The sequence below is a fragment of the Notamacropus eugenii genome, chromosome 2, assembly GCF_028372415.1.
Source record: "Notamacropus eugenii isolate mMacEug1 chromosome 2, mMacEug1.pri_v2, whole genome shotgun sequence".
In the NCBI taxonomy this organism is placed as follows: Eukaryota; Metazoa; Chordata; class Mammalia; order Diprotodontia; family Macropodidae; genus Notamacropus; species Notamacropus eugenii.
In genome coordinates, this window is record NC_092873.1 from 512,086,472 (window position 1) to 512,146,790 (window position 60,319).

General features: G+C 44.7%; 1 protein-coding gene and 1 long non-coding RNA gene across 3 annotated transcripts; one reads left to right on the top strand and one right to left on the bottom strand.

The window, feature by feature from the left end:
• Positions 1-1,242: 1,242 nt before the first annotated feature.
• On the bottom strand, positions 1,243-59,635 carry RAB3B (RAB3B, member RAS oncogene family). Of its 2 annotated transcripts, XM_072649428.1 has the most exons (5): positions 59,180-59,635; positions 47,961-48,191; positions 13,040-13,158; positions 8,239-8,363; positions 1,243-6,195 (listed from the first exon to the last, which is right to left on the bottom strand). In XM_072649428.1, exons 2-5 carry the CDS (start codon positions 48,189-48,191, stop codon positions 6,008-6,010), a joined length of 663 nt encoding a protein of 220 aa, XP_072505529.1. In that variant the 5' UTR covers positions 59,180-59,635; the 3' UTR covers positions 1,243-6,007. The 2 variants fall into 2 exon arrangements, with proteins under 2 accessions (XP_072505529.1, XP_072505528.1); XM_072649427.1 differs by lacking the exon at positions 59,180-59,635 and having other exon boundaries at positions 47,961-48,206.
• Positions 42,837-49,645, top strand: LOC140530130 (uncharacterized). Its single transcript, XR_011975810.1, has 6 exons — positions 42,837-42,924; positions 44,420-45,930; positions 47,516-47,608; positions 47,751-47,811; positions 48,002-48,313; positions 49,165-49,645. It is a non-coding gene; the product is annotated as an uncharacterized lncRNA (long non-coding RNA).
• Positions 59,636-60,319: the final 684 nt, after the last annotated feature.

The window sequence follows — 60,319 nt, forward strand, 5'->3', positions numbered from 1 at the left end:
TGTGGAGGTGATGTCACGCAGAGGAGGGAGGGGGAGAGAAGCAAGAGTGCCTGCTTGTAGGTGTGGGGGAGGGGGTGAGGATCTTTGAACAGGAAGGAAGTGACACCCTATGATGGAATTTAGGGGCAAGCTGCTGTTCGGAGAAGTGGGTGCCAGGGCCTTCCCATCACCCCGGATCCCAGCCCATGTGTCCAACTGGACCTGGCCTTGCCTAAAATCTCTAGTAAATGTCAGCTTGTCAGCTAATCTAGAATGTCTAAAACAAACCCTGTGTGGCCTTTGAGCTTAAAAGCCCAAAGATTTTTCCAGCTCATCCATCCCCCATTACTGTAGGTGCCATGAAACTGCTCCAACCCACCTCCTGACCTGGTTGTCTGTCTGGTTCTGGATCATAGAACTTTCATGTAGAATGACCCTTCGAGATCATTTAGTCTAACTGCCTCACTTGACAGAGGAGGAAACTGGGGCCCAGAGAAAGGCAATGACTTGTCCAAGGTCATAGTCAGCGGAAGAACCAAAATTCGAACCTGGCTCCTATGACTCCAAATCCAGCACTCTTTTCAGGTTAAATTTATCAGGGCACTTTTTTAAGCCTAGGATTCTAATATCCTCTCTTTCCTTGCAACCAGCACAATGGCTGCTACATTTGTTGTTGTTAGTCATTTCAGTGGTGTCTGATTCTTCATGTCCCCATTTGGAATTTGCTTGTCAAAGATACGGGAATGGCTTACCATTTCCATCTCCAGCAAATGAGATTCAGTGACTTGCCAGTGTCACACAGCCAGTAAGTATCTGAGACCAGATTTGAACTCAGGAAGATGACCTGCTCCAATAGTCTGTAAACAAATGTTTTAAAAATTCTTCTCAGGATTGTCCAGGAGATGCAGAGTACAGGGGACAGCCACAGGGATTCAGGATGGTCCTCAAACTCCTCTGATGGACAAACTGGGCAACATTTGGGCATTCTAAGATTCCCTCCTAGCCCTGACACTCCCTGTTCTAAGCTCCCTCCCAGATCTGACATTCCCTGTTCTAAGGTTCTTCCCAACTTCCACGTTCTCTGTTCTAAGGTTCCTCTCAGCTCTGACAGTCTCTGCTCTAAGTTTCTTCCAGTTTTCACATTCTCTTTTAATGTTCTAGGTTGCTCTGTTTTTCAGTATTCTATGTGTCCTCCCAGCTGCACACTGTGGACTATTCAGCATTTGCTCCCCTCCCCACCAAAGACTAACAGCAGCTACAGAGTGACATTCAACAATAAAGCAGGAACTGGTTTATATTTACATACACACACATGAATCACTGACAGCGCAAGAGATACAATACTGTATTGCACATTTGGCCTATGTCTGCTCCTTTTGAGGGCAGGATATGGTTTCTGGGACATGGGGCAGGGTGCTTGAAGAATGTTAGCTGCAGGATGGATGGATGGATGGATGATGTTACAGTGTAGTTAGACAGAGTGAAGGTGGCAAGTGCAAGGCCAAGGATTAAGGGACAGAGTAATCTTCTCAAAAAGTCTGAGTGGCTAGAGTGATCACCCAGGTGTCTTCTCATGCTCTTGTGTGAAGGTTTTCCCCCAAAATGACCCATTTTGTAGGGTTCAATTGAATTTCCCCTCAAGATCTTTATATAGAAGACTCAAAGACTGCTGAGTACCAAACATGAACCCCAAGGGGACCAGAGAAAACCCTAAGATGCAGGGCTACTGCACTTGTGGCCACATAGACATAAGGAGATTCACTGCACAGGGAAAGGTATTGGTGGAGGGCAAAGATAAAGGACTTGGAATCAGGATATCTGGGATCCAGTCCTAGTCCTACCATTTTGCACAAGTCATCTCTTCTATGCTCTCCCAGCCTCAGTCTTCTCATCTGTGAAATGGGGAAGAAAATCCCTGCCTACAGAGGATTGTGGGGAAAGATCAAATGAGATTGGACAGGGAGTCATAGGATCATAGCTCCAGAGCTGGAAGGGACCTCAGAGGCCATAATGTCTCATTTTGCACATGAGGAACTTGAGACTCAGAGAGGCTATTACTTGGTCAAGATCACACAGCTAGTGAGAGAATCTGAATTTGAACTCAGCTCCCATGACTCCTGTTTCAGTATTCTTTCCACTAAACTGAACTGTGTCTGGAAGGAATCCTGGAGATCCTCTAGTTCAGGGTTGGGGGTGGTGTTATTTGGTTTTTACCTGTCATGTGGACCCTTTTGAACCCCTTTGGCAGTCTGTTTGGTGAATCATGTTTTTAAATAATTGAAAGACTCAATTTCAGTTAGAGGTTAGTGAAAATAAAGGAGACATTTTTTCGATCCATATTCACAGCTCCTCCCCACCCCAGGTTAAGAACCCCAGACCTAATCAGACCTCTTCCTCTTACTAAGGAGGTCCGCCACTTACTCACTGGGTGACTTAGGCAAGATCCCTTAACTTCTGGACTCTGTATACAGAGGTTGAAGCAGATTACATCTCTGACTCCCTCTAGCTCCAAATCTAGGAGCCTATAAAATCAAGGCCTAGAGAGGAGAAATGATTTATTCAAAGGTCACACAGCAGCAAGGATGTATGTACCAGAAATGAGGATTTGAAATCCAGCTCTTCAGCCTCCAAACCCATGAACCTTTCTATCCCATCACTCTGCCTTTCAGAGTTATCATCACCACAAACAAGGTATAGTGATAATCCAGGCAAAGCCAGAAGTACATACACTCCTAGCCATATGTCCCAAAATACATGTGGCTCCCCTTTGCAGCTGAGGACTGTTCATTTGGGTAAATGGCAACAGGTGCTAAACGGAATTTCTACCAGCTGTTGCTGATCAAAGCAGTTGGACCAGAGTCTGAGAACCTAGATTCAAATCCTGACTCCTCCATTTACAAGTTGTGTGACCCTGGACTAGCTACTTCAACACCTCTCAGAAATTTTCAATTCCTTCACCTCCATCCACAAGCCTTCCCTTATCTACTCAGTGGTGAGCTTTCTCTCCCTCCTTAATTTACCCTGTACTTACTTTTCTTGGGCCCAGGTTGTCTCCCCCAAACTCCTTGAGGGCATGGATCATTTCATATCTTTATATCCCCAGTGCCTGGCATATAGTAGGTGCTTAATAAATGCTTGTTGACTTTGAAATGTATTGAATTGGCCCCTCCAGACCTCATTAGCCTCAGCTGTAACATGAAGGGCTTGGACTATGTAATGTCTAAGGTTCTTTTCATATCTAAATGGTCCTGTCATCCTATGTTGCAGAAGGGAAATCTGAGGCTTGGATAAACCAAGTGATTAGACTATGTTGTCAATAAGATCAGTGGCCCCTTCAAATCTGAGTCCATATGGCTGCCCTTCCTCAACATCCTCCTTCTCTTTGTCTTTTTATTGAGAATACCATGTACTCAAACGTAGGCTGGGACAGAACCTCGGACAGCTCCAGAGTGTGGCTGCCCACAGCCTCCCTTACAAAAGGGTCCTCTTAGTACAATGAAGTTTTTGGCCTCTTTTTGGCCAAAGTGGAATGATCCTCTTTCCCACCTCCTCACCCAAGTACATGCTGGAATAAGGCTCTTGTAGAGTCGAGATTAATGGCTTGGCTCAGTCTCACATGATCTAAGGTTACCTTACTGTTTCTTACACTTCACTCTATCTCCCATCTCTTTGACTTTGCTGGAATACACTCCTTTCTCACTCTCACCTCTTAGAATCCCCAACTTCAAGACTCAAGTACTACCTTCTTTATGAAGCCTCCCTCCAATTATCTTGTGCATTTTATACATGTCTGATGTATACACCTATGTATGTACATCTTCTCTGACGAGATTGTAAACTCCTCACGGGCTGAGAATATTTATTTCACTTTTGTATTTGTGTCCCTGAACCTAGCACATAGTAGGCATTTAATAAATGTTTAGCTGACATTGGAGGTATAGATTGTCCAAGTTGGGATGAGCTTTGGAACAGATCAAGTCAGAGCTGGGAAGGACTGTGGTGCATTTCATGTTAGAGATGGAAGGGGATTTAGAGATCATCTAACTCAATCCCACCATTTCATAGAGGAGAGACTAAGGCTCCGAGAGGGCAAAGAAATATCCATAGGTCACACAGCAAGTCAATGGCTAAGATAGGTCACACAGCAAGTCAATGGCTAAGTTGGGACCAGAACTCTGGTCTCCCAACTCCCCATCCCATACTTTCTTCACCACTCCAATAGCCCCTCTTAAATGAGTATCAGGTGGGTCTTGGTAAGCCTCACCAAGACATCCCACTTCCTTCACAAAAAGAACCCTTTCTCCAGCCTCAAATTTGTTGTCTGTTGTCTATAGCCCTTTCTAGGTTTGATGAGAAACTTGGAATGGATTCAACTGAACCTGCCTCATGGGGATACAATATATATTACGGGTATATTCTTTCTAGTCACATCCTCCAACCTAACCTACCTTTTTGCCATCTGGAGACTGGAATGAGTCCTGAGCTCCTGGAAGGAAAAAAGGCCTTCTTCTTGGGCAAGCCAACTGCCAGCTGTTAATGTAGTGAGTTCATCATCACTGGGATTCTTTAAACAGAAACTGAGTGATCCCTTGGGTAAGTTGTAGATGGGAGTTTGTTTAGGTACTGATTAGACTAAACATCTTGAAGGACTTATCAAGCTCTGGGATTCTAGGATTTATTTTTAGCTTAGTTGCCTACTCTTCCAGGAGCATGGGCTCTAGTTTGGGGCTCTATATTCAGTTTCCTTGTGAACCCTAGAGCAGATATACTGGGATTGGCTTTCCAGGATCAGACCTGTTGAAGAAGGGATCAGCTACTTGCTAGTCAATGAATTTTGAATGGTGGAGAGGCAGATTGGCTCCAGGCAGAAGGAAAAGATATAAAATCAGCACCCTAGAAATACCTCCCCTCTCACTTTTTCATAATGGAACCCTGAACATGCTTCAGAAGAATCATCAAACCCCACCCAACCCCCACCATCAAGAAACAAATTGTATCTAACCCAACCTAGACTCCTTCCACCCTTGTTAAGACCACAGCAGAGCTGGACAGGTCCTTAGAGGTCATCGAGGCTATGTCTCATTTTACCGAGGAGAAAACTGAAGCCCACACAGAGGAAAAGGTTTGCCCAAGATCACAGATCCAGGAAATAGAAAAGTAGGGATTTGAACTCAGGTCCTCTGACTCCAAATCCAGTCTTCTTTTCACTGTCTCTCCTAAAAGAGCTGCCTCTTTCCCAGTTCTATCCTCTCTGGTCCCCAATATCTTCCTCTGTGAAAAGGAACAAGTTAGACTTGATACAATTTGAGGTCCCTTCCAGTATGAAGTCTCTAGTCCTGTATTTCCAGGCTCCCCAGAGATCAGCTCTCTCCTTATTGTGCTTGAGCCCCAGGAGGACCCCACGGACAGGATTAGAGTCCTTGGGACAACCAGAGGGGAAACCCACTAAGGAACAGGAAATAGATAATTTTGTACATCTCTCTCCAGCTAACCTTGTTTGACTATGCAGTTGGCCCTCATGTTAAGCAATCAGCCTGTGCCTGAGAAGATGTTATGTAGGGCAAATCTTGAGGTGAAACCTTTTGTAAGGTGGGAAATGCTTTTTCTAAATGAATAGTTTCACTCCAGTAGGATGTGGTACCATGCTGTGGACTCCCATCTTGACTATGCTACTTCCCAGCTTGGTGACTTTGGGTATGCCTCTTCTCTGGAAATAATTCTGTCTTTTATGCAATGGGGAGGGGGAGGTAGTCTCAATGCCCTCAAAGGTCATTTCTAACTGAAGAGAATTTATAAAGTAGGGCCCATTCACAAATAGTTAAGAGCATCACATTTTCCAGGACCCAGAATGCAAATGGCAAACTCCACAAGGACCAGTTATAGAACAGAGATACTGAGTTTCACCAGAGAGCTGTTGAGTTAACAAAGGGTAATGAGTGTAAATAATTTCAAGAGAAAGGAAAGGGTGTGGGAAAGGAAGGATTTGGGGAGAGTTCCCAGAGAACAAGGGAACCCTGACCCGCCAGGCCTAGCAGGAGCAGTTGGGCTGAAGGAGGGGTGGGGTATCTGTGAGACGCGTGTTCTTGGCCCCACTGGCCAGGGCAGGGTCTGTATCCAAGGTCTCAGACATCTTGTCGCAGATAACATCCACCAGTCGCTCAAACACTTGCCTGACACAAATGTTCTCCTTGGCGCTAGCTTCAAAGAAATCAAACCCTGCAGGGAGGAAAACAGAAACTGGTTAAATCCTAAATCTGGCAGGAGAAGCTCAAGGCCATGGGTTTGGAGTCAGGAGCCCTGGTCCTGAAGCCACCTCAGCTCTAACATTCACTGGCTTTAGGGCCCTGCCTTAGATCCTCTTCCGTCTCCATTTTCTTCTTTGCAAAATGGTGATAATACTTACATTACCTCTTTCCTAGGGTTTTTGTAAAGGAGAGTTATTAGAGTCCTGTAGAAATGGCACTTTTATGATAGCATCCTAAAGTTGGAGGAGATGGGAACTGTCATCTGGTCCAACTGTGGCCTAAAGCAGGAATCCCACAGACTGGGGACAGGAAGAGGGGGAGCGGAAAAAGAGAGAAACAAGGAGAGGCAGAGAGACAGGAGGGAGGGAGAGGGGCTTGGACTAGGAGGAGAGGATCAGAGGCAGCTGGATGGTGGTATAGTGGATAGAGCACCAGCCTGGAGTCAGGAGGACTTGAGTTCAAATCCAGTCTCAGACACATACTAACTGTGTGACTCTGGGCAAGTCACTTAATCCCAACTGCCTCAAAAAAAGGAGGAGGAGATTAACAAGACTAGGGCAATGGAAAAGGGAGAGGAAAGGGACAAGAAGATGAAGGAAAGAGGAGAAGGAGGGAGAAGGATAAAGAGGGCAGGGACCAGGACAGGGAGAAGGAAGATGGAAATGAGGGACTGAGAAACAAGAGAGGAGAGGGAGAGCCAAGAACAGGAGAGGAAGGAAAAAACAGAGCTGGAAGAAGGGCCTGCCTCTTTAACTGTCAGGACTGTCATTAGGAAGAGGCAGTGGATCTCATTAGTCAAACTGAGAGGAAATGAGCTTGCCCCACTCCCACCCCCTTGCTTATTAACAGGTATCTTTGTGGTTGTTTTAAACCCAAAACAAAACCTTTCTCACTTTTAGCCTCTTTGCCACCGTTGGCCTTAGGGGAAAGGTTCAGAAGTCATCGATTTAGCAATGGAATAACAGCTGACTTTTATGGAGGCTGTAAGGTTTGCAAAAGTTCCCCATGTCCAATGAGGTCCCTACAACCACCCAATGGGAGAGGAGGGAAGCAGCAGCAAAGCCTTAGAGGTGGGAACTGGGACAGAAGGTTCTCTTGGGATAATGTGCACCAGCTCTTGGCTGTTGGAATTAACAAACTCTAGGACTGCTTCTTGCACCAACTTTGCACCAATATCCCTCCTTCTAAATGGCCAGTTAACAAGCACTCCTGACAGTTCCTCTGTCTCCCCACCAGGCAGAACCTTTCCATGGATTAATTAAGAGAAACCTTCAGCAATTGACAATGGGACAAAGCAAGGAACCAATTAATGGCAGGTAGAAAAGGCTGAGCCTCAAGCAGGCTGCTGCCACCCCTGGAGCTTAGTCAGATGGCCTTCTCCATGAGATTCCTGTCACTGGAGGCCATTGGTGGAAAGCTGTAGAGTGGACTGACGCTTCACTGACCTCTGAGACCCTTTCAAATGATCACAGAATCTAAAACTTAGAAGAGATCTCCAGCTGCCTCCACAAGCAGTCACCCAGCCTCATCTTAAAGCCCCCCAGGGATGGGAAACTCATCATTCCAGTTTGGAATTTCAACCCTTTCACAGTCCCCAGTCAGTCTTGCCAGGCTTAGCGTATATTACTCCTCCTCATGAACTCTGATCCAGCCATTCCTCACACAGATTAGTCTATCTCCTGCCTCCCTGCCTTTGTTAAGGTTGTCCCCTATGCCAAAATGCGCTTCCTCCTTCCTTCCACCTTCTAGAATCCCTAGCTTTTCTCATAGCCCTAAAATTCTGAGATCCCCTAATTTGTCCTCCCCTACCCCATTCCCTCTGCTTGAGTGGCCCCAAGCCTCTACCCCTGGAGGCCTGGCATCCTGGCATCCTGAGGACCTGCTGGGCAACAAGGCTGCTGCCTTAGAGCCAGGCAAGGTTTCACCCCAGCCTGCCTTCCCCTTCTGCAGGCCCAAACACATACATACCTAACATGCTAGTCACATGCACTTGCATGCATGCACATGCACATACCAAGCTGCTCAGCAAGGAGCTTCCCCTTCTCGGTGGGCACAACCCTCTCATCCTCCATGTCACACTTGTTCCCCACCAGGATGACCTGGGCATTGTCCCAGGAGTACGTCTTGATCTGGGTGGCCCTGGAGCAAAGGGAGAAAGAAAGGTGGTGGGGTTAATCAATTGAGTGTACTTGGACCTGGACACTGAAGAGTCTACCTCGGACTGTCTCCCAATCAGGGGGGCTCACTTCTCCCACCTTCCACCTCCCCTTCCCCCATCCAATGCTGGAGGAAGGCTAGGTCTTCCCATCCTGAGTCAGACAGCTAGTCAATCAACCAGCACTCATCAAGTGCTTACCAGGAACTGTGCTAAGTGCTTGGATGGGAAGAAAGGCAAAACCAAACAAACAAACTCGCCGGCAGCCTGATCCCAAGGAGCTTACATTTTAATGAGGGGGAGATAACATGCACATAGCTGGGTACATACAAGATGGATTCTGCATAAAGAGAGGCAAGCTCAGAGCAGAGGCACTGGATGGTTTAGGGGAAGGACAGGCGCTGAGAAAGGCCTCCTGCATAAGGTGGAATTTTAGCTGAGTCTTGAAGGAAGCCCAGGAGGCAGAGGTAAGGAGGGAGAGAATTCCAGGCATAAAGGGCAGAAGGGTAGGAGGGAAGTTAATGAAAAGTTCAGAGTTCAGGGGTGACATCTTGTTCTAGGAACTGCAAGGAGGTCAGAGTAGCTGGATTGCAGACTACTTGGGGGGATGGCAGTAATGTGTAAAAAGACTGAAAAAGGAGGAAATGCCCAGACTAAGAAGAGCATTTTATGTATCACCCTAGAGGTAATGGGGAGCCACTTAAGTTTATTGAATAGTAGGGGTTACATGGTCAGACCTGGACTTCAGGAAATTCCTAGGTCTGCCCCTTAGTAGAGGTATAACTGAGGCCACTTTAGGCCTCAGTTTCCTTATCTGTAAAATGAGGGAGTTATACTAGATGACCAATGAGGCTCCTATATTTTTAGGCCTCAGTTTCCCCATATAGGAAATAGGATAACAATTCCTGTCTTAACCTTCTCATGGGTTATTGTGAAAAGAAACAAGAACCTCAGTGGGGGGTGTTGTGAAGGGAAACTAGAGCACTGGTGTAGGGATACCCCAAAACCTAGGAGAAATGTCTTTATTTAAATCCTGTACCCTGGGAGGAAGAGGTAGCTGCAGGGTGTGTTCTACAGTGATCACTCATAGTGTGGATCAAAAAGCACAGGGGGTTAAGGGTCTCAAGAACCAGACTCTGGTCTTAAATCTGTTACTAGTTGTGTGATCTTCAGAAAGTCACTCCCTGGTCTCTGTGCCTCAGTTTCTCATAGGATCAGAGTTCTGGAGCTACAGGGTTCCATAGAAGCCATCTAATGCAACCCCTTCATTTTACAGAAAAATAATCAAGAGGACCAATATCACCCAGGTGGTAAGTGATGGGGGCAGAACTACTCATCTAGAAAATGAGAATGGTGCCATGTAAGCCTCTTGAGGGCAGAACTATGTCATTTCTGTCTTTGTATCCCAAGCATCTAATGAACACAGTACTTGGCAAGTAGTCTGAGTTTATTAAGTACCTGTTGAATTGAACTGAATTGAATGAATTCAGGGGGCTGACTAGATGAAATATAAAGGGCCCGTCCCAGCTCAAAATAAATTTGAGTCATATTTAGAGACCTGGGTCTAAATCCCAGCTTACCACTTACTGGACATGGTACCATACATCTTTTCACCTCTCTGAGTCTCAGACGCTTTCTCTGTAAAATGAGGATGATAACTTACGCACTTCCCACTGCACAGGGCTGTTGGGGGCTGGTATTAGAGTTACTGAGCCCGTCAGACAGACATAGGCTGGCTCAGAGTTTTTGCTCTCCTTTTGCCACTGGAAGGTGAGATAGAAGCAGTCCTGCAGGAAAACCCACACCTGAAGCAAGAATGGGAACATGCCTCCAGCCAGAGCTTTGAGCCTCATCCGTGGTGAGAGGTGAGATCTGAGTCATCAATGCAAAAAGTTCACCAGAGCCAGTCAGCTTGGAAGTGAGACTGGAGGAAAGGAGGTGGGGTAGGTGGTAGGGCCACATGTGGTACAGCTGGGAAAGAGAGGACAAGCCTGAAAGGGTGGGGTGTTAGGGACTGTGTGCCCAGGACCGAAGCCTGGAGATCAGCATCATCTGGTGCTAACTGGCCTCACTGTCCCAGATTATCAGTTTCCCAGCCTCATGAGAGCCTTAAATTTAACCTTGACCCAAATAAGAGTTTATATACATATATACATATATAAAAGAATTGGCTTTCTTTATAATTTTATACATTCAAAAACACTCTCCTGACAAGAGATACATAGGCTTCCCCAAACTGCCAAAGGGGTCCATGACAAAAGGCGTTAGGAGCCCCTTGACCCAAATCTTAGTTCAATCCAATTCAACAAGAATGTATAGGGGTAGGTAGGTGGTGCAGTGCACAAAGCACCAGCTCTGGACTCAGGAGGACCTGAGTTCAAATCTGGCCTCTGACACTGTACACTTACTAGCTGTGTGACTTTGGGCAAGTCACTTAACCCCAATTGCCTCACTTTCCCCCCTCCAAAAAACAACCCCCCCCCCCAAAAGAATGTACATTACATACCCTATACAAGGCCCTAGGGCTACAAGGACCAAAATCTTCTGGAGCTCCTCCAGGAGCTTCCATTCTACTGGGGGGAGAGTGTATGGAGGGAAGCAACAGGTACAGAAGTAAACACACCGGGTCCATAGAGTAAATAGAAAGTAATGGTAAAGGTGGAAAGCACCAGTAATTTAATCTAATTTGACAAGCTTTTATGGAGCCCCTACTATGCTCAGGTACCGTGCTAGGATATTAAGACAAAAACAAAACAGTCCTTGTCCTCAGCGAGCTTATATTCCTATGGAATAAACTGCTTGCTCAAAGATAAGTAAGCATGAGATAATTGGAGAAGAGGAGCTGTAACAACCAGGGAGAATCCTTGAAGGCTTCCAGGCCACTATTCCTCTGTTAGACTATAAGGTCCTGGAGGGCAGGAAAGGTCTAGTTTTTCTCTCTGTGTCTCCCCTGCTTAGCATAGTACTTTGCACAGAGAAAGCGCTTCAAATTCATTTGTCATCAAATAAGCAGATGTCTCCTCCGATAGAAGGTAATGTCCTTGAGGGCAGGGACTGTCTTGTTTTAGTTTCTGTACCTCAGAGCTTAGCTCCATACTTGGTCAAGGGTGCACAATAAATACTCTTTCACTCTTACATTCTAGAAGTCTCCTTTGAGAGAAGGTAAATTCTTTGAGAACAGGGTCAGTTGCTTTTGGAGCTGACCTCAGAGAATTTAGCACAGTGTCTGGTGTACAGTAGGTGCTTTCCCCCCATGCTCATTTATTCAAGAAGGTGACATTTGGGTTGAGCATGGAAGGAAGGAGAGATTCTGAGAGCAGGGTGGTGAAAAGGGAGCTCGTTTTTAATTGTAACCTCAACACTGGGTCTAACTCCAACCACACCCAGAATAACAGGGAGCTGCCTGGAAGTCTAATTCTAACCCTCCCACTGCTAGACCCACTGTCTCCTCCCAGGTACGTACATCCCTTCTGTTGCCAGATGACATTGGGCTGATGTTAGGAGGGTTGGGCTGTGACAAAGTGCCCTGGAGATGAGACTCTGGGCAGGAGAGGGAAGGATTGTGATCTGGTTGGCATGGGCATTAAGGAGGTCAGGAGCTTTGTCCCCAATGCCACAGTATGCTGCTAGCACTGAGTGTCCTGATGATCAACCAGGCTGGCTTTCCCTATAATCAAGAGCTTTCACAACCTTCTTAAGGCTGGGATGCCCCTGAGAGCTTCTAGTTATATCCCAAGAAAGTACCCTCTTCCTAAGCCCAAAGAGATCTGAATAGTAGGGGTAGATGAATCTGCTAAACCTAGAACCATTAAACACATGAGCACCCCAGAGGGTCTTAGAGATCCTGATTGATGGATCCTGGGGGTCCCATCTCTATAATGCTGTGAGGTTTTCAAAGCCCTTTTCCCACAACAATTCTATGAGGCAGGCAGAGGCAGTTGTGGATTGAGCACTAGGAGTAGGATCAGGAAGACCTGAGTTCAAATCCAGCCTCAGACACTCCCTAGTTGGGTAGCCTTGGATAAGTCATTTAACCTTATCTGTCACAGTTTTCTCATTTATAAAATAGGGATAATAATAACAACTCCATCCCAGGGTTGTTTTTAGGATTAAATGAGATATTTGTAAAGTGCTTACTTAGCACAGTGCCTGGCATTGAGAAGATGCTATAGGTGGTGGTGGTGGTAGTAGTAGTAAGAGTAGGAGTAGTAGTAGTAGTAGTAGTAGGAGGAGGAGGAGGAGGAGGAGGAGGAGGAGGAGGAGGAGTAGGAGTGGTACACTCATCTTCCAGAGGAGGAAATATAGACTGGAATATAAGTTTCTTGAGGACAGTGACTTTTTTCATTTTGTCTTTATGCAGAGAACTTTGTCCTGGATTGGGTTGGATCAAGGTCCAGAAAAGGACACACAATACGTTAGGCCAAAACAAAGCAGGATTCAGACACCAGTGTTCTGACTCCTGGCCCAGGCTCTTACTTCCACTACACTAGCTGCCTGTGCCTGAGGAAAAGGAAGCCATTTCCTTCTAAGTCTGTACAGGATGGTTGTGGTAGTGATTTTTATATCTTAATCAATTGATCTTTGCTGCTCATTCCCTACAACCCACAGTGTTGAGCACTGAGGGTGTGGAGATACAGGCCAGTGTATGTGTATTCCCTACCAGTCCTGGACAGCATTGAAGGACTCTTCATTGGTGATGTCATACATGAGGATGAAACCCATGGCGCCACGGTAATAGGCAGTGGTGATGGTCCGGTATCTCTCTTGGCCAGCTGTGTCCTAGAATGAGAAAAAGTAGTCAGACTTTAGGCTCCAAGGTATCTCCTAGGGCTCTCTAAAACATTCTAAATCCATCCATCCATGTAGCCATTAATTTATGATGCACCCATCTATTCATGTATCCATCCATCTATGCATACATCCATGCATCCATCTATGCATCACTTCACTATCCAGGTATGCATCCATTTATCCATCCATGCATCCATCCATTTATGTATCCATTCATCATCCATGAATGCATCCATCCATCCATGCACCCATGCGTCCATCTATCCATCCATACACCCATGCATCATCTATGCAATCTTTCATCATTCTTGTATCCATTTATGTATCCCTTCATCATCTATGTATATATCCATTTATCCATCCATGCATCCATATATCCATCCATGCATCCATTCATGTATCCATCTATCCATGCATCCATCCATCTATTCATGTATCCATCTATTCACCCATTACATTTATTCCCACAAAAAGTGCAGTTGTGGTACCATGGATACAGGGCTAGGCTTGGAGTCAGGAAGATCTGAGTTCAAATCTAGCCTTAGATTCTTACTAGCTGTCTGACCCTGGGCAAGTCACTTAACATCTGTCTACCTTGGTCTATTTAACTGTAAAATGAAGATTATAATAACATCTGGCATCCAAAGTTGTTAGGATCAAATGAGATATCTGTAAGGCACTAAGCACAGTTCCTGGCATATAGTAAGTACTTAATAAATTCTTTCCTTCCTTCCTACCATTCATCCATCCATCCAGGCACCAATCTATGCATCCACCCATTCATGCATTCATTTACCCAGCCATACAACCCATTCAGCCATTAAATTTATTCCCACAAACACAGCATAATGGAATTTATCATAGGGTAAGTGCATCTGAGAAGTCCAATTCCTCCATGGAAGCAACTCTAATTTCCATAGCATTTTAAAGTTTGCAAAATTATTTTCCTCACTATGGTGAGGCAGGGGATTGAAGGATTACTACCCCCGTCCTCTTTCAATCCATCCTGAAGATACCCTTCGTCCATCACCTGGAAAAGTACTTTTATAATTAGACAGCCAGAACCCTGGCCTCTCTGAGACACTGGAATCTTCCCAGAAAGGTTCCCTAGCACACAGTCTGGACTTGGCTCCTAATAAACTGGCTAATTGAATGACTCCTTCTGGGGCTGAGGATCATGGGAGTAAGAGCTGGAAGGGCTGTTGTTGTTGTTCAGTCTTGTCTGACTCTTTGTGACCCCATTTGGGGTTTTCTTGGCAAAGATACTGGAGTGGTTTGCCATTTCCTTCAAAAGGACATTGAGGCAAACAGGGCTAAGTGTCTTGCCCAGGATCACATGGCTAGTGTCTGACGCTGGATTTGAACACAGGAATATAAGTCTTCCTGACTCCAGGTCTGGTATTCTATCCACTTTAGGGGTCATCTAATCTAGATTCTCTCAATTTGAAGCCTCTACACACCTATGCACACCCCGCCATGTATGTGCCTGTTGTCTCCCCTTCTGGGCAGTATCCACCTACACCAAACTGCCCCCACCCCCCACTCAGTACTAGCCAAACTGAGCATCCTTCTCTCAGTCTCTGTCTCTGCCCTTCAGAGCTGGCTGGTGTGCAATCTAGTATTAGCTCTGAAGTTTTAGGAGTGGATTCAAATCTTGCTGCTTACTACTATAACTGGGAGACTTTGAGCAAACTCTTCAACTCTGGGTCACAATTTCCTCATTTGCAGATTAAGGATGGATATGGGAATTGGTCTACTCTTTCTGAAAGTTAACTTGGAATTGTATTGAAAAAGTAATGCAAATATTCATACCCTTTGACTTAGAAATCCCACTGCTAGCTACATATCCCAACGAGGTTAGAGGGACGAAGATAATAAAATATTCACAGCAGCACTTTTTGTGGGACCAAAGGATTTGAAATAAAGTAACTGGTCATTAGGAATATGACTGAATGTAGAAAAAATATGCTGTAAGCAACAATGACTAGTAAGATTCAATCAGTCAAACAAGAACCATGTATTAAATGCTTACTATGCCTGGGGCACTGTGAGAAAAGCTGGGGATATCAAGAAAAAGCCCCCAAAACTCAAACCTGTCTTTGCCCTCAAGGAGCTTCTATTCTACTCGGGGAGAGATAATATACATAAATAGATACATACAAGATAACTACAGAGGAAATGGAAAGTGGCCTTAGTGGGGAAAGCACTAGGGATGTGGGGGAGAGGGGGGGATTCATGATCCAGTCTTAGAAATCAGAGAAGCACAGGAAAGTTTAAATGAGCGGAGGCAGAGTGAAGTCAGCAGAACAAAGTAAACAGTGTACATAATGACTCCGATCATATAAATGGAAAGAAAAAAATGAGCCCAGCACTATCTTTATAATGAGAAGCTCGGACTCAGAGGAGAGATGAGAACACGTATGTCCCTGGCTTCACTACAGAGGTAGGGGGCCTTTGTTTTTCTCTCTTCTTTCTTTTATTTTTTAGATTAAATATTTAATTAGTATCAACTAATGGGCAGGGTCCAAGGAGGTAACAACTCCCCCTTTTATTTGTTAAAACAAAGGGAAGGATATCTGGGTAAAAGAAAGGAATGTATAGAGAAATGAAGGTGAAGTTAACACAGAAGAAGTCAATACAGATACGATTTTTAACAAAGCAAGAGTATTGGGCTGGCTTTGGGGTCCATGAACTAGGTTGTTTTTTTTAAAGTGTTTTGAGTCTATGACATGCACAAAAAAGATTAAGAACCCCTGGGCTAGATGATCTCTGGAACCTTCCTACTAAAAAATCCCATGATCCCGTCTGTCTGAATTCCATATCACCCAACTGTGTGCCTGAACAGTAGGTATTCCATTTAACCATGGCTAAATCTCATTGTCATAGATTTAGAGTTGAAAACTTTCATTTCATAGATGAGGAAATTCAAGAGAGGGTGAGTTGTTCAGGGTCATATAGCTTATACACGGCAGACCTAGGATTTGAACCCAGATGCACTGAGTTCAGAGTTGGCTAGTCTGTGGGGGAGGGAGGCCACTTTGGGATAAAGGGACCATCTTTTAGACCCTCCAATCAGGTGTAAAATCTTAAAAAACCTTCCCCAAAGCTGAGTTAGAGAAGGGGAGCCCAGAAAGGTGAGTGGCCTAGCCCATCCCAGTCTTGTCATCCAGGGTCCTGGTGGGGAGTGGGATCATTAGGGGCAAGAGGAGAAGGTACCCCATGGATCACACCAGAGCTTTGTCTGCCTCCTTTTATTTTTAAAATCTCCATCGATCCCTTCCCCCTGGTGAGAGTCAGAAATAGAACCCAAGAAGAGACAGGAAAAGGGAGAGAGAAAGAGGCATGAGTCACCGGCTACTTGGGGAAAGAAAGTGTGTCATCCAGGATGATGACGTCCATGTCTCCTTCATCCCCAAGCCTCCCTCCTCAGGAAGCTTTAGGAGTCCATTTTCCAGTCAAACCATAGGAAGACCCAGGGAAACTCATGTCAGGGGTATACAGGGAGAATTTGAACCTGGCTGGAATGATCGAGGACTTCAAGATCCCAGGGATAGGATAAGGGGGAGAGGGAGAGGCCCCCATGGACCGAGACTCTACCTCCAGAGCCCTGGGGGAGGAGCATGTCATCCACTACCTTTGCTAAGCAACAATGTCCACTCCACTATCATGACTTCTCCCTAATTCTCTAAGAATTATCTGTGCTCCTCCTCAAGTTGCTTTGTATTTCTCCCCCAAATGTCTGTTTTCGACTCCTCTCAGCGGATACAAAAGCCTCATAAAAACAAAACCTACATCCTTATATCCCTTTAGCATTTGCTTCTTTACATATATCTTATCTCCACCTCCCTCCAAAGCCTAATAGAATCATACACTAACTCAGTCAATCTACAATCATTTAGTAAGGGCGGGCAATGTGCTGGGCAGCATGCTAAGCCCCAGGGATATGAGGAAAAAGCCTTGCAGGCTTTTTACTGTCATTGGAATGGGGATGTCACCATGCCCATGAATCGTTACTACAAGATACATACAGACTGAATGGAAGGCAAGGGACGTACGCTCCTAGACTTTTTTTTTAAATAAGGGTTTTGAATATATAAATAAAATAAAATGAGGGTTCTAATCATTGTTTTGATTTTTTTCTGGTTTTGTTGTGATTTTACCTTATTTGCTATTTTTAAAAAATTGAAATTTTTCCCCCAAAGGAAGTTTTCCTTCCATCCCATCTCTGCTCCTTTCCCTCCCCACTTCCCCACCATGAGAAAACATGGAAAACAAACCCTGTTTAATTTGGGTCTTTGTATCCTGAGCACTTCACAGTGCCTTGCACATAGTAGGTCCTTAATAGATGATTAAAGATTGGATGCTTCCAACCTTACCTCTCTATTGTGACTCTTCACTAATTGCCTCCACATATGTCCCAAACTGCTTGTGATCCTCTGGCGTGTCCTGAACTTTTCCACCTTAATTCAGTTTGATTTTCTTTGTATTTACAGTGCCTGGGATGCCTATGTGCCTTGCACATAGTAGGTACTTGATAAATATTTGTTGAATTTAGATCAGGATGAAAAGAATCTATGTCATCTGTGGATTGGTTGAAGGAGCTGACGCTGTTCTCCTTGGAGGAGAAAATGGCTCCCGGGGCTGTGTGCAACTAATTAAAGAGCTGTCATTGGAAGAGGGGGAAAATTTATTTTGCTTGGCCCCAAAGGGCAGACTAAAGGTGATGGGGTTGGGGGGGAAATGGCAGAGAGGCAACTTTTGGCTCAGTGTTGGGATGTCAGGGTCTTGTGTTTCTGTTAAGTGCTCTTTCCCCACTGAGAAGAGGATGTAGGATGACAGAACACATGGCCCTGTTTCTAGGGCCATCTTTACCAGGGGCTGGCCCACTTTGGGCAATGGCTGGTTCTCCTCCTGTCTCAAGCTACAGCAGTCGTGGAGTCCTGTAATGAGAGTTGCCGGTAGAGTGACCTTCCTCCCCACACAGCCCCTTTCCTCCGGAGGTTGGACTTCAGGCTCTTTGGGGGTCTCTCCCACCTACCACCCCAGCTCTAGCAGTATGCTTTTGCACCTGGGTCAGGGTGCTCCACCCTCCATAGTGAAAGGATCCAGGCTAGAGCTGCTAAGAGGGAGGGGCCTAGCCTGGCTAACAGACAAACCCTTGGACAAATCACTCACTCTGAGTCTCGGCAGTACGATCCCTAAAATGGAACCTGACTTCATAATGACTGCTGATAACTTTCTCTAGGACTTTGAGGCTTGCAAAATGCTTTTCACGTTCTCATTGGATCTCAGTGATATCCCAGGGAGGCCGCTAGATGGCAAAATTAACAGAGCTAGACTTGGAGTCAGGAAGATCTGAGTTCAAAACCTGCCTCAGACACTTCCTAGATGTGCGATCCTGAGTAAGTCACTTAACCTCTGCCTGCCTCAGTTTCTTCATCTGTAAAATGTGGATAATAATAGCAACTACCTCCTACTCAGGGTTATTGTGAGGATCAAATGAGATATTTGTGAAGTACCTGAAAGCTTGAAAGTCCCATATAAATGCCAACTATTATGTCCATTTTACAGATAAGGAGAATGATGATCAGGAAGGTTGAATCACACAGGGGATAAGAACCTGAGGTGGGATTTGAACACAGGTCTTTCTGGCTCTAAGGCTTCTGTCCCATACATTATACCACACTTACTCCCAACTATGCCCCCACTGTCACCCTGACACATCATTTGCAAGAGAAGTGCTTGGCATCTTGGAATCATGCCTTTAAAAAGGGGTCCAAGATGCCTCTGCATTATTATTAGACGGTTTTTCCCCACACACAACTACCCCGTGATTCTTTCCCCATTTGCTACCTTGTAGAACCAAGCAGGCTAAACTGAATCCTTCTTTCACAGCAGAGCTCTTTCACTACTTGATGATAGTAATCCCATTGGTGAGCAGGTACTCCATCATGTACCCAATCAATGATCAATAAGCATTTATTAAGTGCCACTGTGTACCAAGCAGTATGCTAAGAACTGGGGATGTAGAGACAGAAAATGAAATATATGCAGAATAAATACAAAAAAAAAGAGAGAGAGAAAGAAATACAAAGGCAGGTGCACGGTGCAGTGAATAGAACACTAGGTTTGGAATCAGAAAGACTCCTCTTCCTAAGTTCAAATCCAACCTCAGACATTTATTAGCTGTGTGACCCTGGGCAAGTCACTCAACCCTGTTTGCCTCAGTTTCCTTATCAGTAAAATAAGCTGGAGAAGGAAACGGCAAGTCATTCCAGAATCTTTGCTAAGAAAGCCCCAAATGGGGTCATGAAGAGTCAGACATGACTGACATGACTGAACAACAAAGACAAGAGAGTTTGGGAGGGAGTCATTATATAGAAGAGAGTGTATGAGGTGGAGGGAGGGCATTTCAAGCTTGGGGGACAGCCAGGGCAAAGGCAGGGAGATGGGAGATGAATGGAGTGCCAGATGATCCAGTTTGGCTGGATCAGAGAATGCAGAAAAGGGAGTAATGTACAATGAGACTTGAAAGACATCAAAAGATAACAATAAAAGTCCCATGTACCTGAAAAACTTCGGAGCATCCCCTTGTCTAGTAGGAAAGAACTGAAAACAAAGTGAGTGCCCATCAACAAGATGCAGTATATGAAAGAAGTAGAATATCCTGATAAGAATGCTAAGAATGATGGATATATTGACTGCAGAGAAGCAGAGAAGGACTTACATGAACAGATGCAGAACCAGGGAAACAACATACATCTACACAAATAGAAAACAATGACAATAAGACAACTGGAAACAAACACTATGAAAGTATAACCTCAGCCTAGGTAAACAGTTGAGGAAATGAACTCCTATCCCTTCATTGCAGAAGTGGGGGACTAAGGTGTGGAGTACTGCATAGACTGTGAGCCATAGCTGAACATGGCTTGGTTTGGCCAAAATGTCTTCTTTTTTGAACTTTGTTATGAAGGATGGCTTGCTGGGTAGGAGACACTCAGACATGAGGATGATATATCAACAAAAGGTATTGATAATTTTTTAGAAATATATTAGAAAAAAAGCACTCGAGATAAACTACAAAGTAGCTTCAAAATGTCAGCAATTATTAACAGCAATCAAGGCCTTCAACAGAGTAGAGTTTAATAAATGTTCACTGTTGATTTACTGTGTGATGGTTATCATCTCTGGCTCCTGGGAGCTACTGGCCCCATTTCTTGTCTTCTTTTCTCTGTGTCTCCAAATTGACATCAGCACTATTCACAGCCTCCAGAGAAGTCTCCCTCTACCAAAGTTCACTTAATCTGCTTTCTCCAGAGTGCACTGGATGACTCACCAGGCTCCTTCCATGTCCATCCATGTACAACTGGAGCTTCAGCAGGGGGTGGAGGGCAGGGTTAAAGTGGAGAGGGAGGGGGACAGAAGATGCCAAGAAAAGGCTGAACATAAGCACTCGTCAGTGACATGTAGTGAGGAGTAGAGGGAAGCCATAGATCAGATCCTGTACTCACTGAAAAATGCTGGGCATTTAAAATCTCACTTTTTCATTTAATTTGTTAGGAGAGTGGCTAAAGGGGGCAGGCTGAGAAAGGCTCCACTCTCCAGATAACCAGTTTATAAGGCTATTGCCAGGACTTCTGTAAGGCCCTGACTTGGGGCTGGAGGTGAAGGGGGAATCTTTATGGGACCTAGATTTGATTAAAACAGCAGGAGATAGGACTCCCACGTCCAGACACTGCTGAGTGTCAGGATCCCCAAGACCACACAGGGAACGGATCAGAAGGGGTGTGCATGGACACAGAAGCTTTGTGACACAGAGTTATCCTCACCCAGGTCTGAAGTTAGAACTCAACTCCTTGGGAAAGCCATCTACATTTGGTGCCGCTACTTTGCCACCTCTCATTAACTTCTAAACTCTTTGAAATCTGGCTTCCAGTTTTATCATTTGACTGAAACTGGCCTCGGCAAAGTCTTCATTGTCAAAATAAATGACTGCTTCTCTTGAGTCTTGGATCTTGACCCCTCTGCAGCCTTTGCCACTGCTGATCAATCCTCCCTTTTGGGATTCTCTCCTCTCTAGGATTGCAGGACTTTACCTGTCTAACCATTCCTTCTCAGTCCCTTTTGCAGTCACCCAGGCTGTGCCCACTGACCATAGGTGTTTCCCAAGGTTCAGTCCTAAGCTGTCTTTTCTTTTGCCCCTAAATTCTCATCATCTCCCTTGGGTTCAATGATCATCTCAGTATAGATGATTTCCAGATCCAGCTCTAATCTCTCTCCTGAACTCCAACATCAAATCTCCAGCCTCTTACTGGGCATCCCAACCTCATCATTTCCAAAACAGAACTCGTCATTATTCCCTAAACCTTCTCCTCTTTTAAACTTTCCTGTAACTGTTGAGAGAATCTCTACCCTTCCAGGCATCCAGGTTCACGACCTCAATAGGCTACTAGGTGTTGCAGTGGATAGAGCACTGGGCCTTAAGTCAGGAAGACTTGAGTTCATATCCTGCCTTAGATACTTACTAGCTGCATGACCCTGGACAAGTCATTTATCTTCTGCCTCCCTCAGTTTCCTCAACTGTAAAATGGAGATAATAAAAGGATCTCTGCTTCCCTCCCCCAGGACTGTTGTGGGAATCAAATGAGATAATAACTGCCAAGTGCTTAGCAGAGTGCCTGGCACGTGGTAGGTGATATATAAATGCGTATTCCTTCCTTCTTTAGTGTCATTCTCAACTCCTCACTCTCACTTATCCCACATATCCAATGTATTTTCCAAGGCTTCTATATTTCACCTTCTCTCTACATACACAGTTACCACCCTGATGTAAGCCTTCATTATTTCATGCTTGGATCGCTGCAGTAGCTGCTGGTGGGTCTCCCGCCTTTAGTCTCTCCCCACTCCCCTCCCTCCTCCACTCAGCTGCCAAAGTGATCTTCCCAATTTATGGCAGATCTGACCAATACCCTAAACTCTAGTGGTTCCATTTTGCTTCTAGGATCAAATATAGAATTCTTTGTTTAGTTGGTGAAGCCTTTCCCAACCTTTCCCATCTTATATTTTACTCCTCTGTACTTACTCTATGATCCAGAACTACTGAACTCCTAGATGTTCCTCTCCCATGACGTTCTATTCCCAGACTGTGCCTTGTCATTGTCTGTCCCCTGTGGCCTAGGATGTTTCCAATGTTACTATCACCTCCTGGCTTTCTTCAAGATAGAACTCAGATTTCACCTTCTGCAGGCTTTTCTATGCCCCACCTACTGCTGCTCCTGCCTTCTCTCTGAGGTTACCTTCTACTTATCTACCCGTATATATCATACATGTACACAGTTATTTATATATTGTCTCCCCCCTAATAGAACATTAGTTCCCTGAGGGCAGGCACCATGTTTTTTTGCCTTTCTTTGTATCCCTAACCCTTAGTCCAGTGCCTTATGCAAAGGTAGTAAGCACTTAATAAATGTTTGCTGACCGAATGGTGTCTGAGACCTTAAGACCTCAGGCAATTTTGAGCATGGCCCATCAGATTTCCCCAGGGGATACACAAAAGAACATAGACACAGATACACAGGGCAAAGCTAGTCAGGATCACTGGACATTTCTTCTCAGAGAAGTCTTGCCTCTGTCATGGGGAGATCGCACCTAGATGTCTTTCTTTTTCTCTTATCAACACATTCAATCTCACAGTCCCAGTCAGGGTAGAGATGCCAGCTTAGAGGCTCTGAGTCACCCTGCTCTTACCTACTACCTAACAAGCAGGTTCAGAGTAACCTGAAGTTAAGGAAGGAGGCAGTGCCCTGGTTATAACCTGATGCGGCTGTTCAGTTGTGTCTGACTCTTTGTGACCTCATTGGGGGTTTTCTTGGCAAAGATGCCGGAGTGGTTTGCCATTTCCTTCCCTAATTCTTTTTACAGATGAGGAAACTGAGGCAAACAGAGTCAAGTGACTCACTCAGGGTCACTCAGATAGTTGTTGTCTGAGATTAGATTTGAATTCAGGTCTTTCTGACTCCAGGCCCAGCTCTCTGTGCACTGTGGCACCACCTGGTTGCCCCAAAATTATAGGATTGCGAATATCTGAAGACATCTAATCTAACTCCTCATTTTACAGAGGAGGTAACTGAGGCCAGGAGAGGAGGGAATCACAAAGGCAGTGACTGAACCACCTAAACATATTTTGAATCCAGTTCTTTTGAGTCTAAATACAGTGCTCTTCCCCCTGTATATGCCTGCTCTCAAGCAGTTTCCATTCTAATTAGAAACATCTAAGTGTTCAAAGTCACTTCCCAAAGAGTTGAAAGATTCTTTTTAAGCAAGTAAGGCATATTTTGACACCAACAGGGATAGGAGAGATCCAGAGCCACAGAAGATCATGCTCTGTCCTCTCTACCTCTGCTTTTAACTTTCAAGCAGAGAGACTGTTGGAGCAAATCCCTAAGGGCCAGGATGGTGTCCCAACTCAGAGCACAGGGGCTCTGAATTCTGTGGTCAAGGTGTTCTGGGTCTCTGCCCCATCTAAGCCATGTCCATCACCACAGGCTCCCTAAGCCCAGCCAGACCCATGGGAGGAGATGGGCCACTGTCCTACTTCCCCCAGTTAATTTCATTTTTATAGACTAGAATTACATTATCTCCTGGGTGTGAATCAGCACCCACTTCTTTGCCACTGATGTGAGAAATCTGACAAGTTTGGAAAGGTGTTGGTTTGTTTTTCCAATCTATTGGCTCCCCTAGTACACACATTCCCCTCCCTTTCTCCCTCCCTGGCCACCCAGACTCACTCCAACCCTGCCTGAGTCAACCCAGAAATTCCCATCTTGAAACCTCTGAATCTCAGAGTCCTAGAGTAATCACAGAACTATAAACATTTACAGCTGAAAAGGTCAACAGACTCTACTTTAGCCTTAGTCCAACTCCTGCCTTTTATGGGGGGGGGGGGCGCAGAGAAACTGAGACCTAGGAGTTAGTGTTGGACTTGGCAGTCCAGAAGACTTCAGTTCCAACCCCACCTCGGAAACATTTATTTGTTGTGTGACTCCAAGAAAGTCATTCCAGTGCTTTTAGTCTCCATAATCCTAATCTGTAAAATGGAGATAATAACTCCATTGGGAATAACGCCACCCACAATGATGGAGGACCTCCCTCACAGGATTGTTAAGGCTCAAATGAGTCAATGGATATGAAGTGTTGAGCAAACATTGAAAAAAGTAAAAATGTCAGCTTTTATTATTGCTCAAAGTTATCCCCTGGGTTAGAATCAGAACTAGCTTTCCTAAAAAAATGTTGACTTTTTAGAGAGTGCTAGGGTCCAGCCTTCTAAAGAGAGAAGGTGGAAGATGATCTTGTACGTGGTCCCTCCGAGTCAGGCTATGAGAAAGCAAAAGACCTAGACTTTCCCTTCTGCGATTGTCATGAATTATTTGTAGATTGTGGGTCTGATGAGAAGAGGGTTTGTCTCTCTGGAAACTCCAAGACCTTTTCCTCCTGGGGAAATCTAAGCCCATAAGGCTGAAGAAATGTATGTGTGCCTAGTGAGAAAGAGGGATTTACCAGAATACTAGGGGGTTGTCTCTCAAGTTTTCCTCCAAAGAAAACCCAATCCATAGGGTGGTGCTAAGAACCTCAGAGTACATGACCTTGGGGAAAAGGTGGGATTCACTGGAGTGGGCAAAGAATTATAACAGCTGGTTTGGGGATGCTGTGAGTTGGCTTGTGTTCCCTTTGGTTAATCAGTCAACAAACATTTGTGAAGCACCTACTATGTGAAAGGCAGTGTGCTAAACACTGGGACACAAGAAAGGCAGAAGACAATCCCTGCTCATCATCTAATTAATGGAGGACATGACAAACAGCTCTATACAAACAAGCTATGGTTAGGATGAATAGGAATAAATAAAATTAATAAAAAGGATAAATAAATAGGAAATAGGGGTAAGGCACTGGCAAAAGCTTCTTGCAGAAGTTGAGGCTTTAGTGGGACTTGAAGGAAGCCAGAGAAGGCAAAAATCAGAGATGAAGAGAAAGAGTATTCCAGGCATAGGAGTGGGAGGGAGAGACAGCCTGTGAGTCTGGAGATGGATGGAGTATCATATTCAAGGAATGGCAAGGAGGCTGTCCTATCCCTAATATACCTGATTAACTTGAATGCTTGCACAGGATTGGAGATAATTTTGCCCTCACCTGTGGAGACCTAGACATGAACTAAATTTAGCTATAGGAGAGACACTGGATAGAAGTCACAGAGTCATGATTTGGGGAGCCAGCTTCCAAACTCCATAGAATTCAAGAAACTGGGATGATGAGCCATGGGATACAGCTCTCTGAAAGTTGTTCAAATTGTAAGGTGGCACACCAAAACATGACTTCACCAATGGGTGGAGATGAAGAGGGATGACATTCCAGGTATGGGAGACAACCAGAAAAAACTAGCCAAGAGAGGGAAGGTCTCATCTGTGAAACAGCCCAGAGGCCAGTGTCACTGGACCCAAGTGTATATGACAAAGAATAAACAGACACAGATTCTGCAGATTTTCTTACCCCTGTTTTATAGACAGAGGAAAGTGAGGCTTTGAGAGTGACTAGTTAGGCTCGGAAGTGAGATTTGAATTTGTGTCTCTTGACTCCCTGGGCAGCTAGGGGACGCCATAGTGCACAGTTTGCATGGCTTGGAATATCTTCCTGAATTTAAATTTGGCCTCAGACACTGACTGTGTGACCCTAGATAAGTCACTTAACCCTGTCTGCCTCAATGTCCTCATCTGTAAAATGAGCTAGGGAAGGAAATGGCAAACCTGTCCAGTGTCTTTGCCAAGAAAACTCCAGATGGCGTCATGGAGAGTCAGTCAGACATGATCAATACAACTCAACAACAAACTCGACTCCAAGTCAGGTATGTCCTATCTACTAGCCTTCACTGCTTTTATGTTGGTGAAAAAAAAATCTATAAATGGGAAATGACCATATTGATAAAACTTTAGGCTAAATAAACCATAAGTCCTTAATAAAAATGACCACATTTGCAGGGATCACTCAACAGCATGCTCCCTGCCGCCATTTTCCAGGGACAGAAGCAAAGACTCAGAGAGGGACAGACTTGGCCTGAGGTCACACAGGACACTTAAGGGTTGGGAGAAGACAGACTGGGAGTGTCCCTGCACTGGCTTTCTCCTCCCCACTTCTAGCAACCTTGGGAGCTCTCTTGGGAACCCAGCTACAGCAGACGCCTCCCCAGGTTCATTTGCATACAGGTGCCAAAGTTCTCTAAAAATAAGATAAACCATCATTGCTGCACAGCACGTGCCTCAGAAATTTTTGGGGAGGAGGGGGGACGATCCAAGGAGATATGGAGCTGAACAAGGGGAACAACTACGAAGACTCCTAGATTTAGAGTGGGAAGGGACCTTTGAGGTTATAAAGTCCAACACCCCCCCTTCCCATTTTACAAAAGGAATACCTGAATCCCAGAGAGGTTAAGTGACTTGTCCAGGGACATATAGCCAATAATTAAAAATGCTAATGCTGGCATTTAAGCCCAAGTAGTTGGAAACTCAGTCCACTGCCTACAAATTCAGCCTTTACTCTGCTGCCAACTGTATGATGGGGCACCAGTCCCGTGTCCTCTCTGAACCTTAGTCTCTTCCTCTATAAAGCAGAGGATGACCTCTAAGGTCCTTTCCCGCTAAAACATTCCATGATACTCTCTAGAATTCTTGGGTCACATGAAGAGAGGCACAGTGTCCAAGGCTATTTATTCAATTAGGTTCCATAAATATTCCTTAAGCAATTATTATATGGCCATCACCATGCTCAGGGGTCAGCACAACAGAATGGTCCCTTCTCTCAAAGAGTTCCCGTTCTTTCACAGGGATTCTACACTTACACACAGCGGTAAGTACAAAGTACATGGAATGTGTGCTCATGCAAGAAGGAACATTCATGGTTTGGGGAGTGGAGGAGTCAGAAAAGACCTCGTTCAGGGGGTGGTGTGAACTATACTTGGAAGAAATACTATAGAATAGTGCAGATACCATAGGCCACCTGGGCAAAGGCCTGGAGGTAAGAGATGGCACATCTTGTTGGGAGATTGCATGTCTTCTATGCAAAGAAAGCTAATAGGCTGGTTTGACAGGAATGAAGCCTGGAGAAAGGGGAGGAATGAGAAAAAAGACTAGACAAGTCAGTGGGAGGACAAAAGAGACAGCGACCACATCGTCCTCAGCCCTCATCGGGCCACATCTGGAAGACTTTGCTTAGTCCAGGCTTTGTGTTTTTGGAAAGATACTGGAGAGTGACTCGAGGAAGGTGATCAGGGATGGTGAGGAGACTGGCTCTAAACCATGGGAAGGCTGAGAATATTTAGCTTTATGGAGATTATGATTTGGTGTGCGAAGCCGTTCATAACCCCACTGCCTCCTACCTTTCCAGTCTTCTTACACCTCACTCCTTCCCAGGATCCAGGGACACTTGCCTCCCAACTGTGCCACAACAAAGACACTCTATCTTTCAGCTTTGGGAATTTTCTCTGGTTGACATTCCCTGTTCTAAGGTCCCTGACAGCTCTGACATTCCCTGTTCTAAGTTCCCTGACAGCTCTGACACTCCCTGTTCTAAGTTCTCCGACATCTCTGACATTCCCTGCTCTAAATTCCTCCAGCTCTGACGTTCCCAGTTCTAAGTTCCCTGACAGCTCTGAGTTCTGGGTCAGAGGAGGAACCTTGTTGAAGCAGTTTGACAAACTGTGTAATGCTGGGCAAGTTACCTTATCTATCTCTTGGTACAAGTTATCTATCTCTTGGTACAATTTAATGAATTGTCCATCTGTATCAGTAGAGAGAATTTCCACACTGGGACTTCCCTCCAGTAATCAGATCACAAGTCTGAACCAAAACTAAAACTAAGTCTCAAAGAGGTTGTGACTCACTTGAGGTAACACAGTCATTTTTAGGACCAGAACTGGGATTAGAACCCAAGTTTGAAATTTCCCAGTCTTGGCAAGGAATCCTCCAAATCACTTACTCTTTACCAACATTACTGGCTTGGGAAGCAGTCTCATACAGGGGAAAGGAAGTTAGATTCGGAGTCAGATGATTCAAATCCCCAAGGTGCCACTTGCTATGTGTATGATCTTGGCCAAGTCATTTAAAAACTCTGAGCCTTTCGTCTTCTTCAAGGTAAAAAGAAGGGGGTTAGAGTAGCTGACCTTGAAAATCCCTTAGGATTCCAGCTGCCTTCATTTAAGTATAGATTGGATGTGGGATTGCTGCCCTGGGCATTCTGGGAAAGAAAAGGTATCACAGATGGGAAGGACTTCATTGGTCATTCAATCCAATCTGCACCTGCCAGGTCAGTCCTCACGGCAGCTTCTCTCCTGAATGACTCTTCAGCCTTTTCTTGTATACCTCCAATGACAAAGAACTCACTATATCTCAAGATCATCCATGTCATTGATTGTCAGGAAATTCTTCCTTATGTTCTGTCTTAAATCCCTTTTACTTCTACCCATTGCCCCTACTTCTATCCTCCGGAGTTAACAAAACAAGTCCAATTGCTCTCCTCCTGTTGTATGAAGGCTAAACATTCACACCTTGGATGGTGTGGTCTCAAGGCCAGTGCTCCTCGGAAAATTCACCAGCTTATCAATGACCTTAAACCAGTGTTCTTAAACCAGGACCCAACATGATACTCCAACGTGGTCTGAGGGCAAAGGGTAGAATACAAACTCTTTGTAGCTTGGCTGACATTTAAAGACCCCTGCAGCCTGGCTCCCTTTGGGTTGACCAGTCTTATTTCATACCATTCCCCTACCAGTCAAACTGACCTCCTAACTCCTAACTGATCTTCCATCTCCATGCTCTGCATTTCAGGTGAGGGAATGGCACAGAAGTCTTGTGGAAAGAATGGGATCCTAGGTTCAGAGAACCTGGGTTCAAATATCTTCTCTGACACTTGGGTGACCCTGGGGAAGTCACTTCATCTCCATGACCTGCAGGTTCCTTCTCTGTAAAAAGAGAGGGACTGGAGCAGATGTTCTCAGAGGTCCCTCCTCACTCTAGCCTGGGATGCTATGACAAACACCAGTCAAAAATTGTGTCTCAAGCTGGGAGCTCTCCAGGTCCTGTGAGGCAGATCCCTGGAGACTGGATGAGCAGTTCTTTGCCTCCCAGTTCCTGACACTGCAGGGACCTCCTAGTCTGAGCTCAGAGCCTGGAACAACATTCGTCATTCACAGCAAGTTGAGAGACTTTACAGAGCAAGGTGCAAAGCACGTGAGTGGAGTTTGGCGACCCAAGTGCAGCCATTACCTAGCAACCCTGAATGCTGAGAACAAAGAGGGAGAGGGCGGCAGAAGTGACAACTGTGGACACAGGGCCTGCAAGTCCAGGGGCTAAATGGCTACACACACACACACACACACACACACACACACACACACAATCGGATCTCGGGTGCTCAGACCTCAGGGCCCGTTGCGATAGCTGCCTCAGATCTCTCCTCACTACAATCCATCCTCCACTCAGCTGCCAGTATGATTTTTTTCCTAAAGCACAGGAGTGACCATGTTACACACACATATATACACACACTTAGTAGACTCCAGTGGTTTCCTATTACCCTCCAGGATCCATTTTTTTTGTCTGATTTTTGCTTTCCCTTGGAGAAAGGGGAGGCAATCAGGGTAGAGTGGCATGCCCAGGATCACACAGCTAGTAAAGTGTCTTTGTAAGGATTTGAACTCAGGTCCTTCTGACTCCAGGGTGGGTGTCCATTTGCTATAGCACCACCTAGCTGCCCCCAGTATCAAGCTTAAACCCTGTATTTGGCTTTTAAAGTCCTCCATAGCCTGGCTCTTTCCTCCCTCTATCTTTTTAAAGCCTACTCGCCTCCACTTTCTCTATGATCCAGCATCATGAGCCTTATTGCTTTTCCTCATATAATACTCCATATCTCCCAACTCGGGGCATTTTCAGTGGCTGCATCTCTCATACCTAAAATGTTCTGCCCTCTTCTCTCTCCCAGCTTCCTTCAGGTCTCAGCTAAGATAAAACGAGTGCCTTCCCTCTGAGATTCTTTCCACTTTACGTAGTTGTTTGCATGTTGACTCTCCCATCAGACTAAGTTCCTTGAGGGGAGGGAACATTTTTTCTTTTTGTCTTTCTTTGTGGTCCCAGTGCTTAATACAGGACCCAGCACATAGTAGGTGCTTAATAAATGCTTGACTTGACTTGTCCAACGCCATACAAGCATAGGAGAAATCACTTTACCTCCTTGAGCCTCAGTTTCCCCATCTGTAAAGTAAGAATTGGCCTCTATGGCTTCTGCAGTCCCTTCTGCCTCTAAAGCTACAATCATATGGTCTTAAGTCACAAGGACCTTTGAAGCCTTCACCTTGTCATCTACCACAGATGCACAACTCCATCACCTAGAACTCTGAGATGTCCTTTCTTTGAGAATAATCTCCTAATTTTCCATCTCTCCCTCTAGTTCACCCTTCCTAAATATTTTCTTCATCCTCAGTGCAAACTGTAATCTCACCATCCCTCCTTTTTCTCCCAGGCCATCACCCTTACATCAAACTCACTGTTGCCTTTCCCAATCTTGACCCTTTAATTAATCAGTTCAGTCTCAATTCTCAAAACCTTCACCCCCTTGTCCTAATTAGATCCCAACCTTTGATTATTTCTACCAACCTGTATCTCTTCTCCTATTCCTATGCAGCTGAAACCAGCTGGAAGAAGCCACACACCCAACAATATAAAAGTAAAATGTATGAATAAAGTATTTTAGAAATTAAAGAGAACTCTGAGCAGGCTTGAGCTGTTAGTGTAGTGGAAAGGGGCCTCTTGGACTGAGGATGACTTTTCCCCTTCCCCCCTTTAGACACATACACACACACACACACACACACACACACACACACACACGCCAGACCTTATCAGGACACCTCACCCATCTACCATCTGCTGCTACTTGAGGCTCTCAGAGGATATGGGTGGGGAGGGAAGGGCAGGAAAGACAAAGGGGAGCCACCTGTACCTTTGGAGAAAGGGAGGGTGGGGCAGAAGAGGAACTGCCACAATTCACTTCCACAAATTACTGTTAAGTACTTATAATATATGAGGCCCTCAAACCTGACTGGGGATGGGGAGAGAGAAAGGTTCCAGAACAGGTAGGGAGGAGTCCCTGGGGCTGGACATTCAGACAAGTACCTGCTGCGGGATGACACCCAGACTCCAGTCCCCAGAACACGGAGCTTCCTCTCCATCAGGCTCTGAAACCTTCCAGACACAGCAGATGAAATGAGGATCACCCTAACCAGTTCAAGACTCTCTCCCCTAAACATGTTATTTCCACCCCACTCCCCTGTAAGAATATAAGCTGCTTGTAGGTGGGGGCTGTCTGTGTCACTTTTGTACTAATATCCAGAGAGTTTAGCACAGGGCCAAGCACATAGAAAGCGCTGAAATATTTTTTGATTCCTTCATTTGCTCAAGTCATCCATTCATGGAGGCAGGCATACATCCATCCCCCAGAAATCCTCCTCTGATTAACCTGCTCTGTCTGTATGCCCAAAGTCAGCCCTTCCCACACATCCTTTAGTAACAATCACATTTATCCATTTTTTCATCTGTGAAGTAGGAACTATAAACATAATAAAAATTCATATTTGTAAGTTTTACAAGGCATTTTCTCACAGTCCACTCTGGGACTGGCGTAGTACAAAAATTCTCAAGTTCCATTTTACAGATGGGAAAGATGAGGACCAGAAAAGGGAAATGATTTGCCTGAAGTCACATTAATTTTAAGTGGCAGACCCGGAATTCAAACCCAGGTCTCCCCATCACTGTTTCTGTCCCTCCCCACGAGGCCTCTTACTAGTAGCACCCAACTGTGGGGCCCTTTGAGGTTTATAAAGTAGTTCCCTGTTCCCTGGTGCTGGTGGGGAAGAAAGTACTTTATGAACCTTCCAGGTGTTTGGAAGAGGAGCTGTTATTGCTAGCATAGCATTCTCATCCCTGGCCTAAAAGTCCCAGGGCCTTCATGCCTATAGCTGATTGGAGACCCAACACCGAATCAACTCGATAAGCACTTATCAGTCACCTACTCTGTGCTAGCCCCCGGTAAGGTGCTAAGACTATCATGGCAAACGCCAAACAGAGATCTCACTCTGTGTCCATATGAGTGTGCATGTACGTACACAATTTACACAAAGCAGATACCAGACGATGGGAGGGGGGGTTAGGAGAGGACTGATGGGGAGTCGAGCTAGAGCCGACCCTTGAGGGAAGCCAGGGAGAGTGGCCACAAGAAGAGGGTTCATTCCAGGATGGAGGACGGAGATGCAGTCTTGAATTCCAGGATCAGCAAGCAGACCAGTTTAGCGGAATCCTTGAGTGCGCTGAAGGCATTAAACTGGAAATGTAAATTGGGGCCAGTCTGCTTGGCTTTAAATGCCAAACAAATACATTTCTATTTTACCTTGCAGGTGGTAGTGAGCCCCTAGAGATTATTGAGTGGAAGCAGGCGTGACAGGGTCACATCTGCACTTCAGGAAAATCTATTGGGCAGTTTGGTCTAGCATGTTGTTTTTGTTGGTACCAGCTGTGTTAGGTATTACAGAGAAGACAGGGTAAACAGGAGACATAATTCTGACCCTCAGAGCTAGGCCAGTCTTGAAACCTCAGGGACCATCTGGTCCAATAAGATATCCCCACGTCCACAGCCTCCCAAGCAAGGGGACATCTGGTCGCTGCTTGGCAGCTCCAGTGAGGAGGAGACCACCCTCTAACCTCCCCTCAAGCCAGAGCAGCCCCTTCCACTTTGGAACAGCTCTCATTACCCCAAAGGGTTGATGGCCATCAAACCAAAATCTGCCTCCTTCATTTCTGGTTGTGAGATGAAGCGGAACATCTCTCTTCAACATGACAGACTTTCAGACACTTGAAGTGGGTCCCTCCAACCCTCCTAACACTTTTCTTAATTCAAGCCCTTTGATTCAAAATGTATTCTGCACCTTCTGAGTGCCAGACACTGTGGTAAGCACCCAAGGATCCCTGCCCTCAGGGTGCTTATATTCTACCACTAAACACCTCTGGTTCCTTCTAATGATTCTCCTATGGCCTGGGCCAGGCTCCCTTCACCATTCCATTCCCAGCCTCTGGCCACTCCCTAGTTTATTCATGTCCCAAACGCAGGACTGAACACAATAACCCAGACAGGGTCAGAGGGCAGTGGAATCAAGCAATAGGCCTAGAAGCCAGATTTCCACTTAAAAGGGTAGAGCCTTTAGGGTTTCCTCATGCCTTCTGTTTTTAAATCTTGTCAGTTTTGTACATAGCCTTTTCCTACTGCAGCAAGCCTTCCCTTGTGCCAAAGAAAAAGTAAAGCCAAAAAACAAATAAAAAAGACAGCAAAAAACCAAACCTAACAAAGCAGTGTCATTGGATAATGTATGCAGCATTCCAAACCCACAGGTCCCCACTTCTCTAATAAAAGGAGGAAGCGGGCATTAGCTGTTTTAGTCAAACATTTCATGAAGTAGAAAGTGCACCAGAGTTGGCATGAGAAGCCCAATTCTGACCCCTGGCTCTGCCACTTAGAACTATGTGACCTTAGCAAATCTCCCTGGCTGAGTTTTTTCTTTCTCCATAAGAGGAGTGGATTGGACTGGATAATATTTAAGGCCTTTTCCTGGACTAGGATTACTGGATGGGATTCTGCTTGTGTTCAGCCTCCTTCCCGGTCTCCCTGATCAAGAAAACTTCTCCAAATGTGGCCACAGAATTGCAGAACTTCTGGTTTGGGAACAAGCTCATTCCTTGTCTCCTCCAATCCCTCCATGAAGTATCAGCAAACATTGAGAATGAATGAATTCAGCAAATTCAGTCCCTTGATAAGCAGTTGCCAAATACACCAGCAAGACTTGAACCCAGACCTTCTTCCTGACTCCAAAGCCAATTCAATATGCGTTATACCACACTGCCTTTCACTGTGTGCCGGACACATAGTAGGCACTTTGTGTTCGTTGAATGAAACTGAAACAACATAACACAATCCAAGGATCATTAATTGGGGACCTGATATTTACTGAGTCCAGTGTTCCACCCTAGAGAGGTAATATTTTAAAGCAAGGTCTAGTCCAGGGGTAGTCCTCAAGTATGGCCCTCTGACTAAATCCAAACTTCACAGGGCAAATCCCCTTAATAAAAGGGTTTGTTCTGTAAAACTTGGAGTCAGGCTGCACTCAAGGACCTAGAAGGCTATGGGTTTCCTTCCCTGCCCTCATGGAATTCATAGTCTAGGAAGGGGTCCCAAGAGAGACCGACCAATAACTGGAATGTGAAACAAGACTTCATGAGTACACTGAAGGTGTGGAAGGGGAATGCTCTGTGAGAGCCCAGGAGGAATATAATGGAGTAGGTTGGGGAGGAGAGAGACAGGGAGGGAATCAGGCAAACCTTCCTGCAGGAAGTAACATCTGAGTGGAGTTTTTATTGACATAGACAGGGAGGTGACGCCCATCACAGGGGCCTTCACCTTCCACCACACCATCCAGCCTCCACATTTTAGGAGCCCCAAACTTTGAGTACAGAGGAATCTGGGCAGTATGCTTCAGAAATTGCACAGATCACTGGTGATCAAGCCCAAGAACAGAGCCCACCATGAGCATCTTGTCCCCCTTCCCTTTCAAACTCTGGACACTTCATCAAACCAATGCCGCTCTTACTCCTGGAAAAGGGATAGTGATAAACTCCCCTGGTGCTCCCCAGACCTTGGCCTCCACTCCCTGTGTGTGTGTGTGTGTGTGTGTGTGTGTGTGTGTGTGTGTGTGTGTGCGTGCGCGCACTGTCCTGTCAGAATGGAAACTCCTTCCCTTGCTATATGTTACAGTGGGACAGTGGGACAGTGCTCCTCATAAATTATTTCTCACTCTCATTGATCAAGGACCTGAGTAGTTATCTTCCTATTTCATTTCCCCTCTCTATAATAATGAATGACAATCAAATCCTTTTTGGCTCTCTGTCTTCCACCCCTGAGTACTTAGCCCAAGGCTGGACACATGAAAGAAAACCAATAAAGTGTTGATGACAGACTCATGCCCAGCCATAGGGCTGCTAAAGAGCAACAGAAAAGAAGCTGAGATTCTCTGGAGAACTCACAAAGAGAGCCCTACCTTGTGTAGGAAAAGTGACATCACCCCCCTGAGAGAACACAAACACACACACGCACACACATGCACACGCACATGCACACACACACATTCCCAGCTTCAGGTCGTACTTGGCCACCTGACAGCCCAAAATAGATGCAGTTTCACTGAGAACATAAACAAAAAGGGAGAGGGAGAGTCATGTGCAACCAGACCGAGGAAGGCAGGAGCTGAGAAGCACCCAAGGCACACAGGCGAATGGGATACCCAGAAGCCTCTGATGGGGGAGGGGGCTCAATGATTCCAGATTGGAAGCTGGCTCCCCTCCCCAAACCTCGGACACTTCCTGGAGTACTTTGTACCCCTTTGCCCATTGGCATTGTGGAAAAGATGGGAAGATGTGGACTGAGTGATGGAGTACACTGGAGGGTATTCAGAATTAGTAAAATTGATCAGACTGAGAATTGTCATCTGTGATTCCATATCAACATGGAAGGAGGTCTCTAATGGAGCATCCAGGGTTATTTGCCTCATCTTAGACTGTTGAATATTTTTAAGCAGCAACTTAGATTAAGTAATAGAGAATAATAGCTCATTTTTACAAGGTACTTTGTGATTCGAAAAAGTCTCAACAAATATTTATTAAATACCTACTATGTGCCAGGCACTTGGAGATACAGATACAATGACTGAAACTTTGAGCTCATGGACAGCAGGCACCATCTCGCCCCTCTTTGTATCCCCAGCCCTTAGCACAGTATCTGGCACATAGTAGGCACTTAATAAAAATTTATTAACTGACTGAAATAATTCCCACTCCAAGGCACTTATTCCTACAGTATTGGGAGGCACTGTAGGTGAGAACAAGACCACTATTTTACTGTTGACACAATTATCAAATCTGCCAATAACAGAAAGACAGGAAGAAGAGTTAATACATTGGATCCAAAGGAGACCCTGACAGATGAGAAAAAAAGACCAAAATTAATAAAATGGAATAAATGCCACAGTGGTAAATGTAAAGTCTGACACAGGTTTAAAAAATCAACCTCACAAGTTTGGGGAGGCATTGTTAGACAGTTGTCCCTATTTTAAAAAAAGACCTGGGGGTTTTAGCGGACCACAGTAGTCACCAAGAAAGTTAATGCTGATCATTACATTCAAGGCTTGGGAGTGAGCCTAGCTTCTCTAAGACTGTGACCCAACAGAAAAGGCTTGAAATACAGGGCTGGAGGTGTACTCGGTGTTTACTATTCACAGACAAAACCGGTTACATTCAGAGGCGCTGGCATTCAAACCTTCCTAACCCAGCCCCCTCCTACCTCTGCAGGCTTCTTACCCCTTACTTGCTAACACTTCCATCCAGAGATACTGGTCTCTTGACTGTTTCATGAACAAGACCTTCCGTCTCTTGGTTCCAGACATTCTCTGTGGCTGTCCTGCATGCCTCCCACTCCAATCACTGACTTCCCTGGTTTTCTTTAAGTTCCAACTAAAATCCCACCTTCTACATGAAGGTTTCCCTAACCTCTCTTAATTCCAGTGCCTTCCCTGTTGATTATTTCTTATTTATCCTGTCTATGACTTGTTTCATATATATTCGTTCGCACGTTGTCTCCCCATTAGATTGTAAACTCTTTAAGAGTAGGCCCTGTCTTTTGCCTGGCACTTAAGGCAGTATCTGGCACATAGTAGGCACTTAATAAGTGTTAACTGAATAAATGAATTAACAGGTAGATTTAAAGCAAGAAGGAACTTCAGAGACCAACCCTTCATTTTATAGGGAAGAAACTTAGACCCAGAGAAATTGTGTCTTGCCCAAGGTCACACAAATAGTGGCAAAGCTGGGAATTTCTATAACAATCTGGGATTTACAAATACTTTTCTTTAAAAAAATTTTATTAATGCACTTAAAATCCATCATTTTCCAGTCACTCTCCATATATCCTCCCCACCCCAAATTAGAACCCTTCCTTGTAACAAATAAGCACAATCAACAAAAACAAATTGATGTTAATATGTTTAAAAACGTATGTCTCTTTCTATACCTACAGTACACCATCTCCCATCTGAGACAGAAACCATGCATTACTCCTGATTGTCTGGTTCCTCCCAGAACCTTCAATATGAGGAGGAGGCCCCAGCCGAAAATGTCTTCATCCCTCTCCAAGTCATGCTGCTGCTGACTTATCTCCATGGGACTTCCTCTAACACGCCCCCTCAGGTGCCTTCCCCATTCCACTCTGATTTCTTTCATACATGGTCTTCCCCTATTGTAACCTCCTTGAGGACAGGGACTCCTACAGTCTCTTTCTTTCTGCTTCTATTTGTATACCCAATACTTAGGACTGTGTTTGGCACATGGTAAACACATAATTAAATGTTTGTTCATTGACTGACAAATCCAGTGGCTTTTTCCTCAACCTTCTTGATCTCTTGACAGCCTCTGACACAGCTGACCACTTTCTTCACCCAAGTACTCCCTCTTCTTTGGGTTTGTGATCTGTCTGGTCTGGACAATTATAAAAGGCTCTTTTCTTGAGGTATCTAATGGTGTAATGCATAGAGAGCTGTACCTGGAGTTAGGAAGATCTGAGTTCAAATCCAGCCTCAGATGTTTACTAGGACCCTGGGCAAGTCATTTAACTTCTGTTTGTCTCAGTTTCCTCCACGGTAAGATGGGAATAATAGTACCTACCTCACAGGGTTCTGGTGAGAATCAGATGAGGCAATATTTATAAAAAGTCTTAGCACAGTATCTGGCACATAGTAGGGACTATACAAATACTTAACCCCTTCCCCTTCCTACTTGTCTGACCATTCCTTCTCAATCTCCTTTTCTTATTTGCCCATAACTGTGGATATCTCTCCAGATTCTCTATCCTCTCTCATTAGCTCCTGTAGATTTAAGCATCATCTCTATGTGGGTTACTCATAGGTCTGCATAAACATGTCATATCTCTCTCTCTTCCGAGCTGCAGTCCTATATCACTACCTGCCTCCTGGCTTCTCAAATTCAGCGTGTTTAAAATGGAATGTCATCTCTTCTTCCCTAAACCCATCCCATCTTCCAAACTTCCCTACTAGTGTTAAGGGCACCACCATTCCAGTGACTCAGGTTCTTGACCTCAGACTCATCCTGGGCTTTCCCTTCTCCCTCATTCACCATATCCAGTAACTTGCCAAGTCCAGCCCTTTTAAAGTCTATGACATCTCTTCTCTACACTACTATCCCACCCCCTTTAGCTCAGGGTCTCATCTCCTCTTGGCTGGTATATTGAAGCAGTCTTCTAACTGGACTCACAACATTCAACCTTAATTCCCTTCTCTAAACATCTGCCAAAATAATCTTCCAAAAGCCCAAGTATGTCCAAATTACTCCCCATCTCAAAAACTTTCAATGGCTCCCTATTGACCCAAGGACAATATGACCCAACTCTTCAGCTTGGCATTCAAAGTCCTTCATCCTCTGGCTCCAACTAACCTTTCCAGGTTTATTCCTTCACATACTCAATACTGTAGCCAAGCTGGCTCCCCTTGTCAATCCCTAGACTTGGAATTCCATCTGCCACTTCTGTGTATGAGCTATATCCCTGATAAGTACTCCTTTTCCCTCCTGCCTTTTAGTATCCATGATTTGCTTCAAAGGACCACCTCTTACAGGAAGTTTTTCTTTTTCTGTTCTCTGTAGCAGTTTAGTGCTTGCTCCCTCCCTTCTCCTCAAATAACTGGGTATATGCTTGTCTGGATATATGTTGTATCCTCTAGTAGAATTTCAGTTCCCTGAGGGGAGTGACTGTTTCTCATACTCCCAGCCTCTGGCACAGTGCCTGGTACATAGTAGCTGTTTGATGGATTGGACTGTTTGGAATTAATAAAAATAAATAAATTATTTATAATGTCAAAGCTTGGCCCTTTAGAAGAGGTATGTGAAGACTTCTCCCTCTGGGCAGACGTTTTTCTTAATTTTGCTTGCCTGCCCTTTTCCCTCTTTCTTTTGGTTCTCTGGATGGGAAATGGAAATGAAAGTGAACAGAAGAAATCAATAAACATTTTGAAAAAGGAAAACTAACAATAATATCTCACTTTTCACGATCCTTTGTAGTTTATAAAGTGCTTTTCGGTTAACAGTGGACTTTCCCATCTAGTCTCTCAACTGATCTCATTTTAGGGGGCACCCAGGCCAGCAGTCTCTTCATTTCCCACCAGGGAGTATGCACCTGGATTTCTTCATCATGCCCCAAGCCAGGTACCTTCTTTCAAGCTCCTCCCACAATTTTTCAGCTCCCTTTTACGTACTGTCTTGTTAAAATGTAAGTTCCTCGTAGTCAGGGATCATTTGTTATATTTTTATTTCCAATAATCAGCACAGTGACTGGTATATACTAAGCATTTAATAAATGCTTGTTGACTGACTGACTGATCCTCACAACAGCCCTGGATAGGAGATTTTTATATCCATTTGACAGACATAGAAACTGAGGCTCATTCAATGATAACTTATCAAGTACCTGAAAATACAGAAAATAAATGAAAAAATTTTCAGAAAAAATGAAGCACAACATTATTCAGCACTGAAGGAAGCTAGAAAGTCTAGATAAGACCCAGTACCTGACTTTGGGGAGCTGAGAGTCTAGTAGAAAAATAAGACAGAAGTCAAGGAAACCGTAACATATAACATGATATGATTAGTACATTTGAGGCAATCATTAATATATAAACTTCCTCCAGGAGGTGGCATTTAATGTGGGCTTTAAAGGATGAAGAGGAATTTAAAAGATGGGGAAGAAAGGAAGACTGCGGCCATAGGGAACAAGGAAGCAAAGGCATGGAGGTAGGAGAGCACCAGGAACATTCAAGAGGCAAAGAACTGTCCAAGGCAGTTTGTGCGTGTGAAAGGAAATGGAAAGACAGGGTGGCATCAGGTATGGAATGTTTCCCCCACTTCCATGAATTTTACCATCCAGTAACACTGGCCTTCTTGTATCTCTAGCACAGGACACTCCAGGTTCTGACTCCAGGCATTTTCTCTGGCTGACCTTATGCCTGGAATCTCTCTTCCTCATTTTTACTTTCTGTCTTCCCTGGCTTCCTTCAATCTCCAGCTAAAGTCTCACTTTCTACAGGAGGTCTTTCTCAGTCTTCTTCACAGTGTCTTTCCCTTTGAGATTGGCTTCCATCCTAGTTACTTACTAGGAGGTTATTCCCTCCCCCTCCCGCAGCTGAATCAAAAGACAGTTGGGGGAGGGGGTTGCCTTTCTTTGTATCTTTAGTGCTTAGCATATAGTAAGAACTTAATAAATGCTTGCTGACTGCCTGAACATGGAAAAGAGAGAAGAGTCCTTTGTGACCACTCCCTCAACCTAACAGAGAGGTCAGATAGAAAGGGTTAGGTGGGAGGAGAAAATGATCTATTAGTTGAGGACTAAAGCCCTCTATACCTAGTACTGATTGAGATGGAAGAAGGAGATATGAAGCTAATTGGGACAGTGTCTGTTATTAATGCTACCCTCAGAATCCCAATTAAGTCTGTCTCTCCTTGCAGGAAACTCTAGCCATGGAAGGGAAGTGGCAAGATTCTCAGTGTCTTGTCTCCACACCTGCTAATATAACAACAGTTCCTTCACCTTAATTAGCTACATCTAACCTTCCTGGTCAGGGACAAGTTGGGTATTGTGGAGGAAACTGAAGTTCCACCTTCTGCAAGATGCCTTTCCCTCATTCTCCTTAATGCTGATGCCTTCTCTCTAAGATTACTTCACATTTATACTGTATACATTCTTGTGTGTTCATGATCAATGATAGATAGCATTTACATAAAGATTTACAAAGTACTTTATAAATATGATTTCATTGGAACTTCACAACACCCCTGAGAGGTAGATGCTAGTATTATCCCCATTTTACAAATAAGAAACTAAGGCAGACAGAATCTAAGTGACTTGCCCAGGTTTGCAGAGCTAGTCAGAGTCTAAGGTCAAATTTGAATTCAGGTCTTCCTTCCTGACTCCAGGTCTATCACGCTGTGTCCTGTAATACCTAGCTGCCTCATTGTTTGTATGCTATCTTTCCCCCAGAATAAAACTGCTTGATAGCAAGGGACTATGGATAGCCTTTCCCTAGCATCTGGTACAATGGCTGGCACACAGTAGGTTCTTAAATGCTTGCTGCTCAAGGGCTAACTTTAACCCACTACCTCCCATAGGATCATTCTTTTTTTCAAGTTTGAAGGGACTCTAGAGGCCATATAATTCAACCTTATTCATTTCCTTTCCTCTAATTAATCAATCAACAATCATTTGAAGTACCCACTATGCGCTAGGCTCCAGAGATACAAAGAAGAAAGTGAATCAGTCCTTGCCCTCAAGAATCTTACATTCTTTTGGTAGGGAAATAACATGTACTCAGACAAGAAATTCTATTTAAACAAAATCAATTCAAAGTCATTTTAGGGGAGAGGGGTGAGTTGCTGAGGGGATCAGGAAAGATCTCTTGTAACAGACTGCTTCTTTCAAGTCCGAGCTAACATCTCCCGCTTTCTGCAAGAAGTCTCTCCCAGTCCTCCTTAATCCTGATACCTTCCCTTGGAGACCACCCCCAATTTATCCTGCCTAGATCTTTTTTGTCCACAGTTGTTTGCACCTCATCCCCCTCCCCCATTAGAATGTGAGCTCCTTGAGAGCAGGGACTGGCTTTTGTCTTTCTTTGTATCCCCAGCCCTTAGCACAGTCGGTGCCTGGCATACAGTAGGGATTTAATAAATGCACATTGCCTGACTCTTAAACTGAGCTTTGAATGAAGCTAGAGAATCTGAGAGGCAGAGGTGAGAAGGGACTACATTCCAGGCATGGAGAACAGCCCCTGAAGGATGGAACACCAAGCATGATATAGCTGGCTTTGTCTTAGTCTCCAGAGCTTTGCACATGATCAGTACTTAATACATGTTTGTTAAATTTTAATTGTAATTGAATTCCGCAAAAGCCTGTTCCCAGGGCCACCTTCTCTCCAGTTGTAGCCAACTCTAGCATTATTCAGAAGCTGCTGTGCTGTAGGACCTGCAGCCCTTCCCCTCCCCCTCCTATCTTCTCCCTTCCTCTCTATCTCTACCCCCTCCTTCCCTCCTCCTTTCTCCTCCCTTCCCCTCCCTCTTCATCTCTCTCCTCTTCCCTTCCCTCCCCCTCATCCCTTTCTCATTCCCTCTTTCTCTCCCTCCCTCTCCTCCTCCCCCCTTCACTTTCCTCTTCTCTTCCTCTCCCTTCTTTCCCCTCGCCTTTCCCTCCTCCCTTCCCCTCCCCTCCTCTTCCTTCATCTCCTTCTTCCCTTCTTCTCCCTCTCCTGCTCTCTCACCTCTTCATCCTCACTCTTTCTCCACTTCCCCCTTTCCCTTTCTCCTCTTCTCTCTTTCCCTTCCTGTCCTCCTTCTCCCCCCATTTCTCCTCCCTTCCCCCTTCCCCCTCCCTCCCTGTAGGAACTCTGTTCTGTTGCTAAGCAGCCTGTATACAGACCTGAGCTGAGGCTGATGGCTCAGAGGTTGCCAAGCCTCTCTCCATCCTTGTGTGTGCTCCCTGGCTCTCTCCCAATCATTGGCTTTCTCCCAGGTAATGAGGCCTCCCCTCTGCCCCACGGGTGAGGATGTTCTCTTCTCTGATATGTAATTAACTTCCCCAGGAACTGATGTAGCTGGGGGGAAGGCGGAGGGAGAACAGCTCCTCATGGGAGAAGTGAAACATCAGAGATAAAGGGGGTTAGGGAAAAAATCCTACAGTGTCAGAGGTGGAAGGGCATTGGGACTCTAAGAGACCATCTCATAGGATGTAAGTTCTAGCAGGGACCTCAGGGATCCCCTCACCCAACCCCTTCCCCTCTCATAAGTAAGTGACAACATCATAGGATCGATCACAGGTACAGAATTGAAAGGGACCTTAGTCTAATCTCTGAGGCCCAGAGAGGGAAGTAATTTGCCCAAGTTACTTGAGAAGGGATTTCCCAACAATAACCAAGGTGGGGGGGCTCATCTGCTTACTGATGGTGGAAAATCTATGCCCTCTAAGGGAACCTACTCTACTTCAGGATCCAGCTCATTGTTTTCCCAACACTAAGTCAAAATTAGTCTCTCTGCAAATTCCCTCCCCAGCCCCTCACTGTTCATTCTGTCCTCCAGGCCAAGCAGAAGAAATCTAACACTCTTCCGTAGGACAGCCCTTCTGGAGCTTGATGATAGCTCTCATATTCCCCATTCCATTCTCCCTTTCCCAGTCTTTTCTTAAGGTCCAACTTCTAGTTCCTTCTCCTTGAGGGCTGCTATCCTCTAGGTGCTGTCCAGTTTAATGTCTTTCTAAACTGTGACAGCTACAACAGAACCCTATATTCCAAACATGGTGGGGAAGCAGAGGCCAGTGAGGCTGATCAAACCCCTCACTCTGGACATGAGTCTTCCATTTGTGCAGTTTCTATCAATGGTTACAACTTCCCCTCAACCACGCTTGAGAACTTCTGTTTGAAGCTCACCCATAGTGGCAGATGATGCTGACTGATGGATGGATTAATGACGATGCTAGTGATAATGAAAAGCAGTGTGGTAAAATGGTTAGAGACTCAGGGAAAACCCGGGCTGTGGTTTTGCCTCTGACACACCGGCTGTCTCACTCTAGGTCACTTATTCTTTCTGGGCCCCAGGTACATAGATGACAAGTTATAGAAAAAATGACACTCTGCATTGGTGGAAGGAGTTTACATTCCTGAAGTTCCCCAAAGGAAATGAAAGCCCAGGTCTTGTCCCAAAAATAGAGGTGGACAGACAGACAGACAGTCAGACAGACAGAAAGAGTCAAGGTTGCAATTTATGACATCTTATACTTTAAGAGTTCTCCATAGTCATGATCTCATTTGAGCCTCATAATGATACTGTGAATTACATTATATATTTTTCCTCCTATCTGACAGACAACAAAAATGAGGAGTACTGCCTTGTTCAGAGTTCCAGAGCTAGAAGTAACTTAGCCAGAATTTGAACGTAGGTGGTGCACCTCCAGATCCCAGGATCTTCACACAATATCACTAAGTCCTTTTTTTCCTTTTCTTTCTGCCTTCCAGATACTTCACCCTTTAGGTGGAGACGCATGAAGCCATCTGGCTGAGTGATAATTGAACAATTCACTGAAAGTGGCTGCGAAGCCCCACTGGAGCAGGCAAGGGGGTGGTAGAAGCCTGCAGGGGGCCTGTAGGTTGCTTGTGTGGGGAGCAGCTGTGATGCCTCCTGGGGGAGCCAAGCCATATTTGTTTGCATCCTACTCTGAGATTTGTATAAAGGCTAGTGGGGAGAAGCCTCCTGGCATTCCCTGGGGGTCACTCTCCCGTTCTTGAGAAGTGAGAATGGGAATAATGAGCAATGATCCAGTTCCAGGGAAGTCAAGGGGTGAGGGCAGAGCTGGCCCTCTTAGAAGGAACTAGCCCCCATCTAGCCATGTGTGTGAATAGGAAGCCTGGTATGGAGGGAGAGATGATGGATAGCTGCACACACAGAGAACCTCTGTGCATGTGTGCATGCGTGCGTGAGTGTGTGTGTGTGTGTGTGTGTTACAGTGGAAAGCACAGGGAACCTGCCTGGATTCAAGTACCAGCTTTGCCACTTACTACTTATATGAATTTGGACAAGTCACCTAGCCTATCTGTGCCTCAGTTTCCTCCTCTGTATAATTAGGAGTTTGGATCTGAGGTCATTTCCTACTCTAAATCTAGCATCCCATGAAACAACAAGCAAAAAGTCTTGGAACTGTACAAAGCCCTCATTCAATGACCTAAGAGCCATTCCCCTAATCTCTCCCACACACACCGAGTCCAGTCTGTTGAAATCCAACCAGCTCTAACCTTTACTAGGTGTGTGACCTTGGGCAAGTTACTTAACCAGCATGTCGAGGGAGTTCCTTTCCTTCACTGTCAAAAACAGTCAGCAACACACTTCTTCCCTCACAGGGTAGTTGGAGTAGGGAAGACTCTTTGTAAATTATAAAGGAACAGGGATATGGGAGCTCAAAGGATTACCTCAAAGGCTGCCTCCTCCATCTGATCTTCCCCCAACTGCCTCCTCCTCCTCCTTATGATCATTCATTTATTAATCTCCTGGGTACTAGATACAGCAAATGCAAAGACAAAAGGAAGATGGTACCCTTGCCTCAGGATATTTACATTCTATTCTTAGACTCAATATTAATAATAGATTTAGAGCCAAAAGGGACCTCAGAGGTCATAGAGCCCAACGTCTTCAATTTTAGAAATAAGAAAACTGAGGCCTAGGAAGTTTAAGTTACTTACACAGGGTCACACAGCTAGTAAGTGTCTGGTTTGGGACTGGAACTCAGGTCTTTCTGACTCCAAGTCCTGTAATATAACCATTACACAATACTACCTCTCCACCACGGGGCTGACATGGTTTCCAGGTAAATATGAATGCTCTCAGCACTTTGTCTGGAGCTCATCAATCTGTTTTATGATTACAGGGTCCAAAGTTGGAAGGGACTTCCCATCTAGTCCTCATTTTATAGATGAAGTGGAGACTCCGTAAGGTGTACTGACTTATCACAGGACCACAGGTTTAGAATCATAAGGTTAATTAATAAGAATTAATAAGAATTATAATTCTAAATAAGGTACCTTAGAAGGAATCTAGTCCAACCTCCTTACAGATGAGGAAACTGAGGCCCACTCAAAGAGACTAGTGATTTCTCTAAGATTATATAGATAGTTAAGTGGAAGATTTTAATCCAAGTCCTCTGACTCCAAATCCAGGGCTACATCTATGTGCTACACTACCTCCTCTTTCCCCTACTAGGGAGAACTAGAATTGTGAGTTTCTTGAGGACAGGGAGGTGTCTTATTCACCTCTTCACCCCCACACCATGCTAGACATAGGGCCTTGGGCACCACAGCAGCTTAATAAGGTTTTGTTGAATTGCACTATGATTGGTTATTGACAACTGGAAAAGAGAAGAAAGCAGGAGAGACTGGGTTTGAGACTGTCACTTCCCAGGCAGCAGGGACTGTCTGATCACCAGCCTTTCTGGGATTAGTAAAAGCCTTTCTGATTAAAGGACATCAAGAAATAAGTTCTTGTTGGGTCCCTGCTATAGTCCTGGGCAGATGGGGAAGGGGAGGAGAAGCAGTGGAAGAGGCAGCTTTGGTCCTCAGCAGCGGAGTCACACAATCACAGATACATAGAATCTCAGCATTAGCAGAGACCTTAGAACCATCTAGTCCAAAAGGTATCTAAGGAATCATTGTCTATATAACCTCCCCAACTATTGCTTGAAGACTTCCAAGGAGAGGGCAGGGAGAAGGAGCTCATGGCTTCTGAACACAGCCTCTTGTACCTTGGACAGCTCCCATGAGCAATTTGTAATTTACATCAAATCTTCCCTCCAATTTTCCTCATTCCACCCTCAAGGTCTGTCAAGTACAATGACTCTTCCATAACAGCCTTCCTAATATTTGAAGACAGTCATCATATCCTCCTAAAGTCTTCTTTTCTCAATTCAGTCAGTCAAAAAGTCTTTATTAAACACCTACTGTGTGCCAGGCATTGGGCTAAATGTTTGGGATACAAAAAAATGTCACAACAATCTTTGTTCTGAAGGAACTCACATTCTAATGGATAATATAATGTGCAAATAACTGGGTACGTACATAGACAGTGTACATGGAAGGTCATCTCAGAGAGAAGACACTAGCAGCTGATGGTGTGGGTAGGGGAAAGAGACCAAAAAAATGCAACTTAATTAATATTAAGTTCCTACTATGTGTAGAGCATGTGCTAGGTGCTAGGGGTACAAATACAGAAAGACCAGCAAGGCTTTCTTGCTAGGAGAAATGTAAAATAAAAGCACTCTGCAGGGGTGAGTGGTGATGGCCTTGCTACTTTCATTTGCTCTGACCCACATGCCATTCAAGGAGTACTTGGAGAGTGAGGTTCACCTTGGCAGCTCAGCCTGCACATAGATCCTATAGATTTTAAGGAGTCAGAGTTCCAGAAATGAGTTTTGGGAACAGAGTCTCATAGGCAGTAATTTAATGAGAATCACAGGGAATTTTCTAACCTTAAGTCAGATAATTGTTAGAACTCTGAACTTGGAATTGGCACCAGACTATCATAGTCAAAAGAATGAACTTAATCTTAGATATTCTGTTTGCTTGCAGGCTGTTGCTTAACTGGTTAAGTAACTCATAACCTTGTCTATGCACTAAAAGAGCATAAAGTGTCCGCAGCATGTGGTATCAGAGAACATCTTGGTAATCTTAAGATTTTTTTTGTTCTGAACTAATGTATCTTCTGGCTGGGTAATAATTAATAATAATAAAGTAAGGACATCAGTGGGGACTCACAAGCTATGAGTTTGAGTGGGTATTGATCCACAAAGTGTTTCAAATCCAGGGTAGCTTTCCTGGGACTGCATATGTGAAGGATGCTATGGCTAGATCATCACAGCTTTGAGGTAAGGACCCCAAAAGCTAGACCCAGGCCCTGAGCACTCTTTCATGGTTGATATACCAATGACTTGTCATCATGCTCTTGCCCAGACCCAAGAAACCAATCTGCCCTTGGGGAGCATTCTAGTTGCAATTTTAGTCATTCAAAACTCACCCAGATCTGTAGTTTCACCCTCTTCTCATTGCGGTAAACAGTCTTCACCTTGAAATCAATGCCCACTGTGCTGACAAAGGCCGGAGTGAAGGTGTCATCGGCATATCGGAAGAGGAAAGAAGTTTTCCCAACGCTACTATTGCCAATGATGAGCAGTTTGAACATGTAGTCAAAGTTTTGGTCCGAAGCATCTTTACCCCCAGCTTTGCCTCCTTCTGTCACTGAAGCCATCTGCAAGAGAGACATCCAATCAACTTGGTTATCCAGAAATGCATACAGCCTCTTCTGGTGTTATCAGAGAAACATCCTTGTGTCATACAATGGAAAGACCCCTGACTGTGGAGTCAGAGGAGGTAGGTTCAAACACCACCTCTGACTCTTAAACATATGTGACTTTCAATGAATCCTTTATCTGAGTCTCACATGCCCATATACCCTCTGTGAAAGGGTTCAGATGATCTCTGAGGTCCCTGAATCTACGAGTCCTTCTCCAGGATCACCCAGGGATACCATAGGTCATCCTAACATTTGTACCTGTAGCCATTATCCATTTGACTTCTGCTTAGACACCCTGGCTCTCCATACCTGTCCCCTCCTCCAGGCTTCCATTCTACAACTCCAATCAGATCATTCTCACCACCCTTTTCCCCCTGGCCTCTCCAAAGCCTGCAGGCTTGGCTTCTGCTCTCCTCTCCCTCTCCCCACTCCATATGCTCTCAACCATGCCTATCCAGCTCAAGCCCAAGTTCTCCATGACACCTACTCTGACCACAGGAAGCAACCCTTCTCTAATTCTTTCCATATCTGATCAGGTATACCCCTTGGTCTGATTTACCACCCAATCCAAGAAGCATTTATTGTGTACCTGCTGCATGACAGGCATTGTACGAGGCATTATGGATACCAAGCCAGTACAAAAGGAACTTTCATTCTCTAATTGCTGCTTATATACAACTGTTATCTTCTAAAATAGAGTGTGAACTCCCCACAGGCAAAGTCCTGCAGTGTGGTCAAGGGCAAAATCTCTGAATTTGGAGCCAGAGGACCTCTAGGTTCAATGCTGACTCTACCACTTACCATTCACCTCTCTGGGTCTCCATTTCCCCATCTGTAAAATGAGGAAGTTGAACTAGATGACCTCTGATGTCCCTCCCAGCTTGAGGTCAGGATCTGTCTGTCTTTTTACTTGTTTTTGTGTCCACAGCAACTAGGCATGTGTTGCAGTACCAGACACATCACAAGAACTGAACAACTTGCTGACTTGGACTGACTTGACTTGAAGCAGGCTACACACCTCTGAAAGAGAGATGATGCTCTCAGGGTATAGAAGGGGACATAAACATTTTGACACAGCCAGTGTGAAGATTTGTTTTTCTTGACTTGCGTACATTTTTGCAAGGTTTATTTTTCTTTTTTCTTTTCAATGAGGAAGGGAAAGTAGGAGGAAGAGAAAACTTTTGTTAATTTTTTGAAAAAGTGATGTTTTTAAAAATGATGGTAGAGCCTTCTCCCTCATAGGAGGTCTTTAAGCAGAGGCTGAATGACTACTTTGGGGTCATGTTGTAGGGGGATTTTTGGGGCAGAGGCAGGTTGGCCTTGACCCCTGAGGTACCTCCCAGATCTAAGATTCTCTGATTTTGTAACTGATTGCTTAAACTGCAGGAAGGATCAGGTGTGTCAATTAACACAAGAATTTTAAAATTTATTTATAATTTACTATATTTTTCCTACGTATGAACTTTGACAGCAAATAATTACAAGCAGATGTTGTAATTTTACTTTGAAACAAAAATTTTCATCCTGTTATCTCTAGTATGGGTAAATGTGTTGAATTCTTTTCTGCAGCTTGGTTCTTCAAAGTATTCTTAAATTCTCATCCTTCTATTAAGGGAAAGGCACAAGTATTTATTAATCACCTGCTCTGTGCCAGGCACTGTACTCAATGCTTTGCAGATTTTATTAGATTCTCATGACAATCTTGTGACTTGTGACTTGGGTGCTACTCTCATTTTACAGTTGAGGAAACTGAGGCAGAGTGGTTAAGTGATTTAAAAAACCTTAAGAAGAGGCTACTTCATCTTGGGAATTTGAGATAGAGAGGAAAGCCAGACATTGTCTAGCATGCAGCCTAAATTTGGAGAGCAAATTCATAGAAAGCATAGTTATGATCCAAAGGAATAAAATTCTACAGGGGAAAGCTAGTTGAGGAGGTCAGGAAATTCTTCATCCCCCAACTCTCCAGCCAGCTCCTCTAAGGAGCTGCCTTGGCAGCCACTTTGCCCCCATGCAGGTATTCTGTCCACCCCACCTCACTTTCCATTTCTGGAAAATGGAACCAGGGACAAATCAACTCTGTACTAATGTCTTCTTGCATGTCTCCATTTGGACCCTCCTTGGCCACTACCTCCCTTTGTGGATTGTCTCCCTTTTTAAAATATAACCTCCTGGAGCTACCAGTAGGGACTTGATAGGCACTTTTTCATTCATTTATTCTCAAAAATGAATTTCTGAAGACAGAAACAGAAACCCCTGGAAAACTAAGCAGCAAACCTAGAAACTTCTTGGAAAAATTGAAAAAAAACGTAAAACCTTCACTTAATTTAAAAAGAGGATAAAAATAAAATCACTGATTTAGAAAATAGATAAGGTAAAATCATAAAAGGAAAGAAATGAGAAATATTGGAGCCTATTACCCACAAATATACACACACACACACACATATGAAAAAACTACAAAACTTAAAAGAAATAAAGCTTACAGAGCAAAATACCTACATTAATACAACATGAAATAGAGATCATAGACAAATTTCAGATTAAGAAACTGGGCTAACCCTAAAGGAACTAACATATAACCCCTGGTCCAGATGCTTTTCAGGTGAATTCCATCAAACTTTTAAAGAACAATATCCACCCTATACAAATTATTTTCAAATATTAATGAAGAAAACACCCTATCAAACTCTTCACATATATATATATATATATATATATATATATATATATATATATATATATATATATATATATATATATATATATATATATATATAGTAGTCCTACTTCATTAATTAGGGAAGGGCAAAGCCAGAAAGAGTGTCTTAGTCCAATACATATAATAAGTGAATATCAATTCAAAAACTTTAAATACACTACTGGCAATAAGACTGGCACAACATGGCCAAAAAATGATTCAGCAAAATCAAGTTGGAGATGCAAAGATAATTCAACATTAGGAAAACAATATAATTATTCCTATCACAAATAAAATGCTCCAAAACCATATGATTATATCAAGAGATTAAGAAAGATGCTTTTGACAAAGTACAAGACCCACATATGCTAAACATTCAAAAGAGAATAGGCCTTTTTTGAATATGGTAAAAAATAGAGATCTAAAACCAAAAAAAGAAAAATAATACTATTATGCATAATGGGAAAACACTAGAAGCTTTCCCCGTAAAGACAGGAATAAAACAAGGATGACCCCATCCCTGCTATTATAGGACATAGTTCTAGGATGCTAGTTATAATAAGACAAGAATAAGAAATTAAAGGCATCAATATAAGCAAGGAGGGGATGACACTATCTTTATTGGTTGATGACATGATGGTTTGATTAATTAATAGAAAATCGGCAAATCAACTAAGAAAGACAAAATATTTAACAAAGTGGCAAATTATTAATTTAGTAAAGCAATTTAGCAGTGATTTAGGAAAGCAGCAGTTTACAAAATAAACACGGAAAATAAATATCATTTCTACATAGTAATAACAAAACCCAGGAGAAAATAATAGAAAGTATAATTCCATTCAAAATAACTACAAAATGCATATCTGGAAATCAATTACCAACATATGCTGAAGACTTGTATACAGCTACAAAAAATTATTGAAAGAAATTTAGAGGTAAGTAGAATCAAGTCAACAAGCATTTGTGCCAGACCTTGTACTATGGTGTTGGGGACACAAGAAGAGGCAAAAACCCTTTGCTCACACTCTAATGGGAGAAACAACATAGCTAGCATACAAACAACTCTGTGTACACACACACACATACACACATACATCATAAATACAGATATTTCTAGATTTAACAGCATACACACATGGAGTAAACTGGAGTTAGTCTCAAAGGAAGGTTAGAAGCCTCTGCAAATGAAAGAATAACCACAATAAAATAACTGAAACTCAATATTGCAAAATTACAAGGACCAAGTTTGGCCCCACAGAGATGTAAGGAGACATCATCCCCCAGACTCCGCAGAAGTTGGGGTCTGCAGATGTGGGATAGTCCATATAACATCTGCCTTTTAATTATTGGTTTTGCTGAATGTTTTCTTCTTCTTTTTTTAAATAAAAGATGGCACCGAGAAAGAGATAAAGTGGGAAATGCAAGCTATGTGAAAACAAAAATATTCATAAAATCAATTTAATTTTTTTAAAATGAAAATTTTAAATGACTTATGGGGTAGTGCTTGTGACCGGACCTTGCCAATAGAATATAAATGATAGTGCTTCCTAAATTAAATGTACAGAGTCAGTCCTATATCAATTATGGAACTAGACCAAATAAAATTCGTTTGAAAGAACAAAAGGTCTAAGTTCTCAAGGGAAATAATAAAATAAAGTAGGGATGAAGAACCAGTGGAAACTGGATGATGATATGGGGGCAAGGAATGGATGCTGTGGAGAGAGAAGGGTAAGGCTGTTCAGGGTGTGAGTTAGGGCAGACTCCACTCCCCGCTCCCATCCCCCACACCCACATATTCCTTCTAGCTCTGTGATTCTGTGGGCCAGGCTTGAAAAAAAGCCTTGAGACAAGTGAGAAAGAATTAAACACCAGTCCTTTCACAGTCATCATAGTAAGAAGTGATAGAGGTGAAAGAAGAAAACCAGGAGACCAGGGGAACACATTAGGACAGGTCCCTCGGGGGTTCTTCTCCATTGCAAGGGGACAATTTAGCAGGAGTTACTGAGGCATTCAGAGGCAACTGAGAAAGCAAGCATCCCTGGGGCTGCCCAGGCTAGCTGACAGGTAGCAGGCTGAGAAACATTAGGACGGACTGCCCAGCTGGGAATTTGGAAGCCCAAGTGCTAAGATAAACATCACTTGCTCTTACTGCTCCATAAATAAGGAGGCTGGTAGTTACTATCTTGTTGGCATTAATGCAAATGAATCCCTGGGGGGGACAGACTGGACACCCCAAATGGGAGTGGGGGCCCAGGGTTCTGAATGCTATCTTTGAAAATTAATATATTCATAATATGAGAATCTCTGCTGGAAGAGACCTCAGGGGCCATCTATCACCAGTTTTAAGGCAGAGTGGTAACTTCTCTCTAAGAAGTCCATTACTCTAGCAACACACTCTGATTCACAGAGTTCCTCCAGTGCCTGGCACATAGTGAGGGGCTTGATAAATTTATAATTGACTGATCAATATTCTCATCAATTCTGCTTAAGTAAAATCATAGAATCTCAGCAGTAGAAGGGATCTCCAAGGTCATCTGATCCGACCCACCACATCTAACTAAAAATCTTCTCAAAAACATATCCTACAAATGATTATTCCAGCTCTGCTTGAAACTCACCCACTCCCACATCACTCCAAGAGCAACTCACTCCACTCTCGTTCAAAAGTTTTGGGTTTTTTTTCAGGCACTGAGACTAAATTAAATGCCTCCTCCCCACACTGCTCCTGTCTAAGGATGTGGGGTCAAACAAACTTCTTTCACAGGTCAGTCCTTCAAAATTTGAAGGCACTTATACAGTCCCTGCCTTAAGTCTTTCCTTTTTTTATCCTTCAAGACAATCTGGATTAAGTGACTTTCCCAGGGTCACATAGCTAGTAAGCATTTTAAGGCTGGATTTGAACTCAAGGGTCCCACTGGCTCCATGGCCAGTGCTCTATCCACTATACCACCTAGATGCTTCTCAGTCTTTTCCAGGCTAAACAGGCTCAGTTTATACCTTAGCCTCATATAACACAGACTTCAGGCCTTTCCTTAACCTAGTTGCTCTGCTCTGGCCACTTTCTGGCTTATCAAAGTCCTTTCTAAACTGTGGAGCCCACAACTGGATGCAATACTCCCGATGAGACCTCTCAAAGGCAGAGGAAAATCACCTCCCATTACTGACTCCCCCAAGATAAAAAGAACACTTAGTGAGAAGACCTCCCCAAATCCTGAACGGCATACGTCTCTTAAAGCAGTCCAAGATCATAATAGATTTCTTAGCTACTGCAGCCCACAGTTGACTCATAGGAGCTGGCAGTCCACTTAGACCCTTAGATTTTTTTCAGTCACCTTGCTACTTATATTTGTGAAGCAGGTAATGTTTAGCTTCTATTTGATCTGGTTCATCATTCTATATTATATTGTATTTATTTCTGCATCCAGACTATCAGCTGCTCCAGGGTCTTCAATTTTGCCTTAATCTTAGGATGAATCCCCCACAGTGCCTAAGATGGTACTGGTCACAGACTTGGTGCTTAATAAATGTTGGATACAGAAATGAATGAATGAGTTGAGCATGTCACCTCCTCCACCCCCCAGCCTCAGTTTCCTCCTTGGGTAAAAGACAGTTTGAACTTAATGATCCCTAAGTTCTTTACATTCCCAGATACTCCAGGTATCAGTATCCCCAAGACTGGAAGCCCCTCCAGGATTCCCGCTTCCCTTCTAAGCAGGATCTGGCCAAGTTTATAAGCCTGGAGGTATTAATTTTGAAAGCTCCTTCTCTCCTCTTGCCAAGTAATTGCCAAAAGCAAGTTCTTCATAAGAAGAAATACATTGTAAGCAAAATTCTAAGCACAGAGGCAAATGACTCTTATGTAGAGGAAACTGTGAATTTATTTTTTTTCATATTTTGATAACTATTTCAATGTGATCAGTTTCTTTTGTAATCCTACATATTTTATATTATGCCTTTAAAAACACAACTCTGAAAAGTACTATTCACCAAACTGACTGCCAAAAAATAAAAGATGAAGAACCTCTAATTTAATGGATCCTTCTAGCATTCAGTAACATGAGGGACTAGAAAACAGTGAAGGGAGGTTAAGAAGATCAGTTCAAACCTTTTCTCTGCTTAATTCAAGCTCTGCCATTCATTCTGTGACCTGGAGCAGAAAATTTCACCCCTGGACTTCATTTCACCTTTTCTCAAGGTTGTTCTTTGCCTCTGGAACACCTTCAATTTCCTTTTCACCACTGGAATTCCTAATAACCACCCTTTAAAGTTCACCTCCAATGGCATCCCTTCTAGTATGCCCAGGTCGATGATTCCCCCCAAAATGAACACACCTCAACCCAGAAATCTCAAACACAGTTTTCTACTTCTTCTACGTACTAATTATGTAATAATATACTATGGTTGGTGATCTATTTGTGCTGTCTACTAGAAGGTAAGCTCTTTGAAGCTAGACCAGTTTCTTTTCCAAATCTTATCTTTCCCTGAGCACCTAGCCCAAGATTATATACCTAGCAGATGTTTAGTAAATATCTGTGGAATGTAGGAATAAATAGATGAATGGATGAATGACATGAGTGAAAGCAGAGGACTGAACATGATGTTTTTCAAGGTTCCTTCCAACTCTGATATTCTGGGTTCTAAGGAGTTTTCCATTTTTGACATTCTATGATTCTAAGACTCTAAGAGTTCTAGTTGAAAACTGGCACAAATAGATCATTTGAAAATTTCAGATGCTTATTAATAGAGTTATGGTTTCATTTCAAAAAGGGTTTGTAAAGAAATATGATTACATCCATTTCAGGTAAATCCTGACATTATACCATCTCATCATTAAGAAGAAATATCACTCATCTACTTTTTAGAATCACATGCCACCTCATGATTGCATACCTTCCTCACAGGCAAAGTACTAAATAGGAAATAAACAGCTTTGTGAGCTACAAGCCACTCTTGGAAACTGACAGAAAGACTATCACGTGGGAGGTCAAGGCTATGGTGCCTACCTCCCCCATTGTCTGATGAAGTGGCATCCTTCTCAAGTGGGGTCCAAGAATGTGATCCAGGAGGCACCCTCCTCACCACTGATCATCACCAATGACTCTACCCCCAGTTTACTTAATGTGAACATACCCCATGAAATATTTAAGCCATACACTACCTTAGCAGTCAACTTGTCCAACCCCATCCTGGTGTAGGTTTGAAACTGCTGCCCACACAAGGAAAATAACTTGAGGTTACAAAGCAACTCAGTGGGAGCCCTGGACCCAAAACCCAGGTGTCCTGAATTCCAATTCAATGCTCTTTCCTGGACACTAGACCCACTAGCCAGATTCTTTCCCTCATTCAAACATCTGCTGAATGCCTAGGGTGTGTCCGGAACAATGCTGGGTGCTAGAGCAGATCCCACACGGCATCTGCCCTCCTAAAGCATAGAGTTTAGTAAGAGGAGAAGACACGAATATAGATAACTCCCATATCTAATATATGGGGGGACATTTGAGAGGGACAGACAAAGTAAGAGGTGAGATTCCAGGTAGAAAGGTATTATTGATCTATGGAGGAGAAAGAACATGTCATCAGAAGACTTACGCTAGCCAGTCCTTCCTCTGCCAATCAACCAATAGTCAACAAGCACTTTCAAGTGCCTGCTATGTGCCAAGTACTATGTTAAGCACCAGGGATACAAAGACAGGCAGAAGAAGCTCCCTTTAAGCCCACATCCTTCAAGGGGTCTTTTCTGATTCCATGTCAGTTGGGCCATGCCCTCACCATCTATGTATATTCGTTTTAAATCCATCCAGTATTTGAAAATGGGGTAGTGGAGCCAAGAAGGCTAGGGTTCAAGTCCTGTCTCTGAAGTATAACTACCTATGTGACCTTGGGCAAGTCTCTTACCCTGTCAATCCCCACACCTTCACCATCAGTGTTCTAAGTCTGAGTTGTACAGAAGATGCTGATCTGCTTTGGGAAAGAGAGAAAGATAGATATAAAATATATTTACTAACTAATCAATGCACTGGAACACAGGGCTAGACATACAGTAGGGGCTTAACAAATGATTTTTGATTGATGGATTCCCAACAGAATGTGAGCTCCATCAGAACAGAGATTATCTCACTGTGTAGCTGGCTAGGTTCATAGCATAGTACCTGGCATGTAGTAGGTGCTTAATACATGCTTCACAGCCCTATTTGTAGGCAGAACATCTTTCTCCTCTTGGACTTTGCAAAAACCGATTCCATTTTTTCTCTGGATCCCATGCCTCCCTCATACGCCCATCTGGTTTTTCAGATTTAAATGTCTCTCTTGATTTCTGGTTTGTCGGTTGATTGCCACTCACTTGTACGATGAGTCTAAGGTCTTTCTCAGCTGTGATTCTACCTCAGGTTTATGAACTTGGGAAAGAAATCAAACTGAGCTTGAGAGAGAGAGAGACAGACAGACAGACACAGAGACAGAGACAGAGACAGAGACAGACAGAGACTGAGAGGCAGAGACTGTGAGAGACAGAGAAAGACAGACAGAGACAGAGAGAAATAGATAGGCAAGCCTACCATGTAATAGATGAGTTTTAGCCCTGAAATGTAGTACAGGCTAAAAATACCTATAGATCAAAAAGCTTCAGCTAAATTGATGGATGAATTAAAGTTGCCAGATAAGTGACCTGCACATAATTGAGCCATTATGGTCTCTTCTCCAAAAAAAGATCCAGTGGGATTCCTGGATAGACGACCCATAAGGAGCTATTAGAAAGAGCTCTGAGGCCAGCACAGCCCTGGCCCTGTGGTTGATGTGGAAAAGCAGCTGTGACTTTCCCTGGCTGCTGCTGACACTTCCAGAAAGTGAGAAAGAGGGCAGGCTATAGAGCTGAAGGCCCTAGCTCTGCCATTTACTACCTGGAAGATCTTGGATAAGGCCTCACTTTCCCCCATGGGGGAGACATGAGAGTCTAGGGAAGCTTACTCGTTTGAATGTAAGTTCCTTGAGGGCTCCTGATTTTGCCTTTATTTCCTCAACACGGCACAGTGTCTGGTATGCAGTAAGTGCTTAATAAATGCTTGCTGACTGACAGACTTCTGGTCAATCTAGCTCTTGTAGACTTTGTCCCATGATCTGATAATCCTCACCAAAGCCCTGAAATGGAGAGAAGTGAGGAAGGCAGGAATGGTATTAACCCTGTTGATAAATGAGGAAACAGCTTCACAGCAAAGTGACTTAGAAGCCCAGAATCTCAGAGCTAGAAGGGACTTCAGAGGTCTCCTCGGACAAATAAATCTCTGGAAGATGTACAGTGCTTGAGGAACTCACTGGACCTCCCATCTCCTTCTAACCCCCCTAAGGAGCCGCTACCTCCCCTACCTATCCCCCTGATGTGGAGCTCACTCACCCGCCTATTGGGAAATTCATCAAACCCCCCTGACCTCCATGCATATAAATCTCTACACAATCATAGGGCCAATACATTCAGGGAGCCCTGAAATACTTTATTGCCCTCTCTATCTCTACTTCCCCTCCTCTGGCATTGCTAACTCCCCTCCTGTGCCTAAAGAAGTCTTGCCCATACCCTCCTCAATGGATCAGAAAAGGTCTCCACTGGTAGGCAGCCTTGTTCCTCCCCGCCCCCCCCCCCCCCCATGGGGCCACTCCCAAGACCAAGGCAAAGCGGGGAGGGAGCCAAGCTGCCTTTCCACCCTCTCGCCCCTTAAGGCCCAGAGGTCTCACTTGCTCTTTTCGACCCTGCCCAGATTAGGGGCCCCAGCTTTAGAATTAGGACCCAACCACTGCTCCCTGCCCCCAGCCCGATGTCCCAGTGTCTAGCTCCAACCTGCCCCACCCACCGCACACAGAGCCCAGGCGCGCCCCCTTCTCCCCCTAAGGTTCTAGCACCTGCTCCCAGATCCTCGAGCTGCTCCAGACTTAGATCCTACACGCACGGCCTCTCCCTCAGGTTAGCCTAGTGTGGAGACCCTTGCCCGCAGTAGTACCCTCCCTCCGCCCCAACGTACAACCAGCCCTGGTGTGTGTGCCGCCAGCACTCACCCCCCATCTTCTCCTCCAGCCAGCGCCCCTCACCCCCAACGCCCCCTGGCCCTGTTCCAGTCCCCTGTGCCTTCGACCTCCCTCTTTCCCTAACCCCGACATTCCCAGTTCCTCCAGACTCCGTTGCCCCTCATTCCCCCCAGCTCATTTTCCTTAACACCCCCCTTCCCGTCCCCAGATCTGTCTGCCCCTGTGCGCCCCCTACCTCAGCTGGGGGTCTCTGAGAACTTGGGGAGGGTGCGTTCGGGACGCTGCTCTCGAGGTCAAGCCTCTGGGTGCGGGAGCGCGGGGCCGGCACCTGAGGGGGCAGCGCAGCCACCCGGGACTGGACCGACGGGACTAACCGACTGGCAGCGCAGCGCCGGGCACGGCAAGGGAGAAGAAGGCGGTGGCTGCGGTCCTGGCGGCCTGAGACGGAGCTCAGAGGACCCCGCTTGGTCCCCGAGAAGAACTCTCCAGCTCCGGCCGCGGCTCGATCTACGGGATCTACGGCGGACTCGGAGCGCCCAGCTCTGACTCTCCAGACCGGCTCCGGGAAAAGGGGCTGGGGCTGCGGCTAGGACTGGTCAGCCGCGAAGCGCCTGGGGCCGCCCCTGGGCGGAGCCAGCCCAGCACCGCCCCCTCCGCAGGCACCACCCTTCGCCACTCCCCTTAGGTCCTGCTCCTCAAGTCCCCCCCCAATCTCCAGCCCCCTCAGACCTCGACCCCCAGACGGTCAGTCCTCCTGAGCTCCCTCCTCTCAAGCCCCGCCCCTCAGCCCCCCAACCCTCTTCTGTCAATCCGTACCCCTCAATTCCCCCAAACACCAGCTCCCTGGTCTTTGCCACTCAGACCCTAAACCCTTAGGGCTTAGGTCAGGCTACGCCCCTCCGCCCCCTCCTCTCAGCCTCCACCTCCTCAGCTCCCCATCCCAACCTCCCAGTCTTTGTCCCTCAGCACCCCCCTCCCCAGCTAATCCTCCTCTTTCCCCTTCACTAACTCTGCACCCTCGGTCGCGGCTCATCGACCATCGGACCAAGCAGTCCCTCAGCCTTTACCCCCAACAGCCCAGCCTCGCCCTCCAGCCCCCCCTCATTTCAGGCCCTGCCAGGTGCTCAGTCCCAGGAGGGCCATCGAGGGTTTACTAAGCAGCAGGTTCCGTGGCTCCTTGTGACAGATGGGGGCCGTTCATGAAGAAAGGCTTGTGCCTCCGGGACCCCAGGGAACCTGCTCTGATCCGTTGTTCTTAGGGCTTAAAGTTTTAGCGTTTGACTCAAGGGAAGGAGACCTGGAATAAGAGTCAGGGGACATGAGTTCAAATCCCCACTGGGCCACTTTCTGGCTAGGTGACTTTGAACGGATCATT

Coding starts and splice junctions, on each gene's coding strand:
- RAB3B (XM_072649427.1), bottom strand. CDS start 48,206: ATGTCTCTCTTGCAGATGGCTTCAGTGACAGAAGGAGGCAAAGCTGGG. Junction 13,159..47,960: donor GGGTGAAACTACAGATCTGG/GTGAGTTTTGAA, acceptor TTCTCATTCTAG/GACACAGCTGGCCAAGAGAG. Junction 8,364..13,039: donor TTCAATGCTGTCCAGGACTG/GTAGGGAATACA, acceptor CCTTTGCTCCAG/GGCCACCCAGATCAAGACGT.